The sequence below is a fragment of the Elaeis guineensis genome, chromosome 1 (assembly GCF_000442705.2).
Source record: "Elaeis guineensis isolate ETL-2024a chromosome 1, EG11, whole genome shotgun sequence".
NCBI classification, from domain to species: domain Eukaryota; kingdom Viridiplantae; phylum Streptophyta; class Magnoliopsida; order Arecales; family Arecaceae; genus Elaeis; species Elaeis guineensis.
The window spans coordinates 184803109-184874981 of record NC_025993.2 but is presented as its reverse complement, the minus strand read 5'-3'; the positions used below and the strand labels follow the sequence as shown (position 1 = coordinate 184874981).

Genomic DNA, 71873 nt, shown 5'->3' with positions numbered 1-71873 from the left:
ATCCACATTATAAGATGTGCCGGCAACATCCATTTGTTTTTTTTTTCTTCCCTGCTTCTCAACCGTTGCAGCCTTATCAGCATACACCTGAAAAACACTTGCACCAATAGATGTTCCACTGAGGTACTTGTGCTCGAATGGGGCAAGCTGATACTCTTTGATCTGATGAAAGTATAAAGTATCAATAAGACAGTATTATTATATCACAATGTAGTATGATATCAGAGATATTCAGTACCAAATAACATATGATAATATTACCTTATCAGTGGTAATCCCACTGATTTTCTCTTCAATTTTATTAATATATTTTAACTATTTCACCTTCCACTTGAAGAGACGGGGCCTTGCTGTCCTATCACCTAGGGGTGTCAAGATGGAGGGAACCCTCTCTAGAAATCAAGCCTGCATCAAATAATAATAAAAGATGTTAGCAAGCTTATTATTACTAGAAAGTTATTTATTATAAAATATAAAATTAATACAATATAATTACACTTGATACTTACCAACAAACCGATAGTACAACCATTTAAATAACCGAATGCTGGCTTAACATTGTTTTTCTAATCATGTATTGCTCGATGACTAGATATTATGTTCTCCATCAAAAATGTATAAACAGCTATTCCCAGTCAAACTCACCCAACTTGTCAACATGGTCAACATATTGGTGTATAAATCTTGGCATCTCTTTTGTAGACAAGGGGAAAAGTATCGTGTTCAACACAACCAACACGAAGACAGAAACAAAAGCTTTCACCTCTTTTTCTCTTTTAGAGCCAATATAAAACTTTAATAATTTCTCAAGATTATTTCTATGCCCCCCATCTCGAGAATCCCCAAGCAATTCATTATATGTTTTATCTTTCGGGGGTGCCCCCTCCTCGTCAAGTTCTACTGGTAGGCCGGTGAGAAGGAGGCCAAGCATTGCGGCGAGCTCATCTTTTTCAAGTTTCAGCTCTAAGCCATTGCCGACGATGAATACACCTGTTTGCTCATCGAACCGCTTGATGAGCACATACAACCAATTTGGGCTGATAGACAACTCTGGGATATCAAAGAAATGTGCAAATGGTGTCTTCTGTAGAAGCTCTATTTGTGCATCCGAGATTGACTTCTTTATACTGTTCTTCCCTTTCTCTTTAGCATTCAGCATTCTGTACAATAAACTTAAAAAGCATCTACTCTCCAACCTCCCAGTATATAAATCAGCCCTCTTACGTTTAGTTTGAATCTGTAGCACAACACAGTGGAGGTTTTGGCATTACACGTAATATATAAAAAAATATTTAGCAGAAAAGATAACTTTTTTTTTTTTATTTAAGGATTCTAAGCCCTGAAACTGTATAAAAGTACTAAATATGCATATCGGTGTACAAATAATGCACAACGAAGTATAAATTACTTTTCACTTGTATCAATTAGGCATTATTGAGCATGCAATTTGAATTATTTCTCATTCAATCATAAACAACAAAATTTTGAATCAAACTATTTTTAAGATTTCAATTGGGGGGAAATACTTATCGGTTGGGATTTCTTGCACCTGCCTCCGGGCGTGGACATTGCTCTGACGTAATGAAAAGAGGCAGAAGCACCAACGGAAGAGCGAAGACTATGCTCTTTCGACATGATGGAAGGAGGTGGCAATCGACGGAAGATCAGCAAGATAGAGAGAGATGGCCACCGATGAGGAGATCAACTTGACGGGGATCAACGGTCGGAGATGAGCGGCGAAGCAGGAAGACGCACGATCACGTTGGAAATCTGGAGAGTGGATGTTGGGTGATCAAGATGAGGGAGAAAAAAATTCATACCTGTTTAAATATCAAAAGGATAATTTGATAATTTTAACATATTTGGATAGCTTTTTTCACTTAAGTTTCAAATGGAGAGTAGCTTTTATTTTAAATTGAAAAGAAGAGTTTCTTTTAACTTTAAAGTGGAAAGAGAGATTTTACTCTAGTTGTCAGATTTAAAAACGAGATAAGCAGGAAAAAAATTACGCATGAGCTGTTTATTTTTTAAGAGAGAGTTCAGAAAAAATCAAACCTGGTTTTCCCCTCACAGATTTCTGTGTTACTAAAACGTTTCGCCAGACCAAAGTTCCTGCACAGAGACATTCCGATAAAAGAACGAGGCCAATGCTAACAGCTCACTGAAATGGATACCATTTTGATTTCCAGAACAAAACATGGATGAACCGAGTAACTCAAATCAACAAGGTGTCGCAACCCAAAAGGAGATCAGAAAAGAAAACAGCTAGAAAATTTAATTTAGCAAACAAAAAAGCTAAAGTATGATATCAGCAAAGAAGCCAGTTAAAGATCTTTGTTCAGCATTTTGGTGTCTTGCCAGTCACTCTAGAACTCCATCTGCAGCTATAATTTAAGCTTTAATTCGAAAGATCATTCATGTATTAAGCATGTAGGATCCACTATTATAACACTCTTTAATTTTTTCAAAAAATGTAATTTTCATCTCTCCGAACCCATGGCAAGTTCCAGTACAGCATCAATCAGTCTTTAAATGGCATACTCTGCTACTTCAAGCAATTAGATTGCAGAAAGCTTGGCAGTCAGTTCAATGATGTCTGTTGTCGACCATCTGGAATTGCAAACAAAACAATGGGCTTTGAAGGTCTAAGGAAAGGTACATCGCATCTGTAATAGCCCTTCCTTTCGAGCTGAAGTATCTCTCCTCGCTTCAGATTATGCATGTTGGAATCCCCAAGGGCTGAAGTTTCTCATCTGGTGCAAGGATTAAGGTTATCAAAAAAGTCCTCTCCTTCTTCCAGCTGTTATTCAGCCACAGCAATCAAACAATCAAATCAGATGCCATTGCAAAAGAATTTCAGTTCTTCGATGATTGTAAATGCTCGTGGAAGATGCAAGGAAAGAAATAATAAAGTAGTCATAAACAATAGAAGCAGAGCCATGACCTTTGCAATAACAATAGTTGCTGCCAATCAGAGATGAACTTTCATGTATGTAAAGAGATTAGAAGATCGTAAATTTCTTTAGCAATAGAAGGCTTCTTCTGAACATGAATGAGAGAGCACTAGCACATTGAACTATTGATTTTTCCCCCTTATATTTTTAAATGTTGGCTCTTCATGCAATATACTTTTTTGAACAAAGAAAAGTAAAAATAGGGATACCTGGTTAAAAAGTCCTCTTCTTTTTTGCCTGAAAAGGTAAACAAGTTCATGCATTTTCAAACGAGCAACTAAAAATGTTACATACAAGTGAAGCCTTGTTTAGGTAGTTAGAATAATATGTCTAGGGTTTAGAGGTGTGGGTTGTCTCTTTGTATATCCTGCATAGATTAATGTAACGCAACATCATTGAACACCATCCTTGGTATTTATCGATCAATTGCTCATTATCTGTAACAACTTTTTGTAGGAGCATTAACTTGAAAGCATGTGAAAATAAGGAAGAGGATTAATTGGTTATACGTATATGTATACATATACGTATATATACACAATGTATACATGTACACGTATGTACATGTATACATGTACACATATACATACATATGTACATGTACATGTAGATACATACAGATACATATATACATGTAGATACATACATGTATATATGTATCTACATGTAGATACATATATACATGTACACGTATACATACATATGTACATGTACATGTAGATACATACAGATACAGATATATATGTAGATACATACATGTATATATGTATCTGTATGTATCTACATGTAGATACATATATACATGTATACATGTACACGTATACATACATATATACATGCACATGTAGATAGATAGATACATACATACATACATACATATATATATATATATATATATATATATATATATGCTTTGGGAGTCTTTTCCCGTAACAATTGAACCACCAAATAGAAAGAAGAATAAAAGTGGAGAACCAACAGCCAATATTGTCAAAAGCACAACCTACTTTTCTTCTAGTTTTCATCCCTACTTATTATTTTTTTTTTCTTTTTGAGTTTTCTGTCTGTTATTTGTCTGTCTTTTCTCCCCCGTCCATTCTCTATGTTCCCCTGTTGCCATCTTTTTTTTTCTTTCCAGAATAAGCATATGGTATTTTAATTAACTTTATGACTAACGAGCTATTCTTAAGACTTGTCAAATTTGCAATTCCCAGAATTAGCTTATCACCTGTCATCCTTATATTAACATGGTGGATTGACATGTGATGAAATCATGCCATGATTTTGATAATATTAGCTCCTATCAATCTACAATGGCATATTTATGTTTTATGTATGATTTCAAAAAATAGGATAACCATGTTGTTTTTAGACTTTATGTATTCTTTTGCCACTTTCAAAGATGGACTGTCAAAGTCATTAGGCTGTCTGCTAATGCAGTATAGGGATACCTACAAACTAGGAAAGCCTAGTCACCTTAACAATGTCACAAACAAAGATGATATATACATGAAGAAATCTAAGTCAGACCTGATAAGGAGGTGGCCTTGGATTTGTTTCCAGTGGATAAGGAGCAGATAGTTAAGTGTAAGAAAAGATCAAATGCATCCAGATGGAAGTAGTTGAGGGGACAAGAAAAAACTAAGACAACTAGCATTGAAAGAGCTGAAATTCACATTAAATGACACAGAAAGAAATCTGGCTGCTTAAGGCTATCTTTTTACTGTTATGCCCTAATTTAGGCCAACTCATGCATTGCTCGTGACTCACTAAAACTGTTTCAATGAGTAAGCCACATATACTTACTATCTAACTTTGTGCACCCAAATGGTACATAAGATGGAGGCTCTACTTGCTCAGAGCTCCCCATCTGTCATTTGGATACTGATATTAAAGACGGGATTGCAATCCATCTCACATTCCACATTATTATTAATAGGTGAAAGTCACATATTAAACAAATAAATGTATTAATTAAAGCAATATATTAATTAATTGTAAGCTATATAATAACATTACTAATCACTCTCCATGCGGCAGGATTTAAATCCTTCTCACATTCCACATTATTATTAATAAGGTGAAAGCCATCTATTAATTAAATCAATGGGACAAAAGAGTTGATATTGAAAGTGTAAACAAACAATTACCAGCTATAGAATGTTGGTTTTAATTTGTTATCTAAACATCATAACAATTACACCAAAAAAAAAATCATATAACAAATGGAAAAATATATCTAACATTCATAATTTGTTTAATATAATATAATAATTATATATAATAAAAGGAAATATATAAAATAAATATATTTTAAATTTGTTAACAAATATATTTAACATCATATATAACAATTACATGTTCATAGTTCAGTTTTGGCTCAAACTCAAGCCAATGAACACATCTATGGCCTTTAAACTGAGTATAATCTATACTCTAGCCTACACATGTAACTTTTACTTCATGGCTTCAAATAACTGCTGTTACAATATTGTAGTGGCACTATAATAGTTCTGAATACATAATGTTTTAAATTAATTCATTGCACTGCTATATTATATTCAAAGAACAATTCAAAAATAGATAAATAATCATATCAGTGCATTGTGGGGGTATGCTAGTTTGATATAAATAAGTAATTCAGTTTAATACTTGATGCAGCTTTACAAGCAAACTTCACAAGACGAATGAAGTGAGTATACAAGAGATTTCCCTTATATTAATGAAGACTCTTTCCCTGCTATCCAAGGTCAGTGCTTTGAGTGGCTAGCCAGATGGTCTAAACTACGATCTCACTATAGCTAATAAAACAATCACTATTAACGATAAATCATTCAGGTTAAAAGAAGTCTCATATGGTCTAAATTAAGGTCTCATTAGAGTTAATAGAACAATCACTATTAATGATAAATCATTCAGGTTATGAGAAGTCACATATAAAAAGTACCTAAACCACAATTCTAAAACACCATTGCCTTAAAAGTAATTGAAGATTTTAACTCACTACTGCTACTAAAGTTAGGCCTCCACTGTCAGGACATTTCCCAAGCACCTGACACAAATACTGGGCTCTGAAATCCTCCCTATCCAAACATCCAGATTCTATTAGAACCTACAGCTAGCAGCTAACTAATGTTATAATTACTGTTTCTTTACTGTTTCTTTAACCTGTTCAGGTCCTTCTGAAAGGAGTCTCCAATGTGCCTGTGCAAGGGAGTGAGTAATTTTTCAGTTTACAGGCTTAACAGCCCCTTCAAGTCATGAACAAACTTTCTAGTGCAGCTTTTTGCATTCAAACCCACCTGCCTAATCACCTTCCACAAATTAATTACAATGAAATGAAATTTCTGTTCTTCCAATCCGCTTAGTAAATGTTGATCCACAGCTTTATATTTTGCATTTCGCTTTTCAAGTTCCAGTGGGATTCTTCATCCAACAATCTGGTTCTCTCAAATATAGCCTTTGCATCATCAATAATATGCCCAAGATTTGGTAGGCATTCTTCATCCAAAGTACAATTTGGATGACTTCCATTCACTCTCTAAAGTATGGAATCCTAGATCTATTTTACAAAATGTCTTGGATGATGATTATAAAGAATCTAGCTCCTGACTAAATTGCCCAGGCTTCCAATCAAGCACTGTTCAGTTTAACTTTGCATTCAACTTCCTCCATATAGGTGACACCAAGCAACTTATTAACTGGTGCTTTTGGTAGTCCACACAACTCAACCACTTCATTTCACAAATTCACATGAAAAGCAACATGACTCATTGAACGAGAAATAGTAAACTATCTTCAAAAATACAATCACCATCGAGAATATCCATGCCATCCATTGAGGTGTCTTATAAAACCAAGAACAAAATCCATTGGCACATCCTCAGTCAAGTCATACATAAGCTGGTCACATTTTACACACCCTTTGGACATCACTGTGACGGAATAACACTTTTCCTCCAGCAAAGCACCAGACTTTCCATTGCCTAGGTGACAACGACTTCCACATGAAGATCAAGAGTTCGCTTTCAAAAAAGATATGAATTAATCACTACAGTCAACATGGCAGCCACTTAGTTCCAATAATGGAGATATCCTCATAAACCATATATAAATCCCTGAACTTTTCAGAACATATTGATATATTTTAAGAAATTCAGTTTAACCCACACATCTTTCATTTTACTAAGAATGGACCTTGAAAACATGTACACACACACACACTTGTGCACATGCACGTACATACATACCTACACACACATACATAACATACATGCGTTCGTACGTGCATCCAAGGTATATCTATTATGTATGTATGATGGATGTATATATGGGTGTATGGATGGAATTAACTTGAATTGACTTGAAGGTGATGTTTACATACCTTTTTCTTCTTTATCAAGTAGTCGAATTCAACCAGTGAAAGACGAACTAACTCATCCATTTCAGGAAGCCATGTAAGCTTCAGCTTTGTAGTTTTAACAGAACCTTCAAGGTGTAAAACTCCAATCAGATGTGTGATCTGCCCATTGTCATTCTTGATTTCTTTTATGATAGCATTCCCCCAATCCATTAATGTTACCTCCTCACCCTCTGTGATTGATAATGCATCAGCATAATCAATCCATATTCTCTTTGTGTATGTTGTAGCTTTTGTCCCAGCACCCTCAAATTTCTTATGCCTAGGAATGATGCGGACAAATGGGTTCTCTGGACCATCTGTAAGAAGCAACATCACACGATTTTCTTCAAGGACAGCTGTATGTCTTGGGCATATTGGATCAATTATCTTCTCATTGATGGTCCACAGCTTGTCCCACTCCATAAGGTTCAGATTTTTAGAAGCACCCTACGAGTTAGCAGGTTATAAATGTTAACCAATGGACATTGTACATATTAAAAGTCAAAAGTTGAGTATTAGAAATATCACCTGTTGAAGAATGAACTGTATTAATGCCTCAATTTTCAAACCTCTGCGTACTATGCCCTGCACGGTAGAGAACCGAGGATCATCCCATCCCTCGACTTTCCCATTTTGAACAAACCAAAGAAGTTTACGCTTGCTAAGAAGCGTGTATACCATATTCAATCTGCTGAATTCATATATTTGGACTTTCCGGATGCCCATATCCTCAAGAATCCGATGATATTGTGCATTGCGATCATGGTATTCACTTGAGCGAAGGGCATGGGTCACACCTTCAATGGAATCAACAAATGGACAAGCGAAATCATAGGTTGGATAGACTATATACTTGGATCCAATACGATGATGAGGATCTGGATTGAAACGGTAATAAACAGGATCTCGAAGCGACTTGTTTGGGTCCTGCATCTCCAATTTACCTCGTAAACAGCACTGCATACCTCTTTCAGACCCTGCAATCATCTCTTTCCATAATGCTAGATTCTCATCAATAGTATTATTCCTGCACCTTGACTCTATGCCTTCCATCCTCTCTTTCTGCATCTGCTCCCGAGGTGTATCATCCACATATGCTTTTCTCTTCCAAATCAAGCTTTCAGCCATGTTGATCAACTGAGGAAAATAATCAGATGTATAAGTAACAGCATCATATTTGATGCCCAATGTTTTGATATCTTTTAGCAGATTCTCTACAAACTCATTGCTTTCTTTTGATGGGTTTGTATCATCAAAGCAAATAAGTAGCCGCCCTTGATATCTCTGAGCAAAATACTGGTTCAGAAGAGCAGCCTTTGTGTGCCCAATGTGGAGGTACCCACTAGGCTCTGGGGCAAATCGCAAGCATACTTCCCCAATTTTTGCACCAGGAAGATCTACTTCAAATGCAGCAGCATTTTCCTTTGAAACAACTGGCCCGTTTGTCTCCTTTCCCTTAAAAGCTGGATTACTGCCTGATGCTACTCCAGTAGGCTTAGCTGCATGTAACTTGCCTAACCCTCTTCTCCCAACATAAGTAGCTGTGACTTCATTGAGAGAATCACCATATTCCACTGCAATGCCATGGAACCAACGAACTAGATTTTGATATTTTTTTGATTTCCTAAGGCTTTCCCATCTCTGTCCAGTACCTGAAGAATTAGCCTTCAGAACAAGCAACGAAGACAGCTATAACATGATTGTTGAGTGGAAAATAATGCACATTAGTTAAAATATTACCTGCAAGACCTGACCATACTGCTATGTCAGCAATAGACAAACTATATCCAACCAAAAAAGTCCGCAGGTTTAGATAGCCATCCACATGGGCACAAGCACTCTCAAATTCCGAGCCACAAAGAAATATTGGAGCAAACTCAAGCCATTCATCAATCTGTAAAAACCTTATTAGAGCAATTTGGTAGGAAATGCAGTTCAATCAGTATGCATACAAAGTGCAGCATAACATACCTGTCCTGATTCAAGCACATCCCGGCCATAGAAATTGGGAACTGCTGCAACCCGCCCATTATATCGTAGGAGCGTGTTTGTTCCTTGCAATTTCAATCAGTGAGATATCATATTATGTAGAATCACAACAGTTGCATCAACAACACTTATCCATTTTGTCCAATGAAACTTATATATAGGAGCAGCAAAATAGAATAAGACAGTACAGAACCACAACTACGATGGACATCTAGTCGATTTTAATTCAACTTTTAACAAAGCAATAAATGGGGAAATGGATATAGACCGAGAAATAACTTTGTATAATCTGCACGGGTGATTAACGACAAAATCAACTACCCATCGAAATCCCCACCAGACCATTCGCACTTATGAGCCACGACGCTAACAATCATAACCAATGAGTTTTATACAAAATGACCTAATTATGATCAGCGAACAAGTATTTTTTTACATAAAGAATAGCGGAAAAGAAAACTTTACAAAACTGCAGCCTGACATAGATTCTATTCAAATGAGCGCATTCCCAAACACACCAGATGGATGAAAAGGAAAGGGAAAAGAAAAGCAGAGAACTGCCAAACAAACCACAGATATTAGCCCAAGGAAAACCTATAAAAGGAATCAACAATAAAAGATAGTTATCAAGCTTTTAGAAGACAGAAGCTCGATTGCTCGGCAAATGCTAGATCGATCATCATCGACGGCAACCAGCAATATTGCTAATACTCCGTATTTCTCCAAAAAAAAAAAAAAAAAAAATTCCAGAAAATACAAATTATCTCCAATATGGCCAGTTCCAACAAAACTCTTCTAACAGATTCAAACTCCCGATCACCAACTTCTACGAACAGAAACTAAATATCTTTTCTAGAAGATATAATAAAACCAAGTGGAGGAAGAGAAAAGAATTTTACCACTAACAACACCCTAGAAAAAAGTTTTTCGTTGAATTTTTATTCAAAAAAAGAATATCAACTTTCCAGAAGGAGCTACACAGCAAAGAGATCTCTATAGATTCGAGGGAAACTTATAATCAAAGACGGTCGTCGGACGCCGATTGAGCTGAAAACTACACAATGGGCGGAAGGAAAAAAAGAAAAAAAAACCCGGAATCGAAGCGGAAAACGGGCGCGGAGCCTGGAGGGAGGGTGGGGTCGGTGGAGAAAAGCACGCCGGCGACCCTCGCTGCGGCGATGACCGGAAGCGGCGGGCAATCAGCGGAGAACGCGACCGTTATCTCCATCCGGCCGCGGAGAAGCCTCCAGGGTTTTGGGCCGACCCTGCGGGCTGTGGGATGGCGCGTGGTTGGGTTTGTGAGGCGTGGTTTAATCTTCTAATCTTCAAAGTGATTTGCTACGTCGGATGGCGATGCCGATCCGAAGGTGGCCCCGAAAACGCACCGCACCAGCGGAGCTACTCGAAGCATTTTGCTGACACGATTAGCTCAAGTCCTGCTTTACTTGATTGATCAGGAATCACATGCTCCGATCAAATTCTCCTGCTTCTATCCTTTTTATTTTTATTTCTTCTTCTTAACTTTTTGGTCAGGACTCAGGATAGAACGAACGGACGGTTATATTGCTGTGGTACACCAGCGTAACCACCGCTGCGATGTGGCACCGACATGGCACTTCATCGATGGCCCAACCCACGAGCACCTTCCTCTTTTTATCAACAAATAAACAAAGCCCTTCATTTTATGTTGGATTGGAGAATGGTTGGGAAATGGAGCAGTTCCCATGGCGCTGCAATTTATTAATTCTTGTATCGCAGTAGAATAGGTGCAAAGAAGATTATCTCGATTTCCTGTTTACCTGCCAAGTTCTCATTTGCTGCTACCTAATTAAAATGGATTTCGTGCCCGTTTCCCCCTAAAATACTAAAATAATGTCGAAGAAGAGAAGCATAGCGGTATATAGATGCGTTTGGGAGGGGTAGCTGCTTTATTCTCCATTGGTGGTCTGCAAAACCGCATTGCTTGGAAAATCTACAGCTCTACCGTCAATTACAAGATGGCATCATCTGTGAGCGCTGCAACACTAGAAACAAACATTTCTTCCATGAATAACTTGATTCCAGCAATTTGTTGTACATCTCAGGCCGTAGATTGCATGGTGTGCGAAGCAGCTGTTATGAAACCGGAGCTGGGAGCAAGATCAGTAACCCAAATGGCATTTTGTACGGTTATGTTTAACTTAAAATCACTCCGAGTCTAGGACGTCTGTCCACCAGTAGCGCATTGAAGATCTCTAGTGGCCTCACGCCATATCGGTCGGTTCGAACAGATTAATTACTGGAAATCGCAGATTCACCACGGCAACTGCATCAGCTTTAGCTTCTAAATCAGGCTGCGTGACATAAATGCAAACACGAGGACAAAAAAACAAATCATCAAACCGTAAGGAGGGATTAACAAGCTTCCAGGATTGAATAGTTTTTATCGCAGACAAAATAGAAAGTTGACAAGCACAGTAAGTGGGGAAAGGAGGGGCTAAAGTATGCCCTGAAAAATAGTACATCCATGAACAACTGGTGTAGGAAGTGAACCCTATGTGGTGCTGGCTGACTTGCCTTTGGGCTTCGGGGCTGAAGCAAGTTCGACAGAGATGATGAAAGCCGACTTAGTGGCCTCCCTCAGGTAGCGGACATCTCCGTTCATGAGCCTCAGCAGTTTCCTACAGACGAGAAGGCTAAGACCCTCCTCAGATGGGTCATCATCTTTTCCAAACATTTGCGAAAGCAATTCCTCTGGTACCCCACCGCCTGTGTGTATTATCCTGCATCAAAGCAACGGAAATTACGGAGAAGAACCTAAGTCCAATATCAAGAATATCAGATACGAGCACTAGACTAGCAAGCATTCTGCAAATCGTATTTCAGTCTCTCTGGAATAGTGAATTGTAAGTAACAGAAGACAACTGAACTTACGGAGCAAGTATCAGGAGTCGGGACAGTATATAAGCAAGAAGTCTATAGCTCAAAGTACCATGCAAAGTTACAATCAAAATCCATAAAAACCGATGTGTAAACTTGACCATCCAGTGTGCAAATATTATGTCAGCGCAATGCCTATGGCCACCCAAAAGTGAATTGTATAAAGGTGCCCCACTTGAAAAGGATTGAGATTTCATTTGGCGGATGACATGATGTGGCATTTTCAAGAGATTTAGTAATTTAGGTTTCTAAAACTTTACTTTCATACACTATTACTAACAAGGCATGTACAAAGAAAAATCACAGCAATTGTATGGCAGTTGAAAGATAACGGTGGATTTCAAGCAACCCAACCAATAAGACAGAAAGATCACAGACATGGAGCCATGTGAAAGAGAAAATATATGTAAGAAAATGAAAAGGGAACCTTGAGGAGAAGCAAACCAGCCTGAGATGAAACATCTACTCAATGCACAATTGCATCAACATGAAGAAAGAACACCTGTGGTCAAATTCTCTTTCTGGTGAGGCGAGCTGCTTAATGGTTAGACAACCACCTCAAACAAATAAGTCAGACCTAAAGTAAAAGGGATGATACACTATGGACACGAAGTAGCATGATTATTCTATGAAATTTGTCTAAAAGTTACATAAAGGACTCTCTCCACATGAAAGGTCCTCCAAATCCTAAGCCTCACCAACTTGAAACAGCAATCCAGTCTCTGGAGTTTAACTACTACACCTATCCCTTCTCAAAAAACCAAGTTCCACAAACCTCGACAGACCCCTAAATTCTCAAGTCCCAAGCACCTAAAACCACATTGTACTAAGTGCCTTTCCCTAAAGTCTTTGTTACCCATACCATTTCAGAGATCCAACAAGAACCCTTCAAAAACTAAACCTCCGATTGCAAACCCTGTATCATCTTCTACAACTTTTCCAACCATCGGTGGAGACGCCTTGTTAGACCGGTTAATAATATACATGGCATGCATCTATGTTGCCTTTGATGGAGGAAAACTGTACAAACTCAATGGTAAAAATCAATGTAAAAAATGACTGTAGTAAATGGATTTTATACCATATGAAAAGGTCAAAATAAATATGGATCAATTTTAAGGAGATGCATGATACAAAGTTTGGAAATGATCAATATGATAGCAACTGTAAATCCATTTATGGCTAAAAAAATCCATAGATGTCACATAGCCATGGGCAGAGGAGTGTGCATGTGCAGCACAAAGGAACTCAACTAAAGTAGAGGGAAAAAATATCCACCTTGACCAAAACATAGACTGGCAAAACACCAAACAGCATACAAATTAGACAACTGAAACCAGCAACAACGGAAGGTAGCAACTGAAAGATTGCTTTCATTTCATTTAGACCATTTAACTGCACCACAAACAATCACCTGAAGTAAAGTAGGATTGCGACGGATTTTTTAACATCTCTATAAATGGAAAGTACCATTTTGATGCCCAAAAAAAAAAAGAAAAAGAAAAAAATACTTTTTAATGCAATGGCATGCTATAGATGTTAACCAAGATTTGCTTAATGCAAGTGAAGATACGTGGGGAGATCATGGTGTTCTACCTGGTGGATAGGCCAGATAATCCCTCATACAACTGCATAATAATTTATTCATCAATAAACATTTCGTCACCATCTCTTCATTATTGTACTCACCTAAGATGCCAAACCACAACCATTATATATTGGTCTAAGACTACCCCCTCGATCAAGACGGCAGCCACCCAATACATACTCATGCACAACCCTCCCAAACAGCGCAGCTCATTAATGACTGAATAAGATAGATCCTTCTTCACATTGGGTGGGCAGTCTAGTGACTATACTGAGAGTCACTGGTCAAAGTTAACTATCAAGGAATCACCTGCACTAGCTCTTCCACTTCAGCTTACATGTTCCGTAAATTTCAATACAGTTTTGCACCCCCACTGACACCCCCCTCCAAAAAACTAAGCCAAAAAAATGCAGCCTTGTTTTTCTTTTCTACATTATACTATAAGCAATGCCTTTGATATTTATGTCTGAGGGAGTATTAGAATAAGAAGCACAGGATATACAGTATGAAGATAGGCTCTGTTCCTTGCTTAAAAAACAATAAGATACATTAAATAGCTTTTGGTTTACCTGTACATATATGACAAGTATATAAAAAATGTATAGCTTAAGAAATGCATCTTGACTTTGTAGATATTACATAGAAAACATCATCCCAAATATATAACATGAAGATAGGCTCTGATCCTTTATTATAAAATAACATACATCACGTATTTTTGTTTTGCTTGCATACATGATGAAAGCATTTAGAACATGTATAGGTGGTGAAATGAATCTTGATTCTGTAGTTTGTATAACCCACTGGAAAATTATTGCTTATATATTTTGGTAAATAGAATTGGCCAACTTGCTGGAGAAAGAAATTCAGTCAAGCTCAAGTAGTTGTGATGCAAAGAAACAGAGTACAAGAAAAGGCATCAGAGTACTTTTAGATCCTGATTCAATTGTACCACAGCAAAATGCAACCTTAATCATCGAATATATACATACATAATTCTGATCTACGTACATACATACATATACATCTACTTATGTACACACATAAATGTACATATACATACAAACATACATCTACATACAGACATACATACATATACATACAAACATACATCTACATCTATATACATACATACAGATACGTACATATGAATATCCTATAGAAATACATACAAATATCCTATAGAAAGCAGCACACATCTAAATTGTACTAAGAATAGGAGTATAGATTAGATGACAATAATTCTATGCAGTACCTTAGCTCAAGATGTATGAGATGGAGACTTTCTCCCAACCGATCTTTTATCAGACTAGCAGTAATTTCAACATGGCCTCCACTAGGAGAGAACTTCACAGATACAAGCAAGAAGTCAGCAAGAATTTGCTGAAGCCTAAGATTGTCACCATAAACTCCTTCCGTCATGAATCCTTCGGATAAATCATAGATTATTCTAATTCCCTTCCCCTGGCTGGGAATCATGACTTGACTTACAGCACTAACCACCATATCATGCAGTGCAAACTCAGCCATTTCCAAATCCAGGCAACTGGAGATAACAAAATGAAGCAAGTTTTAAAAAAAAAAAGGGGGAAAAACAGAATGATTAGGAAGAAGCTGTAATAAAGAGTTGCGCAGAAACTAGCATCACTCAGACCACAGAATTAAATTTCTAGAAAAGTACTAGCTGAAATACCATGGCACGTTTAATTAAAAAATTAGATTTTTAGAACAAAACTTTAGTGTGGATAAGTGTTGATCAGTTTTCAGTAAAAGTAATACCTGTCCATGATGTTCTCTAGGTCCAAGTCATCAAGAATCCTATTAAGCTGATTGTGACACTTTGCCCCAGTACTAAGAAGTTGTCTCTGTTCTTCATCCAAATCGGTGCCTTCAAGTGTTTTCCTAGAATACATAATACCTGAAAGAGGATTTCTAATCTCATGCCTTATATATGCCAACGCCTTCAATCGCTTCATTGCTGTTTGCTCTGACAGTTGCTGCATTTGGAGCAACTGTTGCAGCTCATGACTGGCAACATGAAGGAAGCAGAAGACTCCAGTGACCATATCCTCTGTGTCCACCTTCTTGCTCACTGATAATAGGCACTCCACATGCTTACCGTCACGGTTGATAAAACTAAACGGAGTCTTCTCAGTTTCCTGACCTGTCATTGCATTATTGATTACAACGCTGAGATTTACAAATGCATTTTGGTTCTTCAGACGACAGCAGGCCATGTGACTTCCAAAGACTTCGCCCAAGAGCATCTTATCTATCACTTCATCTCTCTGCCATCCAGACAACTTGATCATGGCTGCATTCCACTCAGAACACCAGCCAAATTCATCTGCACCAAATATAGGAGGGATCAGTGGGCTGGGGTTCTGGACTATGGCTTTGTAATCTCCTTCAATCCGGGTAAACTTGTCCATCACCATTTTGTGGCCAGTCATATCTTGTGCCACAAAACACACCCCAACAACCTGATCATTGATGTCACGGCTGGCACAAGCATTCACGACTAAGATGACAGGACCATCCTCACTACGAGGGCCATGAGTCTTCATTTGAAATTGCACATTTTGCTCTTCTTTTCCTGATCATAAATGGCAAGACAATATTGCATTAAATACTATCCCTTCCTGATTACTTGACCTTGTGAGCAAGTGGCCACCTAAATGTGACACTCAAGACCAAGAAATGAAGGTGCAGGGTAAAACAACACCTAAAATGAACATGCAGGACCCATATGGGGGGAAAAAACATGTGCTTTGATATTGAAAACCAAAACAATTCAAGACTAAAAGACCAAGTGAGAGAAGCATAGGCATACCCTGCAATGCCAAGTAAAGCATCTTCTTGACAGCATCAGTAGAGCAGTCTTCGACAAGGGTAAGCAAATCTCTGCCTATGGCTTGGTCGACTGATAGACCAGTCAATTGAGCAATTTTGAGATTCCACCCATTTATGAGCCCGTTGACATCCACCGCTAAGATTGGCACAGTAGCTGTCTCAATCAGACGGACCATTTCATTTGTGACTGCTTGCAGCTCCACCATCCCTTCAAGTTTAAGGTCATTGAGCTGGGAGTCCAGTGTGGCATTTCCACTCCCACTTTTAGTATCATTTAAAGTTCCTCTAAGTATTAGCTGCAGTGAGTGAATTGCATCCATCTCATAGTCATTCCATGGCAAACTTCTCATCTTGACGACTTCAAGGAAAGCTTTGAAGGAGGACCTTGGGTGCATTCGCCTGCCATCATCCTCATCAGAAGGGTCATGCCTTGCACCTCCCCATCTAATTTCAGCAGCAGTATGTGACCTGAACCAGAAAAGGATGTCCTTGGAAGTTATCCTAGCAGCAGCCATTCCACAAACTATGTCACCAAGAGCTTGAGCACCCGGGTATCCAGCATCATGTAGGCTATCGGTACTTAAGCCAGTAGAATCCATGTGATGCTCTGAGAGCCAGTAGGCGATGTCACGTATCTGGGATTCAGTTGGAGTCACTCCAAGTCGCCAAATCCTATTCTGGTACAGAAGGGCAGCACCATCGCAACTAACTAGGTCCATGATATTGGGAGTCTGAGATACAATGCTCAGAGGAGCAGCTTCTCGAAGCAGCATATCACACAACAGTGTCTGGGTTCGCAAGATGTTCTTCTCACGCACCTGATTCTCTAACTCAAGCTCCTTGTTGACATGGATGGCAAACACTTGCATCAGAAACTCACAGGCATATCTTAAGGGGAAAGGGACAAACCTCGGGCTCTCATGATGGCAGACCACAAGCCCCCAAAGCCTCTTCCTCTTCTGCTGCTGCTGTCCCGGCTCCGCATCATCATCCACTTCGCCTTCATTCACCACCACAGCCATAACCAGTGAAGCGATGGAATTCATGTTCTCCATATACAGCAAGTGGCAACTGTGCGGAGCTCTAAGGGTGGAACCGCAGAAGGTAATATCAAAGGGGAGCTTCTCATCTTGGTGCACCTTCACTGGCTTTGCCCGGCAGTCGCATATCATTCGTACCTTGCTCTTCATAAAAAGAAATCTGGCAGCTTGAGGAATGTCCGTAGCTGGATAATGCAACCCCAGATAAGGTTCGAGGCCTGGCTTTGTGATCTCTGCGAAGACTTCACCATGATCGTCCTCATGGAACTTGTAAGCCATGACCCTGTCATACCCTGTAAGCTCAAAGACCTCTTCTACAACAGTGTTGCATAGCTTCTCCATGCTCCCGCCAGGCAGCGATTGAAGTTTCGATATAGCCTTGGCAGCCAGCTTGTATGATTGGAGAGCCCCAGCAGCAGTCATAGGCACTTCGGTAGGCTTCACCGGTTCGAAATCTACGATCAAACAAGCGGTGACCCTGTGCACGATAGCATAGAAGGGCTTACCAGAGGTTTTGCAGTGGACTAGAATCGGATTCAGCAGAGAAACCTCAGCAAAGCCTAGCGCCTTCTGCAGTGCCGCAGTGCTGGGGGTCGTGAAGAGGGTCCTCACATCGGTGCCGACGCCGAGGGTCGGGTGGTCGCCGACACTCGGCACTGCATGGCTAACCATGGTGAGAATCTCCGGAGCATTCTCGCTGTAGGCAATGACCTTAAAGGTCTTCTCATCAAGAGCTAACAAGCATCCGAATGGTTGAATCAGCTTTCCTTTCTGGATATGCTGCAGGTAAGCCGTAACTTTCTCGGATCTCTGAAGTTCGGGAGCTGATGCTTGGTGCGCACGAACCGACTGTGAGTAATCAAAAGAATAACCATGTTCTTCGAACTCTGCGTCAAGCTTCGCATCCACAGTGGTCTGGGCTATTATCCTCGCACTATGTCTACTTCTGCCAGAACTGGTGGAAGACTGTGCAGGCCTGGACGAAGACATCTTCGCAACCCTGCTGATAAATCGACAACTCTAGACCTCCTCAACAAGGTGATGTTTTGTGCATAGATAAGATCCGGGTGACACGAAATCAAGACAACTTACTTCGTCAAAGCTTCTAAAACACACAACTTTGCACCGTGATGCGCAAGATTCTATCCTTTACCGCGTTGGTTCGGGGAATACTCAGAGAGCTCAGCATCAACCAAAAGCAGAGAAGAGAAAATAACAGATAAGGAACTAGACTTCACCTGTCACAGACAAGAGGGCTGATACCAGAAGAGAGTTAAAGACATAGAAGACATGATCAAAAGCTCTAATATCTGATGTCTCTGAACATCAAAGTTTGATAGAGGCTGGCTTCCAAACCGACTTAAATGATACGGTAAATCTTTACACCGAAAGGAAAACTTCTAAAATAAAAAAAGGAAAGTAAAAAGGAAAGAAAAGCAGCCTTCTGCAAGCAAAGGAGATTTTTTAAAAAAAAAAAAAATCCAACAATCACCGTTTTAAAAAATGGCCCATTTAATTATCTGACAGCAGGACAGCACCTACCTTCACCAGTAAACTAAATGGCTCCAAATCCCAAACTGAGAGGGATAGAAAAAGAAAAAGAAAAGAAAAAGAGAGAGAGAGAGAGTTTCTGTTTCTTTGTCTTTGGCCCTTATTCTTGACTCACAGAACAAGCAGAGGAAAGAAAATTCAACTCCAATGTCCCAATCCCCATTCCAAACCCGGAACCGACTTCACTCGCATCAATCCCCATCCAAGGCGACACCGTTATAGCTCCAGAAGCAACCCAATCAAGAACTCACCTCCCCGAAACCCATAAATAATTGCAAAACCGACTATTCTTTTTTTTTTCTTTTTGTGCGTTGGCAAAATCTAGAAGGAGGGGAAGGAGAAGAAAGGAAGCCGGAAGAGTCACCAAAAAGCAAGAGCAAAAGCTCTCGGACCAGAATCCCATTTCCCAAACCCCCAAACGGCTAACTCACTCAAATAAGAAGAAGAGGAGACCCCGTATTGGGTCGTCGGGGACCACAAAGGTAGGAGGAGGCGTCCTGGAACACACGAGAGCGCGCGGCGAGCTCGACCGTTGTCCTCCGGACGAATCCGCCGCCCCCACAACCCATCAATTCCATCACAATGGGAGCAAAGCAAAATCAAATTTTGGAAACTTACAGCCAGAAAAACGATGATCTCCGCTCTGCCATTACCGACTGCACGTCCGATTCCCGGGAGACGGCTCCGTTTCGTTTTTTTGTTTATTTTTGTCGGCTGGGAGAACGGGATGTAGAAAAAAGGAGAATACAATAATAAACAGCAGTGAGAGAAGGGGATGATCAGTCTTGGACTTGAAAGTCGCGTTTTTAATTTTTGTTGTTGTTGCTGTTTACTCTGTTGGATATTTAAAATCGAGAAATATATGTATATTAAGACTGCAAGTGGGGCAAAACGTTGTCAGCTTCACCAGAATCCAACCCAAAAGCCGGTTTATGCTTGGGCAATTATTTTTTTAGTGAAAGGGCAATGTTCAGTTCATCCAGAATTTCTAATGCTTACGTGGGAGGGTCTGGCTATTATTATACTCATTGCAATTAACTATTATATGACTCATGGCCTAAATATTTTATCGATAAATGTGATGGTTGTAGATTATAAAACTATTATAAAAAGTAAGGAGTATGAAAAGTATTAAAATCTCAGATTTAAGAAAGAAACAAGGGGAACGAATGCGAGGAGGGCCGCTTGGGTATTGGCTGCTAGAGGGATGGGAGAAACCTTCGTGGGTAAATTTCTCGGTGGAGGATTTTATATATTTTTATGCTAAAGATAAGATTAGACTTGATTTTTTTTTTTTTTTTGGTAGCAGGATTCGAATTAATTATTAAATTAGTAATTCGCTGGTTATGGGTTCCATGTTTAAGTTGGGACAGAAAATGGACCACATTCAAGCCACGGTTCCTCAACGTATCTGGTCTAAGAGAGATACGTACGATCAAATCTGGATCCACCCAAGCCACTTGCGCTGGGAGGAATAAAATAAATAAAACTTTATTTAGTTAAAAGGTTTTATGGATGGGCAGCTGAGGTGGCAGGACCCCATTCGCCGAAGCAAGAAAGAGGCAAACCCGGCATGACGACTTCACGTGGACATCAGGTGCTTTGTCAGGCTTCCCCGCCCGGCCTCCAAACCATGGGGTCCCACCGGAACCACTCGCAGCGGCAAGCATCATCCTTCCGTGGACCAAGTACGGTCTTCTTTTTTTTTTTGATCTTTTCCCGAGAGGTGGTCCAGCCTGCAGGGCAAAAAAAAAAAAAATCGTTGCAACAATAATATCATATCAAATTCATCACTATTCAATAAAAAATATTTATATTTTATTATTTTCTATTTCATCAATTTTTATGATAATATCTATATTATTTAATTAATTTTTAATTTTTAATTAATTTATTATAAATTTAATATGATATCATAGTTATAATAAATATTTACTCTGTCTGTAGCTCCACTCTCTGTTTTATAATCCTCACCTCGCTCTGATTCCAGCCTTCCACACCAATCAAATCCGTGAAATCAGAAATTTACATACAAAGAAGGTAGAATTTATTTAAATCATTTATTTTTTTATTATAATAAAATATTTTTTAAAAAAAAATATAAATATCTAAATATATTTAAAAAATATTTAATTCGCAATCAAAATAATTAAATTTTTCATAATATTTGATTCGTAGGTAAGATTGAAATAAAAATTTAAATTTTTTGAAAAAAATAAAAATTAAATTTTATATAGAATGAATCAATTTTATTTTATTTTAAAATTAAATTTAAAATAAAATTTTTATTAATTAAACAGTTGAAATTAAAATCATCTATTTTTACTTCGGTTTCGGACCGTATTCAAACTTACCTTCAATTATTCTCTTTCCACGTAATACATCATCAAAAACCAAATATGAGTGCCAAATCCCATTGGGAAGGAAACTGATTGATTATTTTTCTTTTAAATGGCGACACTACTCTTTGTCTCTTTCCAAAAAGCCTTTCTCTGGAAATCATATCAAATGCAACTAATGCAGGCCAGATCCCATCTGACCCTGGCACATGCCAAGGAGAGTCCAGTTTGGACCGACTGATCTATTCATCTCAATTACAAATGGCCAAAGCAAAAACTCCATCGATCCACAATGTCTAGCGGACGTTATATTCGAGATCAATATCCGATTGTAATGATGCAGATGAGATGTTCACCATCGCTGAACAATGGCTTGCCCCAACCACGAGGGATGCACTCTCCATGGATATGACCACTACTCATTGCGAAGCAGCAACAAACCTCTTCTATAGAGGGAGGCAAGGTGCCCTCGAGTAACTCTCTTGAATCAGCCCCCTCTTTCACATTCTCTTTTATTTTCTCTCTTTCATTGTTCATTGATCTCCAAATAATTTGAGCGTCAGAAAATTTTCAACAGAAAAATCTCAAATAAATTTTTTTTTACAGATCCATCCTTTTTTTTTCGAGACTTTAACCTCTTAACAGATCTCAGTTCTTTTCGGCCAACTGACCTCATCCTCACACTGAAGATGAACCGCAACAACAGCCATCCAAAGTGTTTACCGGATGAAATTGATCCACATTGAGGTTTCCTAAAAAACTAATCATCTTGTACCCCCCGTCCCCCACAGCCCCACCAAAAAAAAAAAACCACCACCTTGGTGTTTGCTTTCTCCACTATGCATTAATTCTTCAAATATTCTTATCAAAAAAAAAAAATCTCTTCGAATAGGTGTAATCATTTGATTTACTCCGGAGAAAGCTTCTTCTCTTAATCAAATTATTCGACCAAGCAACTTTTTATCTCTTTCCAATACTCCGAATATAAAACCCCCCAGAACACTGGTGCTACGTACTCCAAGATCTGGCTTTGTACAATCTCTCCTTTATGCTTTTGGTTAGCAGAACAGAGCGGCAAAATACAAGATCAACTTGCTGAACTCCCGTGCCTCTTTACGTTTTATGACAGTGGTGAAACCACCTAAAGGTGTTCCACGTTTGAGATAGACCAGCTTATCAGCCTCCGAAAGATCAGTTTACATGTTGCACCATAAAAAAAAAAAAAAAAAAAAAAAAAAAAAAAAAAAAAAGATCAGCTTACATGGAACAAATGATTCCTTTTTTTTTTCCCTTTATTTTATCTATTTCTGTTGACACTAGTATAATGGTTTGCGAGTCCCTTTCATAGACTCTTACTGTATGTTTTAATCTTCTTGCTGTCACGCAATGTCTAATATTCTAATCATTTAAACAATGTAGATGTACCAAAATGCAGGCAAAACAATCAAAACATTTTTGACCGCTGGGACAGCTTTCTTCTTAAAATGCAAGAGTGATGCGTGGGTGGTGGATACAAAATTCTGAAATCTCTCCCTTTGATTATCCATCGCATATGGAAATATGATAGAGGACGGTAGACCAGTCCACACGTCTCAAAATTGCGTAGCAGAGCACCAAGAGCAGTCCTGCTGGATTAACCTTCCAAGATCTCGATCACAGACTAGAGTTTCCGACTCGACTTCGAATTGGATGGAAAATAAAAAGCAAAGCTGATCCCAGTGGTTTCGGTCTTGTTCCCACGATGAGAATTGGATCTGTTAATCGATCAATTTATTAGGTCCAATCCTTGCGGAAATAAACCTACCTGATGTTCTTGATATCAATTGCAAAAGAAAAGCACGAAATAATATAAAGATGAAATTTTTATTATAAACCATGTGATATATGCATGGTATCACGATTATACCAAATATTTCCTCGTGGTTATGGTTTTGTAGATGCATTGCGGACATGGAAGTAACAGGATTCTTACATGTTGGCAAAATATGCGTGCCATGATTTAGGCAAGAGAACAACCACCTACTTCAGCAGCAATCTTTTTGATCAGTTATTGATTTTTTTTTTTTTTTGATAAAAAAGAAAGCAGTGGAGAACTACCATCCAATTTTTGTTAGAAGAAATGATTATAAAAATATACAAGATGAAAGAAATTTTTCATTTAGTTCAGTTATTTTCCCTAATACATATAACGAACTAGGGGGTTGTCGCTCAATTTATTTATTTATTTCACTTGCTTTCATGAACTAACTTGTGGTCCACAATTAAATTGTTTATTTTACCGATCAGCAATAAACAAGACATCAACATGACGGATCCCCGTATCTTCTTTACCCAAATGGGAAGTAAAGAATGGTGATGTGCACCGCTTAAAGAGAAAAGGCACTCAGATCTCTTTTTTTTTTTTTTTTTTTTTGTTAACCATTATTATATGTTCCTTAATTAGTTGCAAATTGCACTTCTTGGATTCCTCTTGGTACTATTTAATTATATCTGCCGATTTTATTAAAGCACTTGTTGAATTCCTCTTGCCCACTTAATTAACTGCAAATTGATTTTGTTAAAGCACAAGTGGGCTCGCGGAGCTAGCTTCCATGGTGAGAGAGGCTGTGATACTCGAGAGGCACTTCTATAGGATGTAGAAATAATTTTTTTTTGTAATTCAAAGGATGTGCCTACGGTATGATGTCGAGTCGTACGTCAACATGTGGACGGGAAAACAGAAAAGAAAATAAAATAAAATAAAAGTTGTCTTTAAAGCGTACTTCATCCGTGTTCCAGCTAGTGGGAGGTCCACCCTGGTCTCTGGTCGCGTCCTACACAGGCTGAGCTAAAGTAATGGATTATATTCAAGGGACCATCTCCCCATCATGTAAAAAGAGAGAGAGGTTTTCCATTACACAAACCAGCTTTGGCATGCTAAGCAAGTGAAAGAGTAGGTGACCTTCATCATTTTCCTATCATAAGTTTTGGGAGGGTTGCGAACCACACGCACAAATGAAAGCTTCCAGCTCTTGTTGTATTCTCCCTCTCTCTGTCGCTCCATCAGGTAATAATCCAGTGACCTGTCCAAAGTGGTGCTGTCAAATCATGGAACTGCACCTGGTAGAGTGGTAGTAGAGACGCCATTATCGAAGCATGGAAGATGCTGTGGTCTAACTTCGATACCCAATTATTATATATATATATATATATATATATATATATATATATATATATATATATTCAGAATGCCTGGAAGCTGAAAGCAATTATCTTGCTTCTTAAATCATTTTAATTAATTTGTTACACTGATTAGACTTTAAAACTCTCCCAAGAAAATTCCATCAAATGCATTGATATCATCAACATGTTGCAGTACAAGACCGCAATGTTCTTTCTGCAAAGACTAAACAGTATGCTTTTGGTGCGGGCCTAAAACGAAATAGATTAATATGCAAAAATAATAGCAAAGAGAATCTGATTCTGATTAATCAGCACTAAGATGACAAAGCAACGTAATTGGATGAGTACGACAGCATCCATGACCGGGAGGCCTCTGCGGCTCTGCCAAAGCCCAGTAGCCAAAGAATATGAGTATAATTGCAAAAACAACAAAAAGGATATTATTGTCATTTAACAGCAATACTTAATGCGTTAAGGCATGGGCAGGTTACGGGACTAAACAAAAGGTGATGATCATCTTGGAGTTTATTATATATTGAAACAGGGACTCAACCATCAACGTCACTTTCCCTGTGCTGACTCTTCATTTTCCAGATAACTTTCGTTGCCAAATCTGAAGCAAACCCAATCCCTCCAACTTCATTTTACAGACGGTTCTCAACAGTGGTGTGCAATCTAACACGAAAGGGTTTTGCCTCCAGGCGAGCGGTGGGTAACGCCAGCTGTCACGCAAGAGTTGAGTGATCCAAGAGAAAATCCAGCAGCATACATAAAGACAGCTACAGATATCAACAGCTTCTAGCAACTGACACATGTGATGCTGAACTACTAATATGCTTGCAAGCAAAATAGATCTCAAAAGTCTATTGTATGCCTCCTGCCTTTCCTTCTTTATATACAACTCCCGTTATATCAGATTACTGGTTCCTCCAAGCCCTCTAAGAAGCATTGCTCAATTCCTCGGAGTCGATTGTGGAGGTAGTGGTAAAGTGCATCTTGAACCCTAAAAGATTATCGCATGCTAAAATGCACCACAAGTATTATAAATTTTGGTCACAAAATAAAGAAAATGGTAGGTGGATGAATGCTGATAAAATTAAAGAGAGCCATTGCGTAATCACAAAATAGCATGGTGCAGGACTGCAGGTGACACGTGAAGCAAAATGATTCGTTCAAGGGTTGAAGTTCTCCTTTCAGAAAATGGAAAGAGTTGAAGTTAACCATCCATATCATATAGAAAAGGCGACATCAAATTAAGGTGGTCTGCTGGCATGGAACCTGCGCAAGATTGCACCTCGCATGCATTCATAAATATTCGATTGGGTAGCCCTCAGCTAAAAACTGCTTCTGGATTTATTACATCTTCAAGCTTGAAGTTATTTGTAGGAAAGTGCATGAACATTTGAATTTCCAACTTCCAAAACCACAGTTATGTACAACTGAATTCTGATGGCTGGTAAATATTGTTGCCTTAAAATTGTCAACTTAAAGGCCACAAAGTTGGGCCTCAACCCTTTAACAGTGAAGAGGTCCATGCCAGATTTTGCTCGTGTGGCTTTACTGCATGCATTTTTACATGACTGATAACTGGTATATCCTTTTGCTTAGCATCGGGCAGGAAATTCACGGCAGCTTACTTGCACATCTGCAAATGCAAGAGCAAGAAGGTCAAGAAGACACTTCATGTTCTTGTCAATTTTCTGCAAGGTAGAATGCAATATGAATGTTAACAATCTGATCTAAAAGTTGCACTAAATTGGTGCTGATGGTGATGTAGCGATTGAAAAATATGTCAAACAGAATTATTCAGATAAACAACTCACAGGCATATAATTATAGTGAGAGAAAAAAATCATTTAATTCAAATAACCTAAGGTGGACGGTACCTACCAGCTTAACATAATAGGAAATAAATACAGGTAAATTCACATTGGGGCAGAAACTAACTCCATGATTTGTGTCTAGAATGGCGATGGATGTGTTCCTTTTATAAAGAAGATGAGCAAGACAACATTTAGATAAAGACTCAATATGTTACAGATCTACGTGCGCGCACACGACTAGTGGGTATACAAATTCTTATCCACTAACATTAAAAAATATGAACTTCCAAGTTTGAAGTTCCTTCTCCCAATTCTGAGATTCTGATCTCTGTTGACCACCCTAACGCTTGTAGGCACTGTTAGGACCAGGTATGGGTAAGGATAAGTTACACCAAAGGTATTAATTTGTACCATAAACAAACAGGGAGGCACCTTATGATCCATCTGGGCAAAAATGGTGCTATACCAAGTAATGATTGCATTTATAGTCATTAGGTGTCTGGATACTGATGGGAGATAAAAAAATGCTATTTGGATTTTATTTGGGGATAAATGAATGAAAAAGGTGATTTTTTTTATAATGAAATTGGACAGTCTGCCCTTCAAATTTATATTATCGTATGATATAACCATGATACTACATTATAAATTTTACTATAGTTTTCATTTTAGTAATATAATATTAAATAGTATTATATTTTACAATAATATTATAATAATATTTAATCTTATATGATATCATATTGTAATAATTTTATGATATAATGTCACATAATATATTAATATAACATGATATTATAATATTAGTAATATTACATTGTATTACAATATTATAAAATATAATATTGCTCCATTATTTCTTGATTTTTGATATATTATATTGTATAATATAGTATAATATTACAATATTAATTATTGTAAATAGATGGAGGACAGTATCCATCATTTCTCCCATTTGATGGGGGACAAAAGGATGGTCTAAAACCAGATTATACCTCGGGTTAAAGTTAGAAGGGTCTCCTACATGGAACTTTAGCTCGGTTTAATGGGTTTAAGGCAGCCCATTGATTGAATAAGGAGGACCTGGTTGACAGCTTAAGGTGCCTGGGATTTATCCTGGGTATTAATAGGGATAAACCCCATTTAGCCCCCTTCCAACGGTGCCTTAAGGCTTACTGTTCCAGTCCTACCATTCAATATTTCAAGAAGATGAAAAGAAGGGAAGCCACATTCAAGTAACCTTAAGCATTTTAAATATGAATCATCACGCCAGCTATGAAGCATGACATGGATATGATAAGACACAGGCACACAGATGGCAAATATAGGAAAAGTAGGATGGTATTAGTAAGCTACCAAATTGATATATTCCATACTTCAGATGTTAGCGTCAACTTCCACAAACTCATTAACCAACCACCATTCAAGTCTATGCTCCATATTTTAATATCAACATCACAAGCTCCAAAATTAACCATTAGCTAACATTCATGAAAAAAGAATGAAAAAAAAAAAAATCCACATCCTTCAAAGCATCCTCTAAGTACTTAAGTGTATCTAAGCAATATTTAGATTGCTTTTTAAATTTAGAAAAAAGGATTTTCACACAAATATCAGACAGTTATTCTCAAAGTATCCAATAGGTATTGGTATTGGATACACATCCGATATGGTTATACATTGTGATTTGAATTATTTGTGCTTCTTTGCATGCCAATAAGGTAAGAGACAAATTCAAACAGCTTTTTCAAGAAGAGAGAGAGTTCTCAGTTCTTAAGCAAAGAAAACTATTAAGAGCTTCAAAGCATCAACACCCAGATTGCAATACACAAAATAAATGCTTCCTTATGTAATTGATGAACAGAGATCTTCTTTTTTGCTTCATTGATGACCTGATGCTAGTTGTTAATAACGGGATAACCATCTGATGTTTATGCGATGCGGTATGTGTGTTCTTTAAAAGGTGGAAGTCCACAAATTGCTAAAGGTTAGAGCACAGATGCAATTTTTGTAGTACTTGTATGACATCTTGCAGTTGGGGGTGACAGTAGGATTCTTGTCAAAATGTTTTTTTTTTTTCTTTTTTCACATAATGTTTATAAGATCATTATTGCTAATATGTGAAGCATTCAAGACATACGCATAAGCTCATTTATTTACACTTGAACAGAACAGGATGCGATGTTTCTATATTAAAGCATCCTTCATTGATCATGGTTATGCAGATGTGCTTTGAATTTTTAAAATTTCTTATCATTTTAATTGGATAATATGTTATCCTCAGTTCGATATTAAGATTTTTTAAGAAATACTATAATTTCATTTAATGGGTTTTTTTTCCACTACCAATTGTGATAATAACTATTTGTTCAAATGGATTTTATCATGTGGATTCCAGATGCCTACTTTATGTTATAAAACATAAGCAACATTTTGAAGTGCAAAACATATTGAACTCAAATTTCAATGAAGAATTCTGCATAGGTTTTTGAAAAGTAATTTAAGGTTTATCTGTATGGATTAAATAGGAATCGGATATCATATAGATCCAATTAAGGCTTTAGAGGTTCTCAAAGATAAAAATCAAAGTTGCAGGTTGGTCAAATTTTCCTGCAGACCTGTAATTTGATTTCATTTTAAACAATCAATGACAAATAGTTGATAACACGGATGATGCCGTTAGAGCTAAAGATGTAGGAATCTAAACTGCATTTGGGGTTCAAAAATGTTGTGGTATAAAGTCTAAGATAGAGCAGTAGTAACCGACTAACATCATGCAACAGATGGATCACATGATTCACAAGACATCCATGTCTAATTGACAAACTCACATGACAAGCTAAAAGATCACATGAAGAGAAAGCATATGTCAACTCTCTCACAAAAGCTATTCAGAAGTACATCATTAGATCTTAATGAATTAATCGAAACTGTCAAAGCTACCATTCAGACCTCCAAATTAATAAACAATAACCCAGTGGTGAGCCATAGGGGTTTTCTTCCACCTCAAAAACAGTAACAACCATGGGTATCTATATGCTACCTGTTTTTATGTCTATGGAAAATGAGTATGAGTTATGATCTTATCTTCAATTCCACGTTCTCCATTACAAGTGTACAGTGATGCTTGTTTTCTGTATTTCTGAACACTTCAAATTTTTGATTAAAATAATTGCAGGTCAAGTGGCACTTGGTGCCAAGTGCAACATGGTCTAATTAGCTTGACCTATGCATACAACAAGCCATGAAATAATGTTAAATCTCAAAGGAGTCAAAAATATAATTAGGCATGAAATTGTGATACATACTTCTTAATTGTGGATATTATTGATTATTCCCTTCAAGCGCCTAGCTTTCAGTTCATGCTCCTTTTCAGCCCGAATGGATGCTACTACTTTCTCAATAGCAGCTTTTTCTCTACGCAACTTCTTTGTCTCTACTTCCATTGCTTTGGTTAGAGTGTCAATTTTCCTTGAGAGCATCTACAGAAGTTGTTATGCTCAGTGATAAAAGAAATCACAATCAAGGTAAAAAGATTCTACTCGAGAAAAAAGAATAGCAAACTTTGAATGAATTATACCTCAATTGAATTATCCTTGTCTTTTAAGCACTGATCCTTCTCATGGCATGCTTTTCTTAAAGAAATCACCTCCTTTTGCAGAATATCGTAAAAGACACCTGAAACAGTATCATCACCAACAGTTTCTAAAGGATCTGATTGTTTGCCACTGATAAGCTCCTTCTCTGCATCAGTTGCTGTGTTACTAACTGATAATTGTTCAATCTCTTCTCCCAGAGAATTATTACAGCATGGATCTCCAAATGACTTCGATCTACAACTATATTCATCTGATGACCTTCCTCCATCGAAAGACTTAGATACACCCTTTGCATATTTTAGCATTGTATTGGATGGGCCACACATTGTAGACAATCTTCCAATAGGAGCAGATGATTTCCTCATGGAAAACCCGCTTGATAGAGTATTTGAAGAAACTTCAGCCCCATTTACTGAACGACTTCGAGACAATCCAATAGGACTGCTTCGAGTTTCATAACAAATGCCAGAGCGGAGTGATGATTTAAGTCCATCCTCCACAACCTTCAAGCGTAGTTGCAACCTTTCCTATAAATAAATTTAAACAAAAGAAAAAAAAAACTATTCACTTACCTCCCACCACCAGCATGAGAAGACAAATAAATAAATAATGTTCAAGAAATCACCATACTTTAAGTTGGACCTCTGCTTTGGCAGTACGTTCTGCTATTGAAAGCTTATCACGAAGCTGCTGCATTTCTGCCTACAGGAAAGCAATGAATTATATGGCAGGTTTAGATGCTCACATATCAACCTAGACAACAAAATCAAAATTTGAAGAATACCATAAGAATACGCCGTTCTTCAAGCCATTGCTTTACAGGAATAACTTTGTCATTGTCACCTTTCCATTCATTTGCCATTCCAACTGCAATGCGATTTTCTGTAACCATCGCACGAGACAATGTTCTCTCAAGAGTTCTTTTCTCCCCCTGCAAAAAACAAAAACAGAATACTAGGAAATAAGAGAACTGCATTATTAATTTTCAAGTTACGAGATCCATGTTATCAATCATAGGATTAAGTTCGAGAATCTGTACCTTCAGCTCATTAACTTGACGCTGATAATCACGTACAGCATTTGCAGCAGCAGCCCCTGAAAGGAGAGCCTCCTCAAGTTCATGAACAGTCTGGCTCAGCTTCTCAACCTCGGCAACCTTTTGACGATGCATTTTATCTAATATTTTGTACTCTTCCTGTCATATCACATAGCCGATATCATAAGCAAGAACATAAACAATGATAATCATCAGCTGTAATGCAAGTAATAAGCAGAATTGAGGTTGTCTTTTACTATTTTGCCCCTTCATTCCTCTAAGGAGAAAGAAGAAAAGAGAGTAAAGGAAGATATGAAGACCACCCACCTGACATATATCATTTTGTTTCATAAGTTCCTGGTTCTTGTTCTGCAAGTCATCAACAAGAGCAGCTTTGATCTTTGCCAATTGGACCTCTCTTTCTGCATCCAACAAAGCAGCTTCCTTGGATTTTGTTAGTCTCTCTAAGGCTCTGTTATCATCCTGAAGCTTTGAGAGCTGCAAAGTATGGAAGAAAAAGCTTCAAACTTCTTATGAGCCCCCATAGAAGAAGAAGAAGTCCAGAGTGAATAAGAATATTTCTATGTGAAAAACTGCACCTCTTGCCTCAGAAGTTTAATCTCTGCTTCAATTGGGAAAAGTATATCTTCTAAAGGAGGTAGGTCTTCATCCCTTTGAGCAGCATGAACACGCCGAAGAGTAGCTTCAGCTGCAAATTGTGCTGCCAATGCTGCTTTCTTTTCATCGGTAATTCTCTTTATTTCTAGGTTCTGAGGGTCCGGTATTCAAAAACCAGACAATAAACCCCAAACTATTATTTCATCTCTATTGGATATTTGACACAACTTTGCAGAAATAGGAAACAGGCAAGAAAGGCTGCAAATAAATAAAACACATATGATGACATAAAATTTAAGCCACACCTTGTTTTCAAGATTAGCTTCTGATGCCTGGAGTTTCTCCATTATCTTTTCAAGCTCCTCGGTAACCTATTAGATCAAAGGAGGATACGCATGTCAAAACTTTTTGAGCTGATGTTACAGAGAGGAAGGTGGATTCACTAGAACAAGAATTCAGCAAGTCAACTTTTACCTCTGCTAGAGCTTTATCCTTTGCTCGTTCTGTCAACTTTAGGCCCTTTGTCTCACCATGAGCTTCAGCTAGCTCGCGGTTCTTTTCTGGGATGAGGGGAGGAAACCAAAAAAATAAAAAAAATTTCACAGTCTCCTTTTTGATCAACATATTTCTTATTTCTGTTCAAATGCACGTAGATGCACAACCTTTTTAAGACACACCAAATATTAGTATTTGCACTACGAGTTTTGAAACAGGGAATTTCTTGTCAGATAATGAATGCTAATAGATTTTATGACTAATTGCATTTCATTAATTTCCCATCAGATATTAATTTTTTTCATTCTTCCATTGAACGTACATTGTTCATCCACCCTATCCCTATTTTCATACAACAAATGCAACCATTTGATGAGAGGCATTGCTTGAACACCAAGTTATCTAAAACACTTTGATGGACGAATTCCTGGAAATATTTGCAGCCTATGGATAAAAAAATCCAGTTTTTCAATTCCTAAATACGCAACAATATAGCAAAATCTTGTTTTTCTTTTTATTTTTCCGTTTAAACTTAAAATTTGTTTACAAAAAATAAATAAATACAGAACAGAAACAAAATGAAAATATGCCATTTGAAGTTTTTCTTTTCCTTTCTTTTTCCCTTTTGGACCGAGTTCATTAAAAATAGCATTTCATCAAGAAAGAAAAACGAAGACGGACGAAAAAAAGAAGTATAAACCTTTCATTTCATTCTGGAGGCGATTGAGCTCAATCTTGACCGGATCGGAGCCATGCAACAGAGTAAGGAAATCCTCTTCATCAAGACTCGATCTTTTCGAACACTTCTTTCTCGCAGCCACCGCCGGCCGAGAGAATTCCATCTCAGATCCGCACAGCCCCTCGGAATCCCCCATTTTTTTTTTCTCAATTGCTCCAGAATCCTCTGCCCTGCGCCTCCAAAAACCTAGCTTTCACTTCGCGGAGCAGTCACGCCGTGGAACGGAACCCTGGCTCGGGGTCCTCTCGGCGGTCGAGGGGGAGAAAAACCCCGAAACCTAGATGACCTGCGGCGTGAGAGTGCCAAAATAGCTAGGCTTTTTTTTTTTTTAGCTTTCTTGTCCGATTGGTTTTGAGAACGAAAGCGTTTTTTTTTTTTTCCCACCTTTTCCCTCCTTTCTAGTTTCTCCTTCCTCGATTTCCATATCCACTGCCCAACTGTGTATAACCGTCAGTCCCGCCGACGGCGTGGTGATTACGGATGAAATGACAAGAATACCCTTGCCCGAACTCCTAACAACGAGCTCGAGTTCCCGCATCTCCCTACAAAATGGACCAAGGCAACCTGGATCGATTCATTTCATCTTAGACCTGCCATGGATTTCCCTTTTTTTCCAGCCAAACTGATGGAAACAAAATTTATCTCAGATTCTAGAAATGAATAAGGGCTGCCTATCTTTGAGCTAGACGATGTGGCAGCTAAATACTCAGATGTAAAAGTTGCATTGCAGAGAATTTGAACACAAATTAATGGGATGACATGCAAGCGTCGGCAGACGAATTGCTTCTTTATTACCAACCATATTGTATGCCACATTTCATAAATATTGATGATTGAGATGCCTTTGAAATTATAAATGTCACACAACAAAAGCACGACATGCAATAGCACCATGATGAGATCTGGTTGTGATTTCTCTTCACTCGTTTCAATGTAATCGAAAGAAGTGAGGGGGAGCAACAGAACTCCAATTATGTGGTTGATGTTGGTGGAACCGAGTTGGCAAAGTCCCAAGTTTCCAGTTTCTAACGGCCATTTAAGGCTGTTTACTGGATTGTTGTGTGGTCATATAATTCTATATCATGCAGGTTATACTCATTCCTCTGATTGCAGAAGCAATTCCAATAATATTTGGCACACTTTCCTGGAAGTCGCAATTTTTCTATAAATTGGAATAATAAAAGCGTGAATTTGCTTGCCAAACATCCAACCAAATACCAAAATTGTTTTGAATGCAAGGCTTTAGTTATTTTGCAGCTTATACTTGAGCTCCGTTGAATGCAAAGTGGGTTACTTGCATGTTGACCACTTTAGCAACCTCCATTAGCAAGCACCCTGATTTGCATCTTGACAGCAATGCACGTATGCATCGTTTTGCACACATGTAGGGAATGATGCATGTCAAGTACCTAGCTTGAGTAACAACGCTCAAAGTTTATTATTGGTAGTGCGCAACATTTATAATTCTTCCATCAGCATGAGTAAAAAGCCTGCATCCTTACCATGCGTGCTGTGGCCTACATGACTACTTTTTTCTCCACCTTTTAAGGGGAGATATGGAAGCAGCTGGAGAAAAAGAAAAGGTTCTAGCAAATTTCGGACGGCGTTTAGTTTAGACTTTTATAAGGACAAAGTGACATTTGTTAACATCATTTGGTTTAGCGCCCAAGATTTTTTAAATGCTAATAGTCACTCCCCACTGCCATGTGAAGGTGATGTTAGTTGATGCTCCAAATCCCCTTTTGAGCTGTGGCTGGGCTGTATGTCGGCCAAAATTATGAAGTAGGGAGGAGAAGGGGCACTGAAGAGTTTTGATTAGGCCGGGGCCCTCGAGTAGGTGAGACGTGAGACGTGGGAACCCTGACCCCACCGTTATCCGGCCAGATAGAGACGGTAAGGGGTCTCTGTCACACTAGAAAACCGAGCTCAAGATGCCCATAAGGTGCGGTGGTTGGGGGAAGAAACAAAGGGCATGCCCCAACAAATTCGGTTCACGCGGAATCGAAAAGAAAAAAATTTTTTTTTTTTTTTTCTGTTACTGCTATTGTTTGCATTTTAATTTGAGAACACGGGGATCAGATTCGTCCCACAACATCGCTAAGAAATATATTCTTCTTTGCCAATAAAGTGATACTAGCTTATGAGCGCACTATGACCACTGTAGTTAGATATCCTAAACTACATGCCTACAGTCACAATAGCACCAAATTAATACGGCAAGTTAAGAGAAAAAATAAATAGTCAAACTTCCATTAAACACAAATAAGACTGTAATATAACTGACCATTTACTTACTTGATTGCCTCTCTTTCGAAAAGACTGATTACAAGAGTTTATATGGCCGGACTCCTTACGTCCAGTTGTATACTGTTATATAAATGTACTACTATAATCCAAGAGACGCAACAATTGGTATTGTAGGTTTCTACTTTTAAATGCAACAATGCTCATGACCATCTCCAGCAGTGTGAAAATTCATAAAATGTCTTTATTCTCTTATGCCAAATCTTCATCTACTTGCATGATTCCTTCATGAGTTTAAACTTCGAGCTTACTCTTCTCAATCAAATAAAGCATTAATTCATGCTAATCCAACCTGTACCGTAGAAGAAATTTTATCCATTCTAAAATATAATTTCGATCTAATTTACATTTTCAAATGTTTTGGCTTCATGCACTTTTTCATCATATCCACCAATTGAAAGAGCTGTAAAAGGGATTAGAGTAGGCTACACGGATACCACATCAAAGATGTTGTCTTGAAAAGTGCTAACTTTGTATATCTCCGGATCAGTCCACAAAGATTCCTTTCTTTGTGAGTTACATCACATAGATGCACATTTTTTATCAACTCATTCACCTTTCTGCTTCTTTAACCTCTCCAACTTTTGTTGTTTTAACATCTCTTCCTCCGATTTCAATATTGTAAATATATTTGTTTATTGCATCTTTATGCAAGTTTTCTTCTAAACCTCATATTTTTGCAAAAATTTCTATCCAGTATTCTATCGGGCAATATCTCATTCTTGCGATAAGAAGAAACAAATTAAAGCTTTCCTATTTTTGACGTATTTCCAAATTGCTTTGTTCACTACCTTACAACATTTCCAAAGCTTTCTTTTACTTTCTTGAAGTTCCTTCAGCAAGCCATTTCCGGCTCCTGAATAATGTTTCATAGATCTTGTCCTTGAAGGTATGCATTTCTGCAAAGTTTCTAATATTCGCAGTTAGTATTATTTAGCTTATCCGCTCTAAATTGGTTCAAACCCTTGTCATTATCTAGAGTCCATCTTTGGCAACACGAGTGGATTCACCAATGTTCTTCTTCTAGTCCTCCTCTTTACAAAATTGCAAGCAGCACCGAGCTTTCTATTAAAGCCCTGAGATATGACCATTATCAAAGTATAGGTAGATACCTTAGAGAATATGCCTAGAATTGTAGTAGACAGACCAAATAGAATTAGCATGAAGAAAGGTTAGAGATGATACAAAATCTCAAACTTTCATCAAATAAATAAAATTATGACAGAAATGATATAGAGTCACTTAGAGCAATATTTACTTACTTGGCTGCCCCTCTTTCAAAATGGCCGATTGTAAAGATTTATACATAAATGTATTATTGTAATCCAAAAGATACGAATATTAAAAATATAAACAGACAGACTCTACAAGAGACATCGCTTAGAAACACTAAAAGACAAGCCCGTGGCCTCCATTAATCAATACTGATTAATATTTCATCTAAGGACTACTTTGAGCATTGTAGTTGAGTTGCACTGTAACTCAAGTGACACTGCAACTTAAATTGCAACAGTTGACGTACAAGCTCATTTTTTATACTTGGAGAAAAGTTTGAGAAAAAGAGGGGTATCTTTAACAGACATATTATCACATACCTTGCAAGAGGATGCTAGATCGAAACACTCAACATCCATAAAGATAAGGTTATTTTAGACAGAGGTTGGCATCAAAGCACCAGTAAGAAAATATGAAGTTATTGCTTCCGAAAAAATGCAATGGCCATGGAAGTATAGCTCATTTTTTGAGAGGAATGGTGCAAGCACCATAAATTAAAACTTTCAATTTTAAGTACTTGCGAGATATCTTCTAAGGCTTAAATTCAGAACCTCGTCCAAAATGGGAAACAGATTTAGTTGAAAAAAAAGCTTATCCATTCGTATCTTTCCTCAGCTAAAATAACTCTAGTTGGCACATGATATCCGCTTCTCTAGAGAAAAACATGAAGCATTAAGTCACGGCATTGATTGTCCCGTGTGCAAATGACATAGGTTAGCTTGGAGTTTTTTTTTTTTTCTTAATAAAGACTTGTTTAGATGATTGAGTCGAAAATTTTATAGAATTTGTGGATCGGGTTAGTACAATCATCAAAAGCAATAGATTATAGATTGGGCTGGGCCTATTGTTCACAAATATTCAGGATTATATTTTTTTTCTTGTTATAGGATTCGGATCAGTCCACTCAAAAGATAGTCTTTAATATTTATGAATATAAACCTAAATCAGCCTATAAATCATTACTTTTGGTAGTTGCTCTAGTCCAATCAACGAATTTCATAAAATTTTAGATCCAATCATCCAAATAGATCTTAAAGAAAAAAAAGGATCATGAGAAAATAAAAGAGATGACAAAACAAAACAACCATGAGCACTCCCAAAAAATATATATATATATAAGTAAAAAGATTAAGCAAGATAGGCATACGTGTCTGACTTAAACAAACGAACAGACATCCAAAATTGGGCCAGGCCTCAAAGCTGGGCGTGGCTAGTGTTTCTCATTGCCGACGGCAGAGCTGAACTGGCTGGGATGAAAAAAAAAAAATATTCGTCGGTACCACATCAAATCTGTAATAAACCAATGAAATTTTTATATTTCATTGATTCCTATATATTTCATCAATTTTCATAGATAATATCATATCCTATTTTTTATATTTTATTTATTTTTAATTATTAATTGATTTATTATAATAATGATGTGGTATCATCGTTGCAACGAAAGTTTATTTGGGATAAAAGAAAAATAAGCGAGGAAAAATTACAAAAAGAAAAGAACAGAATGGAATCCCTCAAACGACAAACCGGGGAGTTATGTCTTTATTCCGCTGAATTATAATACCAGGCGGGCTGGTCTTAGAATTTAGATCTGAGCCACAGCCTAAGCTATTAATACATACAGTTGACGTGAAAGATGATGCAGATAGAGATAAGAAGAGAATGCAATGCCCAGAACCACGCAATCATGCATCTTATTCATGCTACATGCCGATCACCTTAATTAATATACGGAGGTCCGGCAGCCCAAAAGAAAATAAAAAAAAACACAGACAAGAAAAAGAAAGCTCAGTTGCTAGAACTGGATGGATGTGCTGTAGGTCTGGCCGAACTTCCAATTCGAAGGCGCGACGTTGTACGCCATCCGGACGCGACCGTCTTCGAGCTGTAGACGGAAGGACAGGCTCTGGCCATTGAGATGAGAATTGATCTGCCAGTTCATGACCCAGTTCCTGCTCATGGCTTCCCATTTCGCATTGGACCCTTTGATCAACATGCCAGAAACCACCCCACTCCCACCTACATTGCTTACCAGCACCAGCTCAAAGTAGTCCCTTCCATTGATGGTGAATCTAATGCCTCCACTCCTTCGACATGAAACCCTACATGCATGCATGCATCCATATGTGTTGGGTATAAAATACCCACAGTCGAAACCCCCGACGGAATCGGGACAGCTCCGCCCGGACTCCTATGGGAGCCGGGCTCCGCCGCGACATCAGAACAGCTCCGCCCGGACTCCTACGGGAGCCGGGCTCCGCCTTCGACATCAACTACAGAGCAGCTCCGCCCGGACTCCTACGGGAGCCGGGCTCCGCCTCCGACACCAACCGCAGCTCCGCCCGGACTCCTACGGGAGCCGGGCTCCGCCTCCGACATCGACTACAGCGCAGCTCCGTCCGGACTCCTACGGGAGCCAGGCTCCGCTCTCAGTATCAACTGCTGGTAAGCTCCGTCCGGACTCCTACGGGAGCCGGACTTCACCTCTAACTTTGATTGCAGAGGACTCCGCCCAGACTCCTACGGGAGCCGGGCTCCGCCTTCGACATCAACTACAGAGCAGCTCCGCCCGGACTCCTACGGGAGCCGGGCTCCGCCTCCGACACCAACCGCAGCTCCGCCCGGACTCCTACGGGAGCCGGGCTCCGCCTCCGACACCAACCGCAGCTCCGCCCGGACTCCTACGGGAGCCGGGCTCCGCCTTCGACATCAACTACAGAGCAGCTCCGCCCGGACTCCTACGGGAGCCGGGCTCCGCCTCCGACACCAACCGCAGCTCCGCCCGGACTCCTACGGGAGCCGGGCTCCGCCTTCGACATCAACTACAGAGCAGCTCCGCCCGGACTCCTACGGGAGCCGGGCTCCGCCTCCGACATCAATCGCAGCTCCGCCCGGACTCCTACGGGAGCCGGGCTCCGCCTTCGACATCAACTACAGAGCAGCTCCGCCCGGACTCCTACGGGAGCCGGGCTCAGCCTCCGACACCAACCGCAGCTCCGCCCGGACTCCTACGGGAGCCGGGCTCTGCCTCCGACATCAGCTGCAGCACAGCTCCGCCTGGACTCCTATGGGAGCAGGGCTCCAACCGTCGCCGAGCCTCAATCAACAGATCCGCGTCCCCTGGCAGGCCACCAAAACGGCCACGATCCTGCTCCACTTCCTGTGACGGATTCTGCGCAGCTCCATCATTCCCCGACAAGCCGCAGTAACCGTCGCCGCCCTGCCCCCACTTCCTGTGGTGGATTTCGCACAGCTCCACTACCCCCTGGCAGGCCACGATAATGGCCACGAACCTGCTCCACCTCCTGCGACGGATACCGGGCGATTCTCCCATCCGCTGGCAAGTCACGACAACGGGCGCTGCTCCACTCCCTGCATCTGATTCCACGTGGCGAGCTGCGGTAACAGCCACGATTTCGCTCCACTACCTCTCGCAATAAATTCCCCTGACCACGGGCGGCCCACTATCAGACGATTACAGGTGTCACCATCAATCCGTTGCCCCCTCCGCCTATAAAAGGGGGACTCAGATACATTATTCTCTAAGCTCATTCTCTTATCTTAAAACTCTGCTAAATTCTCCGTTCGAGCACTCCATTCTTGTTGAGGCAGAGAACTGACTTGAGCGTCGGAGGGTCTTGCCGGAGCAACCCCACCTCCGGTTTAGACTTCCCTTGCAGGTTCCGGCGGCGACCGCGGCTTCCCCGACTCCAGCTTCTCCGGCGCAAGCAGATTTTTGCACCAACAGGATTGGCGCTAGAAGGAGGGCCTGGAACCTTCGCAGCACCCTTGTTCTTAAAGGAGTGTTCAACGGAGCCGCCTCCGACCGTTTCTCCGTCACCCGCTCCCAATCTTCCCCCGCGAGATCGACACTCGATGCCTCCGCGCAAGGCGTCCACCCGGCGGTCCACGGCCTCCACGGCCAGATCTCAGGCTCCGGCCTCCCCTCCCGTTTCTCAGCCTCCTCCTCCTCCCCCTCCAGCGGCGGCGGTCGGCGCGGAGCAGTTTGACTTGCTGGCGCAGCAGGTCAAAGGCCTCGTCGAAGCCGTGCAAGCAATGCAGCAGCAGCAACCACAAGCGTCGGCGCATCCGGAGGGGGCATCTCCGGAATGCCAGAACCCGGCGGCGGGGCGGGCCACCTGGGCCAGCCGCCCCGTCCTGCCCGGGAAGGCGAATCCGAGGGTAGAGAGCCCTCAATCGGATCACGACTCCACTCCCGGAAGATCCCTGCCCCCGTTCTGCCAAAGGACCCTCGAGACTCGAAGTCGAGAGGATTTCTTGGACCGGAGGCTCCAGGAGATGAATCGGCGGATCGAAGAACTCCACCACGCGCCTCCCGCTTATGGTGAGGATATTTGCACTGACCCTCCCTTCTCCCAAATGATTATACAGGAACCGATCCCGCCGAACTTCAAGCTTTCCCAGTTCGAAAGCTACGACAGGACGTCGGACCCGGTTGATCATCTGGAGGCCTTCCGAACGATGATGCTGCTTCACGGCGCTCCTGACGCCATCTTGTGCCGGGCTTTTCCGTCTACCTTGAAGGGAGCAGCGAGGAACTGGTACTCGGCTCTGAAGCCGGGTACCATTTTTTCCTTCGATCAAATGAGCCACCAATTTGTGGCCCATTTTGTCAGCAGCCGACGTCCCCGGAAGGGTTCGGAGTCCCTCATCAACATCAAGCAGAGGGAAGGGGAGTCCATACAGGCCTACGTCAACCGCTTCAACATCGCGGCGTTGGAGGTCCGGAACTTGGACCAGTCGGTTGCCATGGCCGCCCTGAAAGGTGGCCTTCAGAAGAATGATCTTTTGTACTCCCTGGAAAAGAAGTACCCCAGAGATTTTGCCGATTTACTGGCTCGGGCTAAAGGATACGCCCGAGCGGAAGAGGCCTTCAAAATGAAGGACGAAGAGACAGCAAGGGAGCGTCAGGCGGGAGATTCGAGTAAGCCCGCAGTTGAGAAGAGGCCAAAGGAAACCCGCCCTCGCTCCCGATCCCCTCCTGGACATAAGCGCGCCCATACTCCGCCCCGGGCACGCAGGCAGAGAAGCCCGGACAGCAGGTTTCGGCGGGGTTCCTCACCAGAGAAATTCCGCAACTACGCCCCCCTCAACGCCTCGAAGGCCCAGGTACTGATGGAGGTCAGGGAGCAGCTCCCTAGGCCGGAGAGGATGCGTACACACCTCGGGAAGCGCAACCCCAACAAGTTCTGCCTCTACCACCGCGACCACGGCCACGACACGGAGGAATGCATCCAGCTCCAGGACGAGATCGAGGAGCTCATTCGGCAAGGTCGACTCGACAGATTCATCCACCGCAGGCCTGAGGGTAGAGGAGACCGGCCAAGAGCCCTCCCACCGCCTGAACCGCAGAAAAGGGAGGAGCAACCCGGGGACCGACCTCCCATCGAGACCATCGACTCCATCACCGGAGGGCCTCAAGGAGGAGCGGGAAAACTGTAAATGTATCACTTACTATTTCGCCTTGAATCTACTTTTCTTTCTGCCTAACGTGCCCCTCCCACCTAGCGTGGATGTATTATGACTGGATCTGATCCCTCCAAAAATGCAGCCCTGCCAGGAACAGGAGGAGAACCTCGTCCTGGCATGAGCAAAGTCAAAGGCCCGGTTCTTTTAGACCGGATGGGGGGAGAGGCCTTACAACGCCCTAATGTGCCCCCACAGCCCTGTTAGGGACAGGAGAAAAATCTTGCCCTAACTTGAGCAAAGTCAAAGGCCCGGTTCTTTTAGACCGGATGGGGGGAGAGGCCTTACAATGCCCTAATGTGCCCCCACAGCCTTGTTTGGGACAGGAGAAAAACCTCGCCCTAACTTGAGCAAAGTCAAAGGCCCGGTTCTTTTAGACCGGATGGGGGGAGAGGCCTTACAACGCCCTAATGTGCCCCCACAGCCCTGTTAGGGACAGGAGAAAAACCTCGCCCTAACTTGAGCAAAGTCAAAGGCCCGGTTCTTTTAGACCGGATGGGGGGAGAGGCCTTGCAACGCCCTAATGTGCCCCCACGGTCATGTCAGGAACAGGAGGAGAACCTCGTCCTGACATGAGCAAAGTCGAAGATCCGGTTCTTTTAGACCGGAGGGGAGAGGCCTTACAGCGCCCTAACGCGCCCCCACAAGCAAGGCTGGTAAGGGGAGGAGAACCTCGCGCCGGCTCGAGCAAAATGGAAGGTCCGGACTCCTACGGGAGCCGGGTTCCGTCACCAAGGAAGACTTCACCCGGACTCCTACGGGAGCCGGGTTCCGCCGCCAAGGAAGACTTCACCCGGACTCCTACGGGAGCCGGGTTCGACCACCAAGGGAGACTTCACCCGGACTCCTACGGGAGCCGGGTTCCGCCGCCAAGGAAGACTTCACCCGGACTCCTACGGGAGCCGGGTTCCGCCGCCAAGAGAGACTTCACCCGGACTCCTACGGGAGCCGGGTTCCGTCTCCAAGGAAGACTTCGCCCGAACTCCTACGGAAGCCGGGCTCCATCCGCCACTTCTGCAGCAAGGGTCAACAATGGTGGCGAAACTCGGCCGCGTAACAAGGTCGGATGAAAGGAAAGAGCCCCCCCCACGGCGACATCTACGTCAAACAAGCCAAACGACAAGAAAGGTTCAACAGACGACAATATCAGTGCTACGCGTGGACAAGGTAATACAAAGCGCTCTTTTTTCCATTTCCGATATACGCACTACAAGGCCAGGACGGCCAGGGAAAGAAGGACAAAACGACAAAAAGAAAATAACTACATAAAGACAAAAGAGCTCTAAGGAGGCCTTGCTTCCTCCGACCTAGGGTTATCACCTCCATCCCTCAACCAGGACTGCCTCAGGTTCTCCATTGCTTCTTCTAGTTCTTCCTTCTTTCGCAGCGTATCCTGGAGCGCCTGACGAAGTCGCCGGCTCTCAGCCTCCCTTCTCGACGCCACTTCTGCAAAACTTCGAACTCCGCCTCTGCGTCTGCGACGGCCTTCCGCTCCAGCGCCAGTTGGATTTTCACCTGTTGCAGCTCGGCTGTCTTCTCCCCAAGGGAGACAGAAATTCCTTCGACAGTGCCTCTCAGGGCTTGGAGCTCTTCGGTATCTTGGGCGGAAGTAAGCTGCGCCCTAGTAACCAGCTGCCTCTGGAGACGAACGACCTCGTCCGCCGCCTTCTGGAATCTCCCTTTGTACTCTTTCACTTGCCGGCGCCAGCTGGCCCGCTGCACGTCGTGGCTCATCTCAGCATCTTGAAGCTGCTTCTGGAGGTCGGAGACCTTCTGCGACCACTTCTGTTCATCATCAACCCGTGCCAGGAGCCGGGATGAGTTTCCTTCCAGCTGGCCGATCTTCCTCTTCGCAGCTGATAGCTCCACCCTAAGGGCGCTGATCCTGGCTTCTTGAGCCCAAGTTCGGTCGCTGGTGCTCTTCTTACATTCCTCGAGCTCCTTTGTGAAGTTCGCCTTCCTCCGGCTGTAATCCATGATCGCCTTCACTTGGAGACTCCTAAAGTGGGCGGCCTCAGCGGCGGCTTCGGAATGGCATTCTCTCGACTTGCGGAGCTCGCCCTCTGACTTCTTCAACTTCTTCGTCAAGTGGAGGACCTCCTTTTTCAGTCGCTGGATAGTTGACTTCAGCGGGACCCCCAGGGGCAAGGGGAGTGCTTCAGCAGGGCACTGCCATCGGAAGGTGCAAACGTCAAAGACCGACTCATTACAAGAAGAAAGGAAGAAAAGAGGAAGAGGGGGAAGGAGAGGCCATCCACAACAAGAAATTCGACTTTATTGATTGAATAATTTTGAAGACAAACAGAAAGAAAATATGGTGACAAAATAAGGGCACAAGATCGGAGGTCTCAGACCTCAGGGGCAGGAGGTGGAGAACTCGGCGCGGGGGGTGCGACTGCGGTGGCGGCGGACGAAGGGCCGGCCTCGTCTTCAGACTCCTCAAGAAAGCCGAGATCGAGGTCGGGGTATCTGCTGGCCACCTTCTCTTGGCAGAGCTCGAACCCCTTAGTGAACGCCTCCTGGCCGAACTGGACGTTCAGTTCCCTCATCTCCACGGAGGCCTTGAACTCCTCCACCGCAAGGGCCCTGGCCTCCGAGACCAGGACCGGAGTTTGCTCGGCCAAATGGGCAACCTCGGCCTCCGCCTTCCTCGCCGACTCCTCCAAGATTCGTCTCTCCTCCTCCCGGGCTCGTCTCTCCTCTTCCCGGGCTTGCCTCTCCCTCTCCAGGGCCTCCTGGAGGGCGGCTACTTCGACCGTCTTTGCTTGGAGGTGAGCAACCTCGGCTTGGCAGCGTTCCTCCGCCTGAAGGAGGTCCCTTCTCATGCGGCTCGTCGCCTCAACATAGGCGAAGAGCTGGTGCCCAATCTGCAAGGACGGATAGAGAATTACAACAAAGGCCGAGTGACCATGCAAATAAACATCCGCTTACCTCAAGGAAGGACCCCAAAGAGTCCCAAGCCTGCTGCTCGAGATCGGTGCGGTCGATCCTCTCCACGACATCAGACAGGATGCAGCCATCGAGCAGCCGCCTGATCAGGTCCTTGTCGTTGAAGGGGTTCTCCGATCCCCCCTCGGAGCAGACGGACTCGTCTGCAGCGGCTCGATGGCTGCTCGCCCTGCGAGCCATCGATTTCCTCCTCCTCCCCGCGGCGGGCGCCTCCGTGGGGCGAACCCTCAGAACGGGGACCCCGATCGGCGGGCTCCTCGAGAAAGCCCGGGGGGCCACTGGCTCGGCATCCGAAGGAATGTCGATGGCCGGGGCCACCTGGACGGGCGCAGCCAAGCTCGTCTCCTCCGCCCTGGCCCTCTTCGCTGATCCGGAGGCCGTCGCGCCCTTCCTCTTCTGAGCTCTCATGCCCTTGGCGAGCATCCGCGTGGCTTCGGCGTCCATTGCTAAAAAAAAAAAGAAGAGAGAAAAAGAAAAAAGAAAGAAGAAGCGACACCGATCAGTCCAGAGTCAAAAAAAAAAAAAAAAAAGAAGAGAGAAAGAAAGAGAAAGAAAAGAGCGGGAAGGAAAAAGTGAAGAGAAGAAGAAGGAGGCAAGAAAAGAAAAGATAAATACTTGCTGGATCCTGAGGGCTCAGGCCGATGTTGAAAAGAAGCTGCTCCCTCAGAAGATTTGGAAGGGAAGGAGCGGGATAACTTAGAAGCTTCTGGGCGGCCTGGAGGTCGTCCTCTCCCAGGCTGGGAGCCCGACGGGCAGAATCCCTCAGAGACCCCCAAGGGGGCAGGCCCAGTTGCAGGGTCGGGCAGTAGACAAAAAGAAATTTCTCCTTCCAATTGTGAATCGAAGAAGGGGCGCCCTTCAGCAACCCCTTCTTACCAAACTGGGGGGAGAAGTACCACCAGTCCTTCACCGAAGGATGGCGTTTGAAGGTGTAAAAATGCCTGAACAAGGAGAGGGACGGCTGGACCTCGGCTATGTGGCAGAGAGAGAGAAACCCTATAAAAAACCTAAAGGAATTCGGGGCCACGGAGGCGAGAGAAATGTCTAAGAAGCGGAAGAAGGCAGCAACGAAGACAGGAAGCGGAAGCCGGAGTCCGGCACGGAACGCCTCCTGATACAAACAGAAGCGACCAAGAGGAGGAGCGCTAGCCCGATCAGAGGGGCCAGGTAGCTCCAGATCGTACTCTGGAGGAACCCCATACCGAACCCTTATCAGAAGGAGTTCATCCGGAGTCGACGAACATGGAATGGCGCCCGGTGCAAAAACCGGGCGAGGCCCTACCCCAGACGCAGGCTCATCCGCAGAGGCAGCGACCTGGGGGTTCGAAGCAGAAGAACTCTCAGAACTGACGGGAACAGAAGAGTCGGAAGACATTCTGGGTAGTTTCGAAGGGAGGATCTAAAGAACCCTAAAAAGACAGACCGAAAGGGGAACGAGACGCCGAAGGCTAACTCGGAGAGAGGCACAAAAGTAATAAAGAGAGGAGAAGCCCCTAGGCGGTGAGAAGAGGGTTGGCACTAACCTATATTGCTCTGAGGGATTTGTGGGACGAGAAACGGGAGGCGCATACGACTTGAGAAGACGTTCACTGGAGCAGGATCTCGAAGAGAAGACAGACACCAGCGAAAACTCAGGAATGGAGTAGGACGCCTGAAGGGGGAGAGGACGGGTTTAAATAGACCCTGGGATCCGGTGCCATAATGATCGCGAATCCCTCTGGCCAGTCCACATCCGGCACGTGCCCTACTCCCCCTGGCAGATGGCTAAAAGCGGCTGACGGTTGGCAGGGTCATAATTGCACCGTACCTAGGCCAGTGTACCTGCGAGATTTCCGAAGCATCCCCTCGTACCGCTCCAATTCGAAAAGACTCCGGCACGTGCTCATTTAATGCCAAAATATCTGGAGGCGGCAGTGCGCGGGATTCGAAGGGACGGTTCCGGCTGTGCCCATCTCTCTCTCTGTGTACTTCCTTCGCTTGAAATTCAAACTCGGAAGTAGGGGGACTGGTGTTGGGTATAAAATACCCACAGCCGAAACCCCCGACGGAATCGGGACAGCTCCGCCCGGACTCCTACGGGAGCCGGGCTCCGCCGCAACATCAAAACAGCTCCGCCCGGACTCCTACGGGAGCCGGGCTCCGCCTTCGACATCAACTACAGAGCAGCTCCGCCCGGACTCCTACGGGAGTCGGGCTCCGCCTCCGACACCAACCGCAGCTCCGCCCGGACTCCTACGAGAGCCAGGCTCCGCCTCCGACATCGACTACAGCGCAGCTCCGCCCGGACTCCTACGAGAGCCAGGCTCCGCTCTCAGTATCAACTGCTGGTAAGCTCCGTCCGGACTCCTACGGGAGCCAGACTTCACCTCTAACTTTGATTGCAGAGGACTCCGCCCAGACTCCTACGGGAGCTGGGCTCCGCCTTCGACATCAACTACAGAGCAGCTCCGCCCGGACTCCTACGGGAGCCGGGCTCCGCCTCCGACACCAACCGCAGCTCCGCCCGGACTCCTACGGGAGCCGGGCTCCGCCTCCGACACCAACCGCAGCTCCGCCCGGACTCCTACGGGAGCCGGGCTCCGCCTTCGACATCAACTACAGAGCAGCTCCGCCCGGACTCCTACGGGAGCCGGGCTCCACCTCCGACACCAACCGCAGCTCCGCCCGGACTCCTACGGGAGCTGGGCTCCGCCTCCGACACCAACCGCAGCTCCGCCCGGACTCCTACGGGAGCCGGGCTCCGCCTTCGACATCAACTACAGAGCAGCTCCGCCCGGACTCCTACGGGAGCCGGGCTCCGCCTCCGACACCAACCGCAGCTCCGCCCGGACTCCTACGGGAGCCGGGCTCCGCCTTCGACATCAACTACAGAGCAACTCCGCCCGGACTCCTACGGGAGCCCGGCTCCGCCTCCGACACCAACCGCAGCTCCGCCCGGACTCCTACGGGAGCCGGGCTCCGCCTCCGACATCAGCTGCAGCATAGCTCCGCCTGGACTCCTATGGGAGCCGGGCTCCGACCGTCGCCGAGCCTCAATCAACAGATCCGCGCCCCTTGGCAGGCCACCAAAACGGCCACGATCCTGCTCCACTTCCTGTGACGGATTCCGTGCAGCTCCATCATTCCCTGACAAGCCGCTGTAACCGTCGCCGCCCTGCCCCCACTTCCTGTGGCGGATTCCGCACAGCTCCACTACCCCCTGGCAGGCCACGATAACGGCCACGAACCTGCTCCACCTCCTGCGATGGATACCGGGCGATTCTCCCATCCGCTGGCAAGTCACGACAACGGGCGCTGCTCCACTCCCTGCATCTGATTCCACATGGCGAGCTGCGGTAACAGCCACGATTCCGCTCCACTACCTCTCGCAATAAATTCTCCTGACCACGGGCGGCCCACTACCAGACGATTACAGGTGTCACCATCAATCCGTTGCCCCCTCCGCCTATAAAAGGGGGACTCAGATACGTTATTCTCTAAGCTCATTCTCTTATCTTAAAACTCTGCTAAATTCTCCGTTCGAGCATTCCATTCTTGTTGAGGCAGAGAACTGACTTGAGCGTCGGAGGGTCTTGCCGGAGCAACCCCACCTCCGGTTTAGACTTTCCTTGCAGGTCCCGGCGGCGACCGCGGCTTCTCCGACTCCAGCTTCTCCGACGCAAGCAGATTTTTGCACCAATAATATGTATATATATAAAATAGCTTGCTTTATAATCATTAAATAGCTAGCTAGTGGAACTCTTAGAGGACTCGGAAAGAGCTTCGATCAATGGAGATGGAACAATTAATTCATCTCCGACCGAGACGAAGATTAAAACCAACAAACGAGGTTTGCTCATGCGTACATACCTTGTGTAATATACAGGCACGATACCGGCTCTGTAGGTGGCGATCGTCTCCCAAGCAGGCTGAGACATGTCGAAGCGCTTCCTTGGTGGGTTGCACCACCCGCCATTGTCGTTGGGCAGGTCGTAGTTTGGCGGGCAGTAGTTTGTGGCTGTCACCGTGATGCTTCCTCCCCTCTTGCACCATTGTGGTGCTTTCCTCCAATTGCACACCATGTGGAAGTATGCCCTATATATGTGGGTAAAATTTTTATATTCAGATCGATCATGAAAAAAATTATGATCGGATATACTTCAAAAATATCCATTAAAAAGATGACCGTATGTGTGAGATACTAAAAAAAATGGATGGATAAATCCTAGAGATATTTGAACAGTTTAGATAAACATCATATAATCATTCTTTTTTTGATGAATGTTCCAATATATGCATATAGCAGATGATGACGGTCCGATCATAATTTCTTCCATGATCGATCTGACTATAAAATTTTTTTCCTCCATAACCACAAGCACCCTCTGTATTTTAACAGTCTATTCATATAAAATAGATCAGATCGAACATGGTTTTCGAGGCTCAATCCATTTGAACGTACAGATTCGATGCTCAGCCATCAATCACAAGTTGGATTGAAGCAAATAACACATGAAAAATTTTTTGTACACCGTGAGTGGTGTAGAGCCGTGCGCACCATCCGTGATGATTAACTTACGTGTGGAATCTAAAAATTTTTTTTTTTACATATCGTGTTCGATCCCATATGTGAATCAAGCATCATGGACAGTACACGTATTCTACACTGCTCACGTGCACAAAAAATTTCTATATATATATATATATAATATGTACCATTGATATGTTGTGGAACGTGCCCTTGATTGATTTCATGACCTCCTCAAAAGAGGTGCAGGCTCGTTGCTGACCGTTGGCCAAGCTTAATTAGGTTGGTCACCAGGCATATTGTATAATTATTATATATATATATATATATATATATATATATATATATATATATATTGTTGTAGCCAATCCCCTCGTCGCCTGATCGTCGGGAACGAGCGCCTGCAAAAAAAGTCTGCACTGACCGGAGGTGGCTCCGACGGGGACCCTCCAACGGTCAAGTCAGAGAGGAGACTAGGCAACAGTGAAAAGAAAACAAGGAGCTCAACGAGAGAGGGAAAGAGGGAGAGAGAGAGGGCAGGCCCAAGAGTTTCGAAGAGACCTCTAGCACTGTTGCCTTCCCCGATATATATAGCGGAGCGTGGTGTGGCACCGTCATTAATGGCGTGGACAATTGAAGAATTGTCAATTCACTGTAGACTGTCAGAGTCGCCGTAAAGGTGTCAAATCGCCGTGGGGCCGTCAAATCACTAGGGTTGACAATGCCATAGGCGGGATAATGCCCCTGGCAGCAGTGCCGCACGCTGTTGTCAGGACTGACAGTCTCTGGCAGTAGTACGGTGATTGGAGGAGTCGACCGACCTTAGGTCGATGGCCAGTTGAGGAGCGTCGGGCGGAGATTCGGACCCCTCCGACGGTCAGTCGAGCACGTCGCGGGAGTCGGGCATCGGACCCCCTGGTGCAGTCGGTCGGGAGGGCGGAAAAGGTCTGCCCGACCGACATATCCTCGGTCGGTAGAGAGCCATCGATCGGTCGGTAATGGCACCCGATGATCGATCGGTCGGTCGGTCGGTCGGTAGTGTATGCTCGATTATAAGTCGGCACGAGCGGGGTCGGTCGGTATTCCCCAACAGTTGCCCCTCTCCACTCCTGAGTCGGACGGCGCACTGGCCGATGCCTTCGTTTGGGTAGTAGCGTCGGGCGAAAAGGAGTGGATCCTCTGTGTATCAAGTTTCGACCGTACCATGGGTTGATATGATGTCAGGCGTCTCATGAATGCCAGACGATTCGCTGGCGTCAGATGTCCAGTCGGTGTCAGACGTTTCGTCGGTGTCAGATGTCATGTCGGCGCCAGGTGTCCCGTCGGTGTCGGACGTCCTGTCGGTGTCAGAGTCTCGTCCCATCGGGAAGAAAAACCGTCGTTCCCGCCGCCCCTTTGGAGATACGAAACGTCACGGCCTCCGTGCCACATGGCATATGGCCATTGGGACGGGTCCGTTGGAGCGGATTGAGGTGACGTGGCTTGATCTAAGGATGGGTGCGTCGAACCGTCGGGCCGACGGACGGCCTGGATGATGCCACGTGGCGAGATCTGGAGACTCCTCGTTGGTCGTGCCTTCATCTCGACCATCGGAGGGTACTATATATACAGGGTCGCCCATGTTCAGTTTTTACCCCTCCATTACTTTGCTGTCGAGACTCTTCCCGCGTAATCCCTTATTCCAGGTACTCTTCTCCGCTTCCTTTCTTCTTAGGAGCTCCCTCTTCTTCTTCTGGGGGCCATCATCATCTTCACCGTCTCTTCCTCCCTGCCTTCTTCTTCATTTCCTTTGTTTTAGTCCATGGCTAGAACATCCCCTCGAGGAAGTCGGTCGGGAGAGCCGACTGACGACACTCGGTCGACTCCGGAGGTGGAGGTCTCTTCACTATCGGGGCCAAACGTCGATCGGCTCTGGGAGCAATATTGCATCCCGGAGCAGTTTTGGCTATTCGCCCCTGGTGCCAACGGTCAGGTTAACAGTCCGCCTGAGGGCCAGATGGCCTTCTATGTAGAGGACCTCCGGACTGGCCTTCATTTTTCGATCTCGAAGTTTGTCCGAAATATTCTTGACTATTACGGACTGTGCCCGGCACAACTCGCGCCGAACTCAGTTCGGCTAATAGTCAGTTTTGCTCTTTTGTGTCGGCTTTTGCCGACTGATCCTCGGATCTCCCTCTTCCGAGCTTTCTTCGTCCTCTGACCCCACCCTAAAGCCCGAGGGTGGTGGTACTTCAATCCTCGGAAGGGGCTCTCTTTCATTATTGGTCTTCCGTCGTCTATTCACGGATGGAAGAACCAGTTCTTCTTCGCATCCTCTTCCACTCCTTGGGGGTTTCCTGTCCGTTGGGGGAATCCCCGAACCGAGCCGAACGAGAACAGTCGGGTGGAGGCTGAGGATCGGGAAGACTTCCACCGACTGAAGGACATCTCGGTGCCGAAGCAGAGGGAGCTCGTCACCGAGCAGGCCCTGTACGACGCCGACCTCAGCCCGGTCCCCCACCTAGGTCGGTTTTTCATTTTTCTTCCCCTTTTTCTTCTTTTTATTTTTTCTTTATGGTGCTGACCGTCTGTCGTTGCTTGCAGATATGCCACCGAGATCAAGACTGACGGTAGCCGACGTACGTCAGTACATCGTTCGAAAGAGGCCAGCGCAAGAGGCCAGGCCGTCGCGGCCTCCCAAGAGGCCCCACGTCACTCCGCCGAGCGAATCGATTGGGTCGGGGGCGGAGCCCGTTATCGCACTGTCGGCACCGACAGTGCTCATCGAAGTCCCGTCCGAGAGACCGTCGGGCGAGGGCGCCGCCTCGCCTGAAAGAAGGGCGGCCGATGAGTCGGTCGATGGCGCACCGGCTGCTCAGCCGACGGAGGAGGATCGGGAGGGGGTGCACGAGCCCGAGCGACCTGCACCCGCTGCTGCCGCACCGTCGGTTGAGACTCGATCGGGCTCGAGCTTGCCGTCCATCTCCGACGTCAGGGCCTGGGCGTCCGGCCGAGGGAAGGCCCCTATGGCGTCGGGCGATGAAGGATGGTCGGTCGGCGGTGGAGGATCGACCGACTTCCCACTCTCCGAAAGTGCATCGGGCCTGGCCAACCATGACTTGGCCAGGAGGCTGTGCCAGGCGCTCCTTCTTCCCGCCGACATCGAGGCGATGAAGAACCAGCGTGTCTCCGACATGCTGTCTTCGTTCTACCCGATGATGATCCGGGTAAGTTCCTCTCTCCTTCATTTTCAATATTGTTTCCGTGAGTCCGGTCTCCTGACGGTCGGTTTTGCTTTCTGCAGCTGGTCTACAACATATCCGAGCTAGAGGCTAGATACCGAAAGTTCGGCGATATGCGCGCGGCTTGGAGGGACAAGGTCGCGGCCGTTGAAGCCGACAAGGTCGTCCTGGTCAACCAGCTGCAACAGTCGGTCGAGTGGGAGAGCCGACTTGAGGGGGAGGTCTCCCGACTCACGGAGGAGGTCTCCTGACTCAAGGGCGCCTTGGCGACATCGGAGTCGGAGCTGCAGTCGACCCGGGATGACGCGAAGAAGAAGTCCCGGACCGTCCGTCGGCTTCGGCACGAGCGGGACAGCTTCGCCAAGGAGCTGGAGGCCGACCGCGAGCAGCTCTGAGTAAGCCTCGAAAATCTTGCTAAGGTCGAGGAAGGTCTATCCGTCACCCAGGCCGACGCAGACATCGCGAGGGCAGAAGCGGAGTCGACGAAGGAGGCCATGGGTCGGGCCGTCGAAGACTTCCGTGACTCGGAAGAGTACCGAGAATAGCTTCTGGAGAGCGGCTTCCTTTCGTACCGGGTCGGGTACGAGGATGCTTAGGAAGCCGTTCGAAGCCTGTACCCGGAGCTTGATCTCAGCAGCATTGTTCTGCCAGAGTCGGAGGCCCCAGCTGCGGAAGAGACAGCCGACCCAGCATCAGAAGGCCTCACCACCAGGGCGGAAGCCGAAGAAGACGCAGAGCGAGCTACCGAAGATCAGACGGCCCCAACTCTGGAGCCAGAGCGAGTTCGCCGACCGTCCCCCGTCGTTATCCAGTGGAGGAGGCCGACTCCGAGGACTAGTCGGTTTTCTATTTTTGTTTTTCCTTTTGCTCCAGCTTGTACTCGGGCTTTGGCCCAACTTTGTAAGCTTATTTTGATCTTCAATGAAATCAAAGTCAAAGTTTTTTGGACTTGAACTTTTTCCTTCTGCATGTCTTTCTTTTTTCCATGTGTTGTGGAATGCATTTGAACACGTGAGTCGCTAACCCATATAGATCAGTTAGGACGTTCGGTAATTCGTGCCGCCATGAAGGTAGAACAAGTCCCGACTTTGGATCGGCCTTTCGATGGTCGAGGGCCTAAGTCGGGCGTCCTTCGCCCGACTGTGAGTCAGGCATCCTTCGCCCGGCTGTGAGTCGGGCATGTTCATTGAGTCGAAAGCCGACCGACCGCTGGATAAGACTTGGCAGTCGGGTCTCTTCCGACGCGTTCAGTCGGATGTCGTCCGACGCGTTTAGTCGGGGGAGCGATGATAAGTCGAATCCTGATACCCTTGTGTCGGGTATTTACACTGCGCCACATGATATACGGTGGTCAGCCAAATATCTTCCGGCCGGTCGTAGCTCGGTCGGTGAGTCATGAATGCGATAGTGGTCGCATCGTGTGATAGACGGTGGCAAGCCAAATATCCTTTGACCGACCGTAGCTCGGTCGGTAAGTCGCGACGGTGGTCGCGCAGGCATTTTGCCTTTCTTTGGTCGAAGCTAAGTTGGCAAGTTAGCCAGCCGCATTGGTCGAAGCCCTTTTGCCTTCAGAGGCGGAGGCCGTCGGTTCGGCGATCGGTGATCGAGTCGTTGATTCGGCGATCGACGATCTGTCATGTTGGTCGGGGCCTTTTGCCTTCAGAGGTCGAGGCCGTCGGTTCGGCGATCGATGATCGAGCCGTTGATTCGACGATCGACGATCGGCCGTGTTGGTCGGGGCCTTTTGCCTTCAGAGGCCGAGGCCGTCGGTTCGGCGATCGATGATCGAGCCATTGATTCGGCGATCGATGATCGGCCGTGTTGGTCGGGGCCTTTTGCCTTCAGAGGCCGAGGCCATCTGTTCGGCGATCGGTGATCGAGCCATTGATTCGGCGATCGACGATCGGCCGTGTTGGTCGGGGCCTTTTGCCTTCAGAGGCTGAGGCCGTCGGTTCGACGATCGATGATCGAGCCGTTGATTCGACGATCGACGATCGGCCGTATTGGTCGGGGCCTTTTGCCTTCAAAGGTCGAGGCCGTCGGTTCGGCGATTGATGATCGAGCCGTTGATTCGACGATCGACGATCGACCGTGTTGGTCGGGGCCTTTTGCCTTCAGAGGCCGAGGCCGTCGGTTCGACGATCGGTGATCGAGCCGTTGATTCGGCGATCGACGATCGGCCGTGTTGGTCGGGGCCTTTTGCCTTCAGAGGCCGAGGCCATCGGTTCGACGATCGGTGATCGAGCCGTTGATTCGGTGATCGACGATCGGCCGTGTTGGTCGGGGCCTTTTTCCTTCAGAGGTCGAGGCCGTCGGTTCGGCGATCGGTGATCGAGCCGTTGATTCAGCGATCGACGATCGGCCGTGTTGGTCGGGACCTTTTGCCTTCAGAGGCCGAGGCCGTCGGTTCAGCGATCGGTGATCGAGCCGTTGATTCGGCGATCGACGATCGGCCGTGTTGGTCGGGGCCTTTTGCCTTCAGAGGCCGAGGCCGTCGGTTCGACGATCAATGATCGAGCCGTTGATTCGACGATCGACGATCGGCCGTGTTGGTCGGGGCCTTTTGCCTTCAGAGGCCGAGGCCGTCGGTTCGGCGATCGGTGATCGAGCCGTTGATTCGACGATCGACGATCGACCATGTTGGTCGGGGCCTTTTGCCTTCAGAGGTCGAGGCCATCGGTTCGGCGATCGGTGATCGAGCCGTTGATTCGACGATCGACGATCGGTCGTGTTGGTCGGGGCCTTTTGCCTTCAGAGGCTGAGGCCGTCGTAGATTCTCCACTCCTTCGATCTCTATCAAGATCTGCATACGAGGAGTAGGGAGAGGGGTGTAGGAGTCATACCTGCGATGCATCAGTCTCGGACTCCATCGTCGGGGCAAGACCCGTCTATCGGTGGAGGGCCTGCTGGGTTCAGCATGGGCCCGACCTTTCTTCCATTTTTCTTTTCGGCCCGTGCCTTAAGTCAGACGCCGGTCGGAAGCTCCTTCGTCCGCACGCATGTACTTGTGCGCGCGCTCCAGCAGTTCGGCGTATGTTCGGGGGAGGGTTTTGTCCAGGGAGTAGGTGAACCAGGACGCCCTCAGCCCCCGTTTCATGGTCGAGATAGTCATGTCTTCGTTGAGGTCCCGGACCTCAAGCGTGGCCGCATTGAACCGCATCATGAAGTGTCGGAGCGTCTCGTTTTCTCCCTGTTTGAGGGAGAAAAGGCTGTCCGACGTTCGCGGCGGCTTCCGGCTGGTGCTGAAGTGAGCCACGAAAGAGTGCTCGAGCTGCCCGAAGGAATGGATACTTCCCGATCGAAGATCAGAGTACCAGGCCCTGGCAGCTTTGCGGAGCGTGGTGGGGAAGCCGATGCAAAAGAGAGCGTCGGTTGCCCCTTGAATCGTCATGAGAGCTTTATAGCTCTCCAGGTGGTCGATTGGGTCGGTGGAGCCATCGTAAGGCTCCACATGCGGCATCTTAAACCGACTGGGGATCAGTTCGTCGAGGATGAGTCGGGAGAGAGGTTGGGCGGTCTGAAAGTCGACATCGTTTGAAGACTTCTGCCCGTCCACCTGCAGCTGTGCGAGTCGACGGTCGATTTCCTCAAACCTGCGTTCGTAGTCGTCCATCCGTCGGTGCTAGGAGACCCCAGGAGTGGAGTCTCCGGAAGAGTCCGAGAGAGAGGCAGACGGCGTTCGCGGTCACTTCTCCTTCCTCGCTCGTTCCAACTGGGAGGGAGAATGTTGTCGGGACCGATGGGCGTCACGCCGCGGCCGCCCCTCCTCCTCTCTATGGGAGCGCTGTGGCAGGTGCTCCTGCGGAGGCGACGGAGATCGATGCGGGCGTCGGCGGCTGCTCCTGGAGGGCATCGGACGTGCCGCCGGCTACCCGACCGGTGATGGCGGCAGTTGGACCGGCTGTTGCTGGAGGCTTTTGACCGCATCCGTCAGCACGGTCATCTGTCGCACGATCGCTGCGATTTGCGCCTCCGTGGTCACCGCGGGGTGTGGAGAGCTGGGTTCCGCTGCGGAGGGTGGAGAAGAGGCTTCTTTCCGACGGGAAGAGCGCCTCGCCGATCCAGTGACCCTCGATCGCTGAGCTCTCATCTTTATCATCTCGAATTTCGTGAGGATAAGGTACCGTTACGCTGCCCCCCCTTCCTGGCGCGCCAATCTGTTGCAGCCAATCCCCTCGTCGCCTGATCGCCGGGAACGAGCACCTGCAAAAGAAGTCCGCACTGACCGGAGGCGGCTTCGGCGGGGACCCTCCGATGGTCAAGTCAGAGAGGAGACTAGGCAACAGTGAAAAGAAAATAAGGAGCTCAACGAGAGAGGAAAAGAGGGAGAGAGAGGGGGCAAGCCCAAGAGTTTCGAAGAGATCTCTAGCACTGTTGCCTTCCCCGATATATATAGCGGAGCGTGGTGTAACGCCGTCATTAATGGCGCGGACAATTGAAGAATTGTCAATTCACTGTAGACTGTCAGAGTCACCGTAAAGATGTCAAATCGCCGTGGGGCCGTCAAATCACTAGGGTTGACAATGCCATAGGTGGGATAATGCCCCTAGGCGGCAGTGCCGCATGCTGTTGTCAGGACTGACAATCTCTGGCAGTAGTACAGCGATTGGAGGAGTCGACCGACCTTAGGTCGGTGGCCAGCTGAGGGGCGTCGGGCGGAGATTTGGACTCCTTCGACGGTCAGTCGGGCACGTCGCGGGAGTCGGGCATTGGATCCCCTGATGCAGTCGGTCTGGAGGGTGGAAAAGGTCTGCTCGACTGACATATCCTCGGTCGGTAGAGAGCCGTCGATCGGTCGGTAACGGCACCCGACGATCGGTCGGTCGGTCGGTCGGTCGTATATGCCCGATTATAAGTCGGCACGAGCGGGACCGATCGGTATTCCCCAATATATATATATATATATATATATATATATATATATATATATATATATATATATATATATATATATATATATATATAATACGTACCATTGATTCGTTGTGGAACGTGCCCCACGTACCATTGATTCGTTGTGGAACGTGCCCCTTGATTGATTTCGTGACCTCCTCAAAAGCGGTGCAGGCTCGTTGCCGACCGTTGGCCAAGCTTAATTAGGTTGGTCACCAGACATATTGTATAATTATTATCTTATGTTTCATATCCTTTGGCTCAGAAATATTATGGTTCTTAATTAATTGCATTTTCAAGAATTATGGACCAAATTGCTTATGAAAAAAAAAGGAAAAAGGAAAAGAAAAAAAAAGGCAGAGAGATGGGGAATTAATGACCGATAACTTCACAGATTATATATATGAAGTTCAATTGCTGCCAACGTTCTAATTACAGAAACATAAAGAACGCATATGTAATTAAACAAATAGTTGGAGAATAAATATTAATGGACCAGCTATATATATATATATATATATATATATATATATATATATATATATATCCTTTTAAGTTAGTGGATTCAAAAATGGAAAAGCAAGATGATTAATTAGAAGACTGACCTATAATTCCGGAAGCATCACTTCCTCCATAGAAGCTTGCATGGGCCTCCTCCCACGCCGCTCCTACTCTGAGCTTAGGGATGAATAACACCAAAAGTATCAGCATAGCACCTCCAAATTCTGAGGCCTTCTCCATCTCTCTTCAAACTCAAAATAGAGGAAGTCCCTTGCTACTTAATTTGCAGAGCTGCGTCTCCTCATCCTCTATATATAGCCATTAGTATTAATACGTCAACCAATAATTCATCCAATACTCCACGAACAGTTATTAATATGATCACCTAACCTATTATTTAAATTTTTTTAAAGCATTATTTGAAGGTACTTGTCCATGTTCCAAAGCCTTAAAGTTTACGTAGTTCTAGTCATGGACGAAATCGAGGGTACGGTGTCGTACGTCTAGGGTGACAAGGATAAAGAGTATCCACCTCCCAGTAATAATGATAAATTAATAAAGGTCAACCTATCTCCCCTTTTTTTTCTCTTAATTTTGCTTTCGCTAATTGCGTTCTATGAACGTGCAATAGCGTGTAATAAGAAGGGCGAAGTTTTTATATTGCTGTCACATCCTCTCGACCATTTCCAGTGGCGAATACAATGGGAAAGGATGACTTTGGTACCATAGGAAACATGCATTGCGTTAGTGTCTTACTGAAAATTAAGAGAATAAACAGTAAGCATGTGGTTGGTCAGGGCTGATACATGCAGTCTAAGACTAATGGAAAGCCAAGGCATAAGGAGTGCAGCGAGTTTCATCAAGTGACCTCATAAATTTAAGGTGCGTTTGGTTAGCCATTAAAAAAAATATTTTTTTTTATTTTTTGATTTTTAAAAATAAAAAATAAAAAATAATATTTGATAACATTATGAAAAGCAAAAAATTAAAATAAAAAAATTAAAATAATTACTTTATATATAAAATAAATTTTTTTATTTTTTAAAAACTTATTTTTTTTTTTTTTTACTTTTCACATCTAAAACGCCAAACCAAAAAGTAAAGAGCCCGAATCCTTCTCCCTCATCGAGCTCTTCACCTCCCCACCACCTTCTCTCTCCCTTCTTGAATCCCTCTCTCTCGTCAAGCTCTTCACCTGCCGTCTCCACAACGTAGTTACCAAACATACCTTTTATTTTTTTATTTTTATTGAGTAGTAAAAATTAAAAAAATAAAAAATATTTTTTAAAAATTAAAAATTAAAAATCAAAAAATGTAACCAAATGTACCCTTATTGTATATGTGTGTGTGTGAGAGAGAGAGAGTTGAAAACATAGAACATATTTAATGAGGCCTACCACATACTTTTACTGATGAATTCAATTTTTATATCCCTTTCAGACTCTGAATTATGAATTTGCATGTGGATCTGTCAATTTCACATGGCAATGTTATCATTTATTGACTTTTATATCCTGATATTACATGTAACATTTGGCAATGTTTCATATCAATGTGGATTTGTTAATAAATGTGGATTTATTAACACATATATCCCTGCCGGCTTTGTTCTATCTGATAATTTGGCTGTAACTTTTCCAAGGGTCGGATTAACGCTGTAAGTGTATGTCATTCATGTATCCCGTATATCTTGTACATCCTGAACGATATGCATCAAGTCTTCGGAAAAAGGAAAGATAAAAAGGAAAACAGAACAAAAGGAGATGAATTTAAGACTGGTACAGACTCAGCAGAAAATTGGGATGCTTGAGGGACTGATAAATCTGAATATGTGATATCCATGCAAAAGACCTTACAGACTTAACCAGTTGGCACCATTGCAATTGGACCAAATTAAATGGAGCTTTAGTTGGGCCGAGGCATAACAGTTACGTGAGACTATTTATTTTGGAGTAATTCTCTATGCACCGCGTACGTGCGGCATAGTAAAATTAATGTGGAGCAAATCATCCAATCATATTGGATCATGTAGTATAATTAATAATGAGATAGATATTCAATGTGGCACAACTTTTTTTTCGTCAATTTTTTCCTTACGAAAATGCCCTTTTCCTCTGCAGAACAAAGAAAGAACAATATTATTACTTCTTGATATCTTATATGACTTTTTGTAAGTATATATGATATCCTAAACAATATATATGACTTTTATATCTTTATATGATATCTTGTTAGTTATTATAACTTCTTGATATATTATATGATTTTATGTGTCTTTATATGACATCCTGAACCATATATATGACTTTTTGATGCCTTATATGATTTTTTTATGAATATATATAATATTCTGAATAATATATATGATTTTCTGTGAATATATATGATATTCTGAGTAATATATATAATTTTATATATCTTTATATGACATTCTGAACAATATATATGGCTTTCCAATACCTTATATAATTTTCTGTGAATGTATATGACTTTCTGTGAATATATATAATATCCTGAATAATATATATAACAACTTCTTATGAATATATATGATATTTTGAATAATATACTATTGGTAAGAATCCGGAAACTAATTTGCACTAGCTGTTATCCATGCTTCCCACATCATGAGCTATTACATAGAAGATTTTGTGGAGAGATTATAGAGATTCTTTTTATTTCAATAATCATAGCCTGAATTTATCGATAGTAGTTATTACATTCCAAAGATAGATGTCCGTACATGTTATATAAATAGTCTCTTGTATTCAGAAATAAATGGAATATTATATACTATTTCATCATGGTATCAAAGCAATAACTCTAGGACCTGTGAGTCTCTTTCTGTGATATAGAAAAAAGAAAAAAAAGAAAAACATGAGAGATTTAGAGCAACAGAAGAACGTACTTCTTTAACAGAGAATTTCCAATGAGAGAATTCAATCCTTGTAGACTTAATATCTAGAATATCATAGATGTTGAATCAGACATCAACCACAGCAAATCATAAATCTATCACTACATAGATTGGCATCAAGCTGGACGACACCAATTATGGACTTTGGTCCCAAGTCATGGAGATGTACATCTCAGGAAAAGACAAGTTGGGATACATAAAAGGGGATCTTCCACAACCCCATGAGATAGATCCTAGTTTCAGAAAATGGAGAATTGAAAATGCAGTGGTGAAGGGATGGTTGATCAACTCTATGGATCCAAAACTAATCGGCAACTATATCAGATTCCTGACGACGAAAGTAGCATGGGATGCTATTGCTACAACATATTTTGATAGCAGCGATATCTTACAAGTTTATGATCTCAAGAGGAATGTGACAAGGCTTAAACAAGGTGGAGGATCTATTGAGATATATTATAACAACCTTCAAGGCCTATGGAGAGAAATCGATTTCTGCCATCCAAATTCGATGAAATGTGATATTGATATTCAGAAGTATAACTCTATTTTATAAGAAGATAGAGTCTATACATTTCTGGATTGATTAAAAGACCATCTTGATAAGATCCGAGGAGATGTCCTTCAACTTCAACTATTTCCTACGGTAGAACAGGCCTATGCACATATTCGTTGGGAAGATTTGAGACGAACAGTGATGTTGACAAAAGGAGATATGGTGCCTGGTGCTGTTATGATCTCAACAAGAGGACAAAAGCCTCAGCAGCAATCTTCACTTCATCTGATATCCAATGAGAAGCCTAATACATCGATGAAGTCGAAGTCCCAAGCAGGGGAAGGGGGTTGCACATACTGTGGGAATATGAAACACACTAGAGATACCTGCTTTAAGCTGCATGGATATCCAAAATGGTGGCACGAACTCAAGGTGAAAAAGAAATGTGAAGCTGATCGAGCTGCATTTGTGAAGACTGGAGACTCTCCTTCTGCTGCAGTAAACACTGAATCTCAACTTTTCCTGATACCACAAAAGGACTCTTCGCCTGCTGTGACAAACAAATCGATGGCTCTTAATGATTCAGGTAACCATGATTGGATCATTGATTCAAAGACGATTGATCACATGACATTTGATCCACGGGATTTTCTTGAAACCACTCAACCAAAACAAACATGCATTACCAAGGCTAATGGAGTGACATACTCAATTACAGGGGTTGGAAGAGTGGCACTTTCACTACCAAACACTTTATTAGTTCCATCTCTTTCAAATAAATTATTGTCTGTAGGCCAAGCGACCGAGGAATTGAATTGCTGTGCACTAATTAATCTTAAATTCTGTTTGTTTCAGGATATTCTTACCAAGAAGATTATTGGTTATGGTACTAAAATAGAGGGGCTGTACTACATGGATGATTTCAGCTTTGGTCGAGCAAATACTGCACATCAAACTGGTGACAAAGAACAACAGATTTGGTCGTGGCATCATTGACCGGGACATCCATCATTTTCTTACTTAAGGCATGTGTTTCCAAGTTTGTTTTTGAACTTACATGAATCTGATTTTAGGTGTGAAACTTGCATTATGGCCAAGAGTCATCGTGTGCCTTACCCAATAAGTTCAAAAAAATGTGAGACACTATTTATGTTAATTCACTCAGATGTTTGGGGACTGGCTCCCATCTCGATTTTTTCTGGTTTTAGATGGTTTGTGATCTTTGTAGGTGATTGCACATGCATGACTTGGCTTTATTTAATGAAAAATAAGAATGAGGTGTTTGGAATTTTTTGCTCTTTCCACACAATGATCAAGATCCAATTTTCCGCTAAACTTCAGATTCTCTGATCCGATATTGGTGGGGAATATGACAATAGTGAGTTACGAGAGTATTTTCAAGAATATGGTCTGTATTATGAAACCACTTACTCTCAAACACCATAACAAAATGATGTTGCGGAGCGAAAGAACAAACATATCCTCGAAACAGCTCGAGCTCTATTAATAGGAGCAAATGCACCTCAATGCTATTGGACAAATGCAGTTGTTGCTACTATTTATTTGCTAAATCGAATGCCATCTCAAGTCTTGAACTTTGAAACTCCATTGCAAGCTCTTGCTCATCATGTACCATTGCCTTCCATCTTGATGCTTCTGCCTAGAATATTTGGATGCATAGCTTATGTTCATCTTCACAAAAATCAGCAAACCAAACTTGATCCATGCACTGTCCATTGCATATTTTTGGGGTACACAGTACATAAGAAATACTATCGATGCTATGATCCCACTACCAGACGCCTTTATATCATAATGGATGTCACTTTTCTCGAAATTGAAACTTTCTTTCCAAAATCAGACTCTCATTCTTCTCTTCAAGGGGAGCTGCTCGGTGAAGAGCAGAATGTGAATAGTTGGAAAAACTGGTCATGATTTGAAAATACAAACTTGAAAAATAAGTGAACCCGATAGCATGACTAAATCTGATGGAGCTCAACTACTACAGTTTGTTCTAGTTAAGACTCAACCAAGGCTTGAAGAAACTCAAGGTGATCTAGTTATGGAACCAATGATGGTAACAATGGGACTAGAAGAAGAAACTGATGATGACGAGATAAGAAGTAAGCAAGAGCAGCCTATCGAACAACAATAGCCCATCCCTCACACTTACCAAATGATCACTCTCTTGAGAATACTCCTGAGATACAATCTCTAAGCTCTTCTCCCAATAATACTATAGATGATTCTGTTGGCTACAAATTACCTTTCAGGTATAATCGTGGTAAGCCACCAAATCGATACTCACCAGACCATGAAGAAAAGAAGACGAAGTATCCAATTGCCAACCATGTTTGTACCCAAAGACTATCATTACCTCTCAAAGCCTTTGTGCACAAGCTATCTTCTGAGTATATTCTAAATATGGTACAAGAGGCCTTGAATGACCCAAAATGGATCCAAACAAAAACTGAAGAGATGACAGCTCTATAGAAGAATGATACCTGAAAGCTTATACCGCTGCCCGAAAGGAAGAAAGCAGTGGGATGTAAATGGGTATTATCCATTAAACATAAGGTAGATGGGTCGATAGATTGCTCTAAGGTGAAACTTGCAGCAAAAGGATATACTTAGTCATATAGCATAGACTATCAAAAGACGTTTTGACCAATAGCAAAGTTGAATACGGTCAAAGTATTACTGTCTCTTGCTGCAAACTTAGATTGGCCACTACATCAATTCGATGAAAAAAATGAGTTTCTTCATGGGAATCTTGCAGAAGAAGTATATATGGACATTCCACCGGACTTTACTACCTCGCAAATTGGAGTCATATGCAAACTATAGAAGGGACTATATGGATTAAAACAATCACCGAGAGCATGGTTTGGACGATTTAGCCTGGCTATGAGGAAGCATGGTTTCAAACAAAGTAATTCAGATCATACTCTATTCTTGAAGCATCGAGGAGAGATGGTAACTGCTCTAATAATTTATGTTGAAGATATGATAACTACAGAGAATGACAAGGAGGAGATCTCTAACTTGTAGAAGCATTTGGCAACCGAATTTGAAATGAAGAACCTTGGAGGACTAAAATATTTTTTGGGAATCGAAGTAGCTCGATCAAGTCTAGGCATTTTTCTTTCACAAAAAAAATGTGTACTTGATTTGCTAGCTGAAATGAAAATGCTTGAATGTAAGTCTACAGATACGCCAATAGTTCAAAATCATGGACTGGGAGAATACTTAAACCAGATACCCACAAATAAAGAAAGGTACAAATGGCTTGTGGGCAAACTAATTTACTTGTCTCATATACAATCAGATATTGCCTATACCGTGAGTTTGGTAAGTCAATTCATACATAATCCTAGTGAGAAACATATGAATGATGTACTTTGAATTCTACGGTAGTTGAAGTCTTCTCCAAGAAAAGGGCTCATGCTTAAGAAATATAATCATTTAAAAATTGATGGTTATATGCATGCGGACTCGGCTGGAAGTGTCACTGACAGAAAACTTACATCTGGATATTTCACTTTTGTAGGTGGTAATCTAGTCACTTGGAGAAGTAAGAAGCAAAAAGTGGTCGCATTTTCTAGTGCAAAGGCTGAGTTTAGAGGCATGGCTAAAGGGCTTTGTGAGCTTCTTTGGTTAAAGGAGTTATTGAAAGAGATTGGTTGTTTATTTGGTTCAGTAATGAATCTGTTTTGCAATAATAAAGCGGTCATAGAGATTGCACAAAACCCAGTTTAACATGATCGGACAAAACATGTTGAAGTGAACTGGCATTTTATCAAGAAAAAGCTCGAAGCTAAGATAGTTCAATTCCCATTTGTAAAGTCAGAAGAACAATTGACGGTCATTCTTACAAAGGCAGTCTTAAGCAAGATTTTTTATAAATCACTAGACAAGTTGGACATTGGAGACATATATACCAACTTGAGAGGGGGTGTTAGTAAGAATTCAGAAACCAATCCGCATGAGCTGTTATCCATGCTTCCCATGCTTCCCACGTCATGAGCTATTACATAGAAGATTTTGTGGAGAGATTAGAGATTCTTTTTATTTCAATAATCATAGCCTGAATTTATGTATAGTAGTTATTACATTCCAAAGATAGATGTCTATGCGTATTATATAAACAGTCTCTTATATTCAAAAATAGATGGAATATTATATATCATTTCATCATATACATGACTTTTTGCATCTTTATATAATACTTGAATAATATATATGACTTCTTGATACCTTATATGACTTTCTATAAATATATATGACATCTTAAATAATATATATGACTTCTGTGAATATATATGACATCCTAAGTAATATATACAACTTTCTGATGACTTATATGATTTTTTGTCAATATATATGACGTCCTAAATAATATATATGACTTCTTGTAAATGTATATGACATCCTAAACAATATATATAACTTTCTATATCTTTATATGATACCTTGTTAGTTATTATGACTTCCTGATGCCTTATATAATTTTTTGTTGGTTATAATAACTAATGTGATATTATATAAAGATAAAAAAAATTATATATATTATTTAAGATATTATATATATTCATAAAAAATCATATATATTATTTAAGATGTTATATATATTGATAGAAGTCATATAAAGTATCATAAAGCTATATATATTGTTCAAGTTATCATATATATTCATAAGAAGTCATATATATTGTTCAAAATGTCATATATATTCATAAAAAGTTATATAAGGTATCAGAAAGTTATATATATTGTTTAAAATATTATATAAAAAATATGAAGTCATATATATTATTCAAGATATCATATATATTCATAAAAAAGTTATACAAGGTATTAAAAAGTAATAATATTATTTTTTTTATTTTACAGAGAAAAGAATATTTTCGTCAAAAAAAATCTGACGAAAAAAATTGAATGATTTTAAATATCTGTCCTATTATTAATTATGCTACGTAGTCCAATATGATTGAATGGTGTGTTTCATGTCAATTTTACTACACCGCATGTGGTGCACAAAATATTACTTATTTATTCTATTCCACAGCCCACAAGGCCCAAGGTTTAAAGCTCGAGCTTGCCCTAGGATTTGCAAGCAAGGCATCGGTGCGCCGGGGGCTTGCTAGCGTGCTGACAGCTTTGCTGCCGTCCATTAAGTGGAAGTTGTAATAAGTCTAATCTTTGTACCTATTAGATCGAATGGACAGAAAAAACTCGATCCTTCTTCAAAATTCAAAAAAAAATACAAAATAGTTTGAAATATCTACAAAATTTTTTAAAAGATACAAATTATCTAAACATATTAAAGTTATTTAAAAATATTAAAGATATTTAAATATATCAGAAATCATTATGCAGAGGAAAAAAGAAGTCATATCCTTTTCAGGACTATTTCTCTCTATGCATTCATGGGGAAAAACTTTCAAAATAAATTTTGTGGGACTCTTCTTAATTATTTTAGAAAAAAATTGAAGTAGGTATTGCATGATCGTGCTATCTAACCAATGACAACAAAATTTGCAGTTAACTAAATATATTAGGAATATATTAGGAAAAAATCAAGTTTAAAATTATTTTAGAAAAAATATTGGTTGTTTAGATGCCATTTAAAAGAAAATATGAAATCAAAGTTATTTTAAAAAATCGTTAACTAATCCCCCGCATGTAGAAAAATGAATTTGGAAAAAAGTTCGAAGCAAGTTTGAATCCCGCTCTCTATACATATTAAACAGATAGGAGAGAGAAAATTCAACTCTCCTTCAAAATTTAAAAAAACTAAAAAAATAATGCATCGTGCACATATCATTCTTATGTTCTACCAAACAATTGTTAATATTAGTATTCCACTGATGCAAGCATTTAGTTCTTCTTAAATGTGGTTGCACAAATAAATGCAGCGATTTATGTTTTTTTCATTTTGAAGACCTAGTAGTAATATTTCTTACATTAAACAAGATCTAGTTAGAAATTTATGAGCCGGTATAGTGCAAACCAAACTAGCCCGAACAATTGTGAGGCTATGAGTGACAAATGAGTTGGGTCTTGCCAAAATCCAACCTGATGCCTAACCAAATAAAGGCTGTTAGTCTAACTCAACCCAAAAATTTAAATTCTGGATTGCAGTACATTTTGAGGCACAGCCATGAGTGCGTGACGGAGTCTTGCCAGAAGCAATTGATATAAAAAAGAAAACTACACCCGAAATTTATCTGATCTGACCTCAAATCATTATCACTGTAAAAAGTGGAGGCAGTGACCTTGGCGCCCATGATGTTGTTGGGGAAGCCGATGGCCAAAAATTCAAGTCCTGCAGAACATGAACAAGGCCATCTCCTCATCTTTCTAACATCTCCATTGACGCAGCTTGGAATACTTGCAATCCCAAATATCGGACTGGACGGGATATCCCATTTCACTGGAAAACCGGAACAGCCCATTTCATGGTATTTAAAATCATACCAGTGGTGGTAAAGCTATAGAATGAGAAATCCATCTTGTAGGCTTACATGCAAATTTGTTCGCTTTCAAGAGATGCAATGAAAACAAACATAATATATATATTTTTTCTTTTTATTTTTATTTGGCTCAAACTGATATTCATTTTTAACTAAATATGACATATAGTTAATTTAATACTGCACATAGCTAATTTAATACTGAACATAGTTAAATAAATCCTGCACATAGTTAATTTAATACTGTACATAATTAAATAAACCCTGCACACAGTTAATTTAACACTACATACAGTTAAATGAACACTGCACACAGTTAATTTAACACTGCGTATAGTTAATTTAACACTGTATATAGTTAAGTGAACTTTGCACATAGTTAAGTTAACATTGCAAATAGTTAATTTAACATTGCATACAGTTAAATTAATATCACACACAGTTAATTTAACATTGCACACATCTAATTTAACACTGTACATAGTTAACTGTACCGTATTTAGTTAACTATGTACATTATTTATTTAATCATATATTATATTAATTTAACTATATACCATATTATTATTATTTTATTAATAATAAATATTATTATATAAATAATAAAATATTATTATATGATTAATAATAAATTATTATTATATTATTAATAATAAGTTATTATAATTTGATTAATAAAAATATTATGTTATTATTATTGAACTGTAATTTTAAAAATATTATTTTTATTATTTTTAAAAAATAATTTATTATTATTTTTAAAAAATTATTTTTATTTATTATTGAAATCGTCGAGAGAGCAAATTTAGACTTTAGCACTGGAGGGGGATTGTGGGTGTTCGATATCGGTACAAAGCCATGGGAGCAGACTCAAACTCGTGATGGACTAAAATGGCTGATATACTTATACCTCTCCTATATGGCATCAACTCCTCACCAAATTGACTAAACAGGAATTACTATAAAAATTGTAGTAAAAAAATTTAATTTTAAAAAATAATTTTAAAAGCATAGGCCATCGCTCCCCAGTGCCCCCCACACATTTTTTTAAAATTATTTTTTTAAAAATATTTTATCATTATTTTAAAAATCTAATTATTTTCATTACAAAAAATAATTTATTTTTAAATAATTTATTTTATTATATCATTTTATTTTTTTAATTATTTTAAAAATTATTTTTAAAATAAATTATTTTTAAAAATTATTTTTTAAAACTATTTTTAGAAAGAATTATTTATTAATAAATTATTAATTTTAAAAATATAAAAAAATATGGATAAATAAATAAATAAAATATATAAAATATTTTTTTGAAAGGGTGACTCACTAGAAATATTTTAAAAATATAAATAAATAAATAAAATATTATTATTATTTAATATTTATTATTATTATTATTATTATTATTATTTTATTTTTATTTTTTCTCTTGCCTTCTCCTTCCCCCGCACGCCACAGACTCCCCGTCTCCTCTGGCAGCCCCGAGCTCCTCTACAGACGCCACCCCTCGTCGTGCCTCCGACACCTCACCCCGACCCCCTACGATCCTCTGGCCACTCGCACCGCCCGTCGGCCGCCTGCGCTGCCCTTGGTAACCCGCACCACCCTCTGACAGCCCGCATTGCTCTATCACCACCGGTACCACCCCCTGGCTGTTGCTCTGCACTCTCGTCCTCTGGCTGCCCATGTTGCCTCTGGCCGTCCTCGGCCACCCCCTTCGTTTTGCCCAAAAGAAAAAGGAATATGAAATCGCTGCTGAGAAATTAAAATTGAGAAAAAAAAAGGGAGGCCATCATGGACGGTCGTCGGGGAGGAGAGGGAGGCCGTCGCGGGCGGTCGCCAGAGAGGGGAAGAGGGAGTTCGGGTGTCGGGGAGGGGGGGCCGTTGCGGACGGGCCGGTGAGGGGAGGCTATTGCGGGTGGGAGTTATAGTTTTGAGGATAGTTTTGTCTCACGAGGGACTTAAAATTAAATCTCTATTTTTGATGGATCGGAAGTTATAGTTTTGGTCAATAGGATTTAAAAATTGAAGTCCAGTTCACAAATGGACCGGATATTAAAATCCTCCTTTTTTTTATTTTTTTTATTTAACCGCTGGTCTTGTGGAGAAAAGAAAAGTACGTAGCTAGCACAATTCAAATATTGTTACCAATTGCTAATTCCAAATAGAGCAATTATTGCTACGGTAGAATAAGGTAGAAATACTGGTTCAACTCTCAAGGACCTTTGTGAATGTTGAAAAATCAAAGCACCGTGAAGGCTGTCAAAGTTAAATGTTAAACTTAATTAACCAATTACACCTATAAATACACCCATCCGCGTTCCTCAGGCTCCCGGAGGAGGTAAGAGAGACGAAACTGCCATCATCCCTTGTTGTGCCATGAAGGTGAGTAGGCTCGCACCATCCTTGCCTCATTACTGATCTAGCAAAATTTGGAAAGCCAGGTCATGTTAATTTAGCCCAAAACTTACATCACATGATTGTTGTCTCTAATCTTTTCCTCTGGCTTTGCTCAATGTAGAAGATTGTGTTAAAGATCAGCAGCTGGTGCCTCAAGTGCAAGACTTGTGTCATGAGGACCGCCGCTAAAGTTGAAGGTCAGTCCAAATTGAATTTAGAAGGGGATCCCAAGTTCAGATAAGTTGAATAAATTGGTTTCCAGCTCCTTGGCCTGCTGGCAAAGGAGCTCGCTAGCTAGCTAGCATTAATTCTTTGGTAACACTGACCAAAGAAAAACATTAATTCGATAATGATTTGAATCTGGTTAGGAATAAATAAAATAATGCTGGATGTCGAGAAGAGCACATTGACGGTGATCGGAGATGTCGAACCGGGGATCCGAGATGACTATCCGGTGATCATTGCGAAAAGCTGAGGAAGAAAAGAAAGGCAGTCACAATCATCTCCGTGGAAGAAAATACAGAACCTAAACCGATACCCGTACCGAAGCCGGACGCATGCAAGCCCCTGCCATCATGCTGTCGCAGTTGCCAGCCGGTTGCAATTGGATACATTAGCTATGATGAACCGAATTTGTGCACCATTCTCTGAAAGAGCACTAGCTAGCTATAACTGTTATGGTTTGTTTAAATTCCGCAGCTTATGCTCATTTTTGCCGTTATATCTTCAAACTTTTGTTCCCAAGCTCGTTTCAATAATTGTGTCCTTTTACTTTTCAAAAAAAAAAAATCAAAAAAATAATTATCTTTTTTTTTATTATTATACAACATAGACGGTCACACCAATCTGATACGAGAGCAGTTCAAAAAGTCGAGATACATAAAATCCCATAGGATCTGCAGACAATCATCACCAGGCCTCCATAGTCAGTCACCGAAATGGTTAGCAACAAAAGCCGCCACCCAATCTACTGCAGTGTTCGCTTTCCGAAAAAAATATCGGACTCGCACCGCAACAGCTTGGCGAAGAACAGTCCAGATATCCCGAATGAGCGGATGAACCTCGAATTGCGTGGTGCTTCTCCGAATCCAAGAGATAACAGTAGCGAGTCATCCTCCAAGAAAATTCTCTCCGCAGCTGCCTGGCAAAAGTGACACCCGCCCAAGTTGCACGAAGTTCTGCCATCGAAACTGAAGGCTCAAAAAGGTGAGATCCATCGGCCACCAAAAGTCTGCCGTCTGGGCCACGGATGACAAAGTCTGTACTGCCCCTCCCAGTTCGAACACTACCATCAAAGTTTACCTTGACAAATCTCGAAGATGGGGACTCCTAAGAAA

At 42.4% G+C, this 71873-nt stretch overlaps 5 protein-coding genes across 9 annotated transcripts; 1 reads left to right on the top strand and 4 right to left on the bottom strand.

Annotated features, from left to right (window-relative positions):
- Positions 1-2308: 2308 nt before the first annotated feature.
- LOC105040133 (glutamate--tRNA ligase, cytoplasmic) lies at positions 2309-10820 on the bottom strand. Its single transcript, XM_029263027.2, is given in 6 exon segments — positions 2309-2800; positions 7339-7803; positions 7885-9008; positions 9097-9250; positions 9328-9425; positions 10438-10820. Coding segments are annotated over 6 exon segments (2196 nt in total). The 5' UTR covers positions 10574-10820; the 3' UTR covers positions 2309-2581.
- A 433-nt stretch (positions 10821-11253) lies between these two features.
- Positions 11254-20132, bottom strand: LOC105040132 (phytochrome A). Of its 5 annotated transcripts, none has more exons than XM_010916528.4 (6): positions 19915-20124; positions 16686-19001; positions 15632-16448; positions 15108-15398; positions 11902-12107; positions 11254-11678 (listed from the first exon to the last, which is right to left on the bottom strand). In XM_010916528.4, exons 2-6 carry the CDS (start codon positions 18733-18735, stop codon positions 11674-11676), a joined length of 3369 nt encoding a protein of 1122 aa, XP_010914830.1. In that variant the 5' UTR covers positions 18736-19001; positions 19915-20124; the 3' UTR covers positions 11254-11673. The 5 variants fall into 5 exon arrangements, with proteins under 5 accessions (XP_010914830.1, XP_010914827.1, XP_010914829.1 ...); XM_010916525.4 differs by lacking the exon at positions 11254-11678 and having other exon boundaries at positions 11738-12107; positions 16686-18748; positions 18838-19001; positions 19915-20123; XM_010916527.4 differs by lacking the exon at positions 11254-11678 and having other exon boundaries at positions 11738-12107; positions 16686-18745; positions 18838-19001; positions 19915-20123.
- Positions 20133-26050: 5918 nt separating this feature from the next.
- LOC105040131 (microtubule-associated protein 70-1) lies at positions 26051-33424 on the bottom strand. The gene is made up of 11 exons (XM_010916521.3): positions 33069-33424; positions 32348-32433; positions 32179-32244; positions 31855-32025; positions 31583-31753; positions 31259-31414; positions 31004-31150; positions 30850-30921; positions 30201-30746; positions 29929-30102; positions 26051-26497 (listed from the first exon to the last, which is right to left on the bottom strand). The coding sequence occupies exons 1-10, from the start codon at positions 33241-33243 to the stop codon at positions 29932-29934; spliced, it is 1761 nt and encodes a 586-aa protein (XP_010914823.1). The 5' UTR covers positions 33244-33424; the 3' UTR covers positions 26051-26497; positions 29929-29931.
- A 4989-nt stretch (positions 33425-38413) lies between these two features.
- On the bottom strand, positions 38414-49295 carry LOC140854683 (expansin-A8-like). Its single transcript, XM_073250709.1, has 2 exons — positions 48972-49295; positions 38414-38788 (listed from the first exon to the last, which is right to left on the bottom strand). Exons 1-2 carry the CDS (start codon positions 49181-49183, stop codon positions 38482-38484), a joined length of 519 nt encoding a protein of 172 aa, XP_073106810.1. The 5' UTR covers positions 49184-49295; the 3' UTR covers positions 38414-38481.
- A 12023-nt stretch (positions 49296-61318) lies between these two features.
- On the top strand, positions 61319-61717 carry LOC140857599 (uncharacterized). The gene has a single exon (XM_073256876.1). The coding sequence runs from the start codon at positions 61319-61321 to the stop codon at positions 61715-61717; it is 399 nt and encodes a 132-aa protein (XP_073112977.1).
- The last annotated feature ends 10156 nt before the right edge of the window (positions 61718-71873 follow it).

Bases quoted from the DNA above. Each gene is read 5' to 3' on its own strand.
- LOC105040132 (XM_073250710.1), bottom strand. From the start codon at position 18,735: ATGTCTTCGTCCAGGCCTGCACAGTCTTCCACCAGTTCTGGCAGAAGT. The intron at 16,449-16,685 runs GTATGCCTATGC...ATTTATGATCAG, and splicing joins GCTTTACTTGGCATTGCAGG to GAAAAGAAGAGCAAAATGTG. The intron at 12,108-15,107 runs GTACTGCATAGA...GCTTTGATGCAG, and splicing joins CTCATACATCTTGAGCTAAG to GATAATACACACAGGCGGTG.
- LOC105040131 (XM_010916521.3), bottom strand. From the start codon at position 33,243: ATGGGGGATTCCGAGGGGCTGTGCGGATCTGAGATGGAATTCTCTCGG. The intron at 32,434-33,068 runs GTTTATACTTCT...CCCTCATCCCAG, and splicing joins CCTCCAGAATGAAATGAAAG to AAAAGAACCGCGAGCTAGCT. The intron at 31,151-31,258 runs GTACAGATTCTC...TGTTTTTTGCAG, and splicing joins GTCAAGTTAATGAGCTGAAG to GGGGAGAAAAGAACTCTTGA.
- LOC140854683 (XM_073250709.1), bottom strand. From the start codon at position 49,183: ATGGTGTGCAATTGGAGGAAAGCACCACAATGGTGCAAGAGGGGAGGA. The intron at 38,789-48,971 runs GTATGTACGCAT...GCATGCATGTAG, and splicing joins GTGCCTGTATATTACACAAG to GGTTTCATGTCGAAGGAGTG.
- LOC140857599 (XM_073256876.1), top strand. From the start codon at position 61,319: ATGGAGATGTACATCTCAGGAAAAGACAAGTTGGGATACATAAAAGGG.